General features: G+C 36.5%; 1 long non-coding RNA gene and 1 pseudogene across 2 annotated transcripts; both read left to right on the top strand.

The window, feature by feature from the left end:
- Positions 1-16,964: 16,964 nt before the first annotated feature.
- LOC145630752 (uncharacterized) lies at positions 16,965-32,212 on the top strand. The gene is made up of 3 exons (XR_014112229.1): positions 16,965-17,028; positions 31,832-31,983; positions 32,153-32,212. It is a non-coding gene; the product is annotated as an uncharacterized LOC145630752 (long non-coding RNA).
- Positions 32,213-32,214: 2 nt separating this feature from the next.
- Positions 32,215-43,857, top strand: LOC145632909 (uncharacterized; annotated as a pseudogene). Its single transcript, XR_014112587.1, has 12 exons — positions 32,215-32,334; positions 34,489-34,598; positions 34,742-34,808; positions 34,944-35,287; positions 35,685-35,809; positions 35,948-35,991; positions 40,725-40,856; positions 41,672-41,749; positions 42,505-42,587; positions 42,708-42,830; positions 43,290-43,350; positions 43,475-43,857. The product of XR_014112587.1 is annotated as an uncharacterized LOC145632909 (transcript).
- The last annotated feature ends 28,232 nt before the right edge of the window (positions 43,858-72,089 follow it).

Genomic DNA, 72,089 nt, shown 5'->3' with positions numbered 1-72,089 from the left:
CCTCAGGCTTGGAAAGCGTTATCGGTGGATTTTTCTTCAAGTATAGAAAACCGCCAAGTCGGCTTTCCTCAGGCATGGAAAGCATCATCCGTGGATTTTTCTTCAAGTATAGAAAACCACAAAATCCCTTTGTCGGCTTTCCTCAAGTATGGAAGGCATTATCGGTGGAATTCTTCAAGCATAGAATGACACCAAATTCGTTCGTCGACTTTCCTCAGGCATGTAAAGTATTATCCGGTAGCTTTCTTCAGGCTTAGAAAGGTACCAAATTCTTCAGTCGGCTTTCCTCAAGCATGGAAAGCATTTCAACCAATGTCACTCGGTAGATTCCTTCAAGCATAGGAAAATACCAAACTCGTTTGTCACCGACACACTGGTGCCAGATATGTATTCTATCCCTTTACTCTTTTATCTGTGGAATTAACATTTTTCTGCAGGTATTAGCGTATACAGAATGATTTAGGGTCGCAGAACGTCTTAAATCATTCTCCGTCCCTATCGACTACTTTGACTATCGTTTTCGAAACTGACGTTTCTACAAACTCAGTCAAAGTGGGGGCTTCTGTAGACACCTAAAAATGTCTCCCCAAAACCAAACCCGATGATAAATAACCTTTCACCGCCATTATTGGTCGGGTTTAGTATTTAATCCCGAGAGTGCTTAAAAAATCGTATTTTATTATATTCATATTTTTGAAAGGTCTATGGATTAGTCTTGATGTTTAGTAAAAGCATAGTTTTAATTTTAGCCCAAGTTTGTTAATTAATTTTAAGCCCAAACCTTTTTATTTTATTATTTATTATTTGGCCCAAACATTTTATTTTATTTTATTATTTTAGTCCAAAAAATAAAAAAGCCCGAAACTATCAATCGGCACTTAAAAAGCCGAAAGAAATTAGGGTTAAAAATGAATTTAGACGGAAAAATGGACTGGAACTGACCGTGTCACGGGAAATCTTCCTTTCTGACGGTGGGACATCCCGTGACGCGGGAGGTCTTCCGTGACACGAAGAGTTCCGTGTCCTTTCCGCGTAAACCCTTAACGCGTTTTCCGTTCCGTTTTCTGAAAATTTCCCGCGTCACTCCAAAACTGACCGTGTCATGGGAACTTGTACCGTCTGACGGTACAGTCTGACCGTGTCACGGTACAGTCTGACCGTGTCACGGGATACTTTTTTAGGGTTTTTATCATTTTAGGGTTCCGTGTGTTCCCTCAGCACATTTCCCTATAAATACCCCCTCATTTCTGATGTACGGGGCAACCAGAATTCGATTATTCTTATTTTTCTCTCTTCTATGCTCTTAAACTAAACACTAGCCTACCCTTTTCACTTCAAAATTCCTTCTTCAAGCACTCAAAGGAGTCCATATTTCACTCGAGGTTTTGTCCTTAAACCAAGGCGTGAAAGGTAGAATCGTTTGAGGGTTTGGTCCCAAAATCAACCTTACTTTATTTAATTTAATTTAATTATTGTTTTATTATTTCCTTGAAGTTACTAACTCGTTTATTATTTTGTAGTTGCAAAAAAACAGATTCAAAGTAAGGATCATGCTCTTTTTACTATTGTTATTTTTCTAACGATTTTTATGTTGTTGGAATTATGATTAAATTGGTTTTTATATTAATATTGATTCTATTATTTATTTTGATCACCATATTGCATGTTTAAGGGGAATGTGTAATTGAAAATCACGACTAATTAGATAGTTTGGACAACCGGTTTAGGATCCTTTTTAATCTTGTTGTTTAATCAAGTGATCACCAATTTTTAGAATTATGTGTGCATTAATTTTGAACCAATTTAGTTAAATAATAGTTTGGAGCGAATTGAATTATACGAATCGAGTAGAGGCCAATACGGGCGAATGTGACTCCATGACTCACTTCGTACCATCATCCCCGATCCTCCTTTCGTGGTTCCGAACCATATGGAGTTAGTAATCTCATGGATTATGAATGGGGTGTAACCTTCACGGGTCAATCGTTGTTGCCTATCGTTGTCCCTTATCGTGGTTGCCTTTTTTATGATCCATGGACGGTTTACAAGTTCCTTAAAAACTTGTTGGCGGCTCCCTACTTTATTTGTCCCTAATCGTATGTGTCAATTCCCACTTCCTATGAGTGCCAAGCATATTCACCACATGCTTTAACGTAGGCGCCTTTCGAGCGACGCCTACATCAATATAATTTCAAACACTTTAATCTTATCTTTTCAAAAAGGATAATTAAGATTTTTTAGAAACTTATCGAAGTTTCTGTTTAATCCTAATTGGTTTAGGAATGGGATTAAATCCTTTGGACCCTCCACATGATCATTTGGTCATAAATAAGGCGGACTTATGTTCGATTTGGGCTCAGTTTAGTATTTTGACCATAACTTATTCATTATAACTCGAATTTGGGATTATAATATATCGTTGGAAATCTCTTCAAGCCCCATCAAAATATTCAAACATTGGACCCAGATTATGGACCAAAATAAACTGATATAAACGTTTTTATAAAATGACACGAAATGAATGATTTTAAAGGATAAAAAATGAATTATTTTGGGTTTAAAGACACAAAATAAGTTATGGTTTGGGGAAATGGGTTATGAATTGGGTTGGTTTATGAAATGGAAATATGGATTTAAGCACTCCAAAATTAAATACTCAACCCGACCAATAATGGCGATGAAAGCTTGTTCATCATGGACTTTGGTTTTAGGGAGACATTTTTAGGTGTCTATAGAAGCCCCCACTTTCATTGTGTTTGTAGAAACGTCAGTTTCAAAAACGATAGTCAAAGTAGTCAATAGGGACGAAAAATGATTTAAGACGTTCTGCGATCTTAAATCACTATGTATACGCCGATACATGTAGAAAAATGTTAATTCTACTGATAAAAGAGTAAAAGGATAGAATATGTATCTAAGACCAGTGTATCGATGACAAATATGTTCGATGGTATCTGACACCAGTGTATCGGTGACAAATGAGTTTGGTAGGTTCCTATGCTTGAAGGAATCCATCGGATGATATTTGTTGAGATATTTTCCCTACATGAGGAAAATCGACAAATGAGCTTGGTAGCATTCAACTTGATGACACTTTCCATGCTTGAGGAAAACCTTGTCTAATAAGATTGCAAGTCTTTGTGTATCGAGAACTTTGCGCCATGAAATGATGGTGGTTTGATTGTCCCCGAACGTGGGCTGTAGTTGGTTCGATTGTCCCCGAATGTGGGCTGTAAATGGTTCGCTTGTCCCGGAACGTGGGCTGTAAATGGTTCGCTTGTCCCCGAACGTGGGTTGTAGATGGTTTACTTGTCCCTGAACGTGGGTTGTAGATGGTTTACTTGTCCCTGAACGTGGGTTGTAGATGGTCCGCTTGTCCCCGAACGTGGGTTGTAGATGGTCCACTTGTCCTCGGACGTGGGCTGTAGATGACACCTGCAAAATAAAATTTACCAAGGGACTCATATAGACTATGATTGACTTGACCACCTGACTTGACCAAGCTTGACTTGACATGACATGACATGTGTATGACTTGTGATTGTGTGTATATGTGTATTGGGTGAGTGTGTGCACAAACATGAAAATGCAAAAGCAAAAATTTTTCGTCATGAGACGAGTGGAGGGTACCGACTTTCTCCCGAAAAAGAAAGACATGAAAACTTAACTTTTATTTTCGAACTTCCCTCGATGAGAAAATTTTTAAAAAGTTTTTGAATTTCCCTAAAAGAAAAAATATGAAAACGGGAAGAAGTTTTGAATTTCCTCGTTGAGCAAGACAAAATGAATCGTATGGATTGAATTGCTTGTCTTGAAAATAATGTATGCATGATGCATGTCCTTAGGCCAGGAGGCTAAGGACAATTACATCATGTGACACAATAGAACAATGAACTTAGGTCATGGAGCTAAGCATCATATATGGTGTAAAGAAACGATCTTGAACGTCACATAGTTCTGGAGGCTAAGCATGTATATAGATGAAGTGATTATTTCATAACGAACTTTGCTTAGGTCAAGGAGCTAAGCACGATATGATTGGTATGATTACAAATCATTGATATATAAATGGTACTAAACACATTATGCGATGCGTGAAACAATGAACATTACTCAGGTCAGGAAGCTAAAGCAAGTATACAATGTTTCTTTTAATGCATGTTGTCTTGAAAGATGATGAAGCATGCGCGATAGGCAAACAAGATTTCATGATAAATTGTTCCTAAGGGAAAGATGATATGGCTATGTATGTGTGCAAGAAGTGTGTGAAAGTGATACAAAGGTGAGGCTGCAAAGGCTATGGTGAGGGAAATAGATTTTAGAAGAGTCGAGATGGTGACTCTTTAGGCTAGGTAGACTAAATGATGTGGGTTCAATCCCCCAAGTGAAGCTCTAGATGGATAAGGTCATAGGGATAAACATTGAATATTCTTTGACTCGGTCGTGCATATGAATGTGGTCGCACCTCAATGTGAGGTTGCCTACGTATCCGTTAGGAATCAGGCCGAACGTAGCTCTATCTTTGCACAAGTGTATGTACACCTCAAAGAGGTCTTTCAAGGGTTCTAATGTGGTTAAGCTGAAGGTTTAAGGAAGAAAGAGGTAAAAAGCTAAAGACTCGAGCGAAGCCCCCAAGGTATGCAATTGTGTATTTGAAAATTTGGACTTTGCGAGTTTTATTTTCAACATTTTTTTTTTTTTTGCTTTGATTTTTTTTTCGTTTGAATGTAATCTCAGATCATGCGGTCCATCACTCACTTAATATTCATGTATCTCAGGCACGGTACCAAGCACTCGAAGAGACGCAATTTGAGACGTGTTCATATCAAAGACATTGGAACAGTACTTACCCTTAGACATTGTTTTTTTTTTTTTTAATTTACTTATTCTTTATTTTATTAGGAAAAATTAGAAAAAATAATCCCAACTTTGTCTAATTTATGTAGAATAATCCCAACTTTCGTTAATGCTGGAATAATCCGAACTTTGGGGGGTCTTCTTTTTCTTCAATCCCAAACCGGTCAACCAAATTCAATGACCTATTATATCAGGTCACTTGACACGTGTCAAGTCCTGATTGGTCTAAAAAAAGTTAAAAAAAATTATAAAAAAAACAAAAAAAGCAAAAAACAAAAAATAAGAAAACCACCCAGCAACCCCTTCCCCCACCGCAGTATGCACCTGACCACCATCATAACCTAGCCCGCCGCCCCACCTGTCCACCCTAACCTCCACAACCATCGCCCAGTCCGCCGCATCTCCCCCGCCCTTTGAGTCGCCGTTTTCCCCTATCCCCGAAACCCCACGCAAGCGCCTAAATCACCAACCCCAAAAACCACCGTAACCCCAAAACACTCTTCTCCCACCCCAAAACCCTAGCGTCTAGGGTTTTCGATGGTGGGGGAGGAGTGTTTTGGTAGTTTTCGGGAGTGGGCTAGTGGCTGTGAGGGATTTTCGAGAGTGGGGTTGGTGGCTTTCGGGGTTTTCAAATCTGGTGGCTTTTGGGGTTTTCGAATAAGGTGGCTTTTGATAGGGGTGCCGGAGTTTCGGAGAGGGGGGATGGTGGTTTGGCTCGGAGCGGCGACTGGTGGGGGAAGGCTGGAGGTCCGGCGTGGGAGGTGGCTGGCCTGGGCTGGTGGCTGGTGGTTATGGTTTTTTTTTATTTTGTTTTTAATTTGGTTTTTTTTTGTTTTTTTATAAATATTTTTAGCTAATTAATTTGTGACACGTGTCACTTTAACAAAAAAAAAAAACCCATTGAACCGGTTACCGGTATTTGGGATTGAAGAAAAAGAATACCCCCCCAAAGTTCAGATTATTCCAGTATTAATGAAAGTTGGGATTATTCTACATAAATTAGACAAAGTTGGGATTATTTTTTCTAATTTTTCCATTTCATTATTATTCTTTTTTTATTTGAACTTGCTTTCTGACTGTTACACAAATTTCACACCTTCCTATCCCAGGTTTATGTGGATGTGGGTTGAATAAATAAGATCAATCGTTAGACAAGGCTCAAAGTGGTTGATGAAGAAATGGGTATGTGATTGAATGTTTATTAGGGAATGACAGGGTTGCAAAGGTGCCTCAATTAATAAGTGTACCTTGTGTTTAGTTCGGTAATTTTTTTTTATTTTTGCTAATTACGTGATCAAATGTAAGAAAGAGATGCTCATTTATGAAGAAGGTAAGAAATGTGACACATAGACACATGGATAAGGAGAACCTATGCTAGACTTTTTAGGGGGAAGGGTTTGAAACAAAAGAAGAAGAAAACATGAAATCTTGGTGAGAAGCTTGCATAGTGCTTTGTCTTCATGTCAGTTTATGAGTAACTTCTTGCCACCTGGTGAGGAAAAAAGTTTCTTGTTGTTGATGCTTTGATTGGAAGGGAAAGAAGGAAGGAGTGACGTTCCCCTTATTCTTCCAACTAGCCTAGTGATTTTAGACTCAAGTATTGTGTAATGAACTCACTTAATGCATCCACTCAATACTCGAATTGGAAAGGAAGAGTGTATAAAACAATTTTGAAAAATTATGGGAAAAACTCCACTCATTCCTATTACTATTCGACGGAAAACGACGTATGCATGGTCCTAATATACGATCATAAACAATATAGTGCATTACTCGAAGATAAAGTGTGTGCAATGACTCAACATGTGTAATTAGGTGAGTTTATTAAGACTCGTGGTATGATCGCATGGCTAGACATGAGGACGTTCTGAAAAACAAAAGACCCAATGTCCAAATAGCACGGAAGACTAAAAGACAAACTAACTTGATTAATTTTGTCCAATTTTAATGTTTATGCTATTTACTAGGTGAAAACGGTCCATTGGTAATCGTTAGTCATAAATATGATCAACCACAATCAAAGACAAAGAACACATGTTAAGGTTAGCACAAAAATCGATCACAAGAAACTAGGAAGAGGATTAGAATTCTAGAAGAGTTAGGACTCATGGGTATAAAAATAAATAAATAAATAAAAAACAAAACAAAAATCTATAATCCTATGTTATATGAGTTGACACGGATTAAAGGAAATGGCTAAGACTAGCTTGACACAAAAAGATATATAAAAAAAAATTAAAAAAAAAAAAGTTGACGCTAAAAAGACACCTAAACTGGACAGGCTGTAGTATATCAATTATAACATTTGATATGTGACTCTGATTGGGTCGAAACCAACTCCAAATGAAATATAAAACTCAAGGCTACAGATCCATAGGTTGCATAACACATAACTCTTTTTAGAACTCTAGCTATGACCAAAACAAGTTGACTCTTGTGCAGTATACAGGAATAAAAATCTGGGTGACTTAAAAATTTTAAAAAAAATCTATGGCTCGACTCTAATAATAAAAAAAAGGGTTTGATAAGAGAAAAAAAAAATAAAAAGTAAAAAATGCACATATAAGCACATTTTCATGAATGATGCAATGAAGTTCGCAACCTAAAGTCAAGTTCTATGTTCATCTATGGTCAAGCTTGGGTGTCAAAGGGTACCATGGTTAAGAGTTTGGACGCGTTAGCAAGGCAGCCTCCCTTGAGGGTGTATGCCAATGGGCGGCTCCGCGAGTTCGTGATGAAATCAAACTCGACTCCATGGTTTGGGTGGATTTAAAAACTCGGATGAACCCATATTACCATGAGCGTTTTTGAGTTGATAGAGCTTAAATCCCCCGGGCTAGCCACATACGTAGAACACGTACTATTGTGGCAAAATAGGTAATCTAAAACGCATATGCATATGTGACAATGTCAATTAAATCGCAGGAATACAATTCAAGAATCTTTCAAGTCTTATCCACTCATCTCAATTAAATACCGATCACTCAAATCGATAAATAACCAAGAATCCTCCCCAGTGGAGTCGCAAATTGTAGGTGTCGTTTGAAGTGCGCCTACGTTAAACATGTTGTGAATATGCTTGGCACTCATAGAAAAAGGTAATTGACATATAAGATTAGGAACCCGTGAAGGTCACATCCCATTTATAATCCATGAGATTACTAACTCCATATGGTTCGGAACCACGAAAGGAGGATCGAGGATGATGGTACGAAGTGAGTCATGGAGTCACATTCACCCGTATTGGCCTCTACTCGATTCTTATTGTGAAAAGTGATTCCTGCAATCTCAAAGGCATACAAACAAAGATTCAATTAGCTCCAAACTATTATTAGGCTAAATTGTTTGAATATTAATGCAACATATAATTCTCAAATATCGTGATCACTTGATTAAACAACAAGATTAAAAAGGATCCTAAACCGGCTGTCCAAATTATCTTATTAGGCGTGATTTTCAATTACATATTCCCTTTAACATGCAATATGGTGATCATAAATAACAATAGAATAAACATTAATATTGAAATCAATTCAACAATAAATTGTTAGTCAAATCAAATATAATAAACCTAATTATAATACTAGCAACAAGAATAAAAATAAGAGTAATTAAGTGATTAATTACTCACTTTCTGCGTTTCCTTGAATTGCTACGTCATGAATAAACTGTAGTAACTTCAATAAATATATAAATCAATTGGAAATTAAATTAAATTAAAAGTAGAGTTGATTTGGTCCAAACCCTCAGTTAATTCTACCTATCACGCCTTGGTTAAAGTATAGAACTTCAGGTATTGTATGGACTCCTTTGTGTCTCCCCAAAACCAAACCCAGTGATGAGTACCTTTCGCGTCGAATCATAATTGAATGAAGTGAAAGTGTGGAAAGTCTAGTGTTGCGGATAGTTTTAATTTCTTTTCTCTTCTCTCTGTTTTTGAAAACTTATTTTAAGAAAACAGCCAATCCAGTTTGGTTGGTCCATGATATGGGTCCAATAGTAGTGTAGTTGGATGGGGCTTGACAAGAGTTTTCCAACGATATATTATAAGCCCAATTCCGATGAATATTGAGGAAGTTATGGCCAATTTACTGAACTGGGCCCGGTTTGAGCCTTATATGCGGCCCAATGATCTAGGGGAGGGTCTAATATAGATTTATCATTTCTAATGCAATTAGGAATGGTTTTAGTCTTCTAGATTCTTCTAGAAGGTTCTTTTCATTCCTAATTCAATTAGCATTGATAAATTGACTTTTATTGACTTTTCAGAGCTTTAATTAAAAGCAAAGAGCATCTTTGAGGAAAAATACGATTTTATCCTCCTGTACGGCAATTTCTATCTGATTTTAAGAAAACGCGTGAATTTCCAGATCAGCGCCAAACGCCAGCTGTAGCGCCTGGCGCTAGCATTGGCGCCTGGCGCTAATGTTGGCGTCTGACGCCAATAGCCAGCGTTGGCGCTGATCAGGTTTTTTGTGCGCCAGACTCTGTTTGATATTTTATCTTTTGGCTGATTTTCTTTATAAATAACGTGCTAAAAACTCTGTTTTCGATAACCAGTTTTCATCTACAACCAGTTTTAATCAATTCTCTCTCATTCTCTTCAATAATCACATACCAATTCTCATAAAGATTCTCTTGATTACTCTCTCTCTCTTTTCTAAACTAGCTTTTCTCAAATACAAAATTCCGCATTCATTAGATCTAGAAACACCAAGCCATATTCGAAGTTGCCTTCGCCCTAGACGTGAAAGATTTTAATTTCTGAGGGTTTGGTCCCAAATCTCTCTTTTCATTATTTAATTTAATTGTTTGATTTATTATTTTCCTTGAAGTTACTAACGTGTGTATTTTGTTATTAGAAAGAGGTACGAGGCATCAAAGTAAGTACTTTAATTGATTAATTGATGCTATGATGTAGAAATCATGTTTAGGTTGTTATTGTGATATTTCTAGTATCATGTCTAGGGTAACTTTAATATTAAATATGATTGTTATGACGCTTCCTATGTTCTTCCTAATATTTATGATGTTAGTATCATGTTAGGGCTAAAGATTTGATTTTTATTGTTCAGTGACATGCTAGGGTTTGTTATTAATCTTGTTAGTATCATGCCTAGGATCTTGCTATTATTATGCTTTAACATGAGTTATGATTATTAATTATGACTATTGTTATAGTCTGATTATTATTATGTTGCTTGAATTTTATTGTTATTGCTTGACCACCTTTCTATGCATGTTAAAGGGAATTGGTACTTGTAATCACGCTTAATAAGATAATTAATAATCTTGTTTAGGGTTAATGTGATTATAATTCAAGTGATCGCCAATAATAGTTTTGTTGTGCATTAAAACTCAACCAACATAGATAAACAGGCTTAGGGTTAATACTATTGATTGCATGTTAATCAGAAAGCGCACATGAATACGATCAGAATAAAGTAGAGGCCTATTATCAGGGCAGGTTCAATCTCTTTTAGGTTGGATTTGTACCTTCATCCCCGAACCCTTATTTGGTTCAAGACCTTATGGAGTTGACGATCTCTTGGATCGTTAAGGGGTGTAACCTTCACCCTGTGAACGGTTTACAAGTTCCTAAAACTTGTTGGCGACTCTTTTGCTCTATCTTCTTCCCTTTTGGACGCCACCGTACTTTAGTGTATGATCACAGTGGGGTTCAAGCTAGGGGATTAATGCTTGAAATATTCCCTACACTAGTGTTTAGGTTAAAGAGGGAGAAGAGAATGATTTGATGATCAAGCTTTTTTATGATTGAAAAAGGGGAGATATGGACTCTATTTATAATGAAAAAAGAAGGGTCGAAGAATTAATAATAGAAAAGAATTCGAACTGGAATAATACTCTTGTGATAGACAACAGTTTTTGTTGTTTTTGTTTTTATCATATCTTTTGATCCATAACTCGGAATAAGATAAATCATATGTCTTTCGAAAGATATTGAAGGTTACTTTCTAACCCAATTAGAATCAGATTAAAATATTTTGTAGAATAAAAGATATGGCTGAAATAGTGGGACGATATCAGTTTTGGATAGAGTTTTGTATTTCTTTTATATATTTTTCGTTATAGCTCGGAATTAATATTATAATATATCATTGGAAAGATAATTTCAAGGACTATACAACCCTATAATATTTAAATAAAAACTAAGAGGCACGAAAATAATATTTGACTTTCTTTAAACGTCTTTCAATTTGAATAGAAATAGGACTTTCAAAAAGAAAAGTTTTATTCAATATAATTTCAAATACATTAATCTTATATTTTCAAAAAGGATAATTGTAGACACCCATTTGTGTCTCCCCAAAACCAAACCCAGTGATGAGTACCTTTCACGTCGAATCATAATCGAATGAAGCGAAAGTGGGGAAAATCTAGTGTTGCGGATAGTTTTAATTTCTTTTCTCTTCTCTCTGTTTTTGAAAACTTATTTTAAGAAAATAGTCAATCCAGTTTTGTTGGTCCATTATAAGGATCCAATAATGGTGTAGTTGGATGGGGCTTGCAAAGAGCTTTCCAACGATATATTATAAGCCCAATTCCGATGAATATTGAGGAAGTTATGGCCAATTTACTAAACTGGGCCCGGTTTGAGCTTTATATGCGGCCCAATGATCTAGGGGAGGGCCTAATATGATTTATCATTCCTAATGCAATTAGGAATGGTTTTAGTCTTCTAGATTCTTCAAGAAGGTTCTTTTCATTCCTAATTCAATTAGCATTGACTTTTGACTTTTCAGAGTTTTAATCAAAATCAAATAGCATTTTCGAGGAAATTATATGATTTTATCCTCTAGTACGGCAAACTTATCTGATTTTCGAAAACGCGTTAAAACCAGGCTCGGCGCCTGACTCCAGGCATTGGCGCCTGGAACCAGGCCTAACGCCTGGCGCTAGTGTTGGTGCCTAGCGCTAGTTAGCCAGGGTTTGCGCCAGCTCTGTTTTTCGTGCGTCAGACTCTGTTTTGTTTATTTTATCTTTTTGGCTGATTTTCTCTATAAATAACGTCGTAAAAACTCCGTTTTCATTCACCAATTCTCATCATTCACGAGTTCTCATCTACAATCAGTTTTCATTCGATTAATCCTCTCATTCTTTTGATCATTCATCTCTCTTTCTTTCTCTAAACCTTGTTTTCACATACAAAATTCCGCATTCGCAAGATCTAGAAACACCTAGCCATATTCGAAATTGCCTTTGCCCTAGACGTGAAAGGTTTAATTTCTGAGGGTTTGGTCCCAAATCTCTATTTCAATTATTTAATTTAATTGTTTTGATTATTATTTTCCTTGAAGTTACTAACGTGAGTATTTTGTTATTAGAAAGAGGTACGAAGCATCAAAGTAAGTGCTTTAATAGTTTTAATTGATGTTATGATGAAGAAATCATGTTTATTAAATTGTTGTTATGATATTCCTAGTATCATGTTTAGGGTATTTTTAATATTAAATATGATTGCTATGATGCCTTTTATTCTCTTCCTAATATTTATGATTGTTAGTATCATGTTAGGGTTAAAGATTTGATTTTTATTGCTTAGTGACATGCTAGGGTTTGTTATTAATCTTGTTAGTATCATGCCTAGGATCTTGCTATTGTTATGCTTTAATATTAACATGAACATGATTATGATTATAATTGTTATAATTTATGATTATTATTATTTTGATGATGATTATTTTATTATGATTATAATTTTGTTATCGCTATAATAATTATTATTATGATTAATATGGGTGTTATCATGATGATTATTCTTAATTATATTTGTGATGATTATAATTATTATTTTTTTATTATTTATTATTTTGCTTGATTATTTATATTTATTGCTTGATCACGCCTTTTATGCATGTTTAAAGGGAATTGGTACTTGTAATCATGCTTAATAAGATAATTAATAATCTTGTTTAGGGTTAATTGTGATTATAAATTCAAGTGATCGCCAATAATAGATTTATTTGTGCATTAATATTCAACCAACATAGATAAACAGGTTTAGGGTTAATCCTAATGATTGCATGTTAATTAAAAAGCGCACATGAATACGATCAGAATAAAGTAGAGGCCTATTATTAGGGCAGGTTCAATCTCTTTTAGGTTGGATTTGTACCTTCATCCCCGAACCCTTATTTGGTTCAAGACCTTATGGAGTTGACGATCTCTTGGATCGTTAAGGGGTGTAACCTTCATCCTATGAACGGTTTACAAGTTCCTAAAACTTGTTGGCGACTCTTTTGCTATATCTTCTTCCCTTTTGGACGCCACCGTACTTTAGTGTATGATCACAGTGGGGTTCAAGCTAGGGGATTAACGCTTGAAATTATTCCCTACAATAATTAAGATTTTTTAGAAACTTATAGAAGCTTCTAATTAATCCTAATTGGTTTAAGAATGGGATTAAATCCTTTGGACCCTCCATATTATCATTGGGTCGTAGGTAAGGCGGGCTTATGTTCGATTTGGGCTCAGTTTAGTATTCTGACCATAATTTATTCATTATAACTCGGATTTGGGCTTATAATATATCGTTGGAAAGCTCTTCAAGACCCATCCAAATATAAAATCATTGGACCCTGATTATGGACCAAAATAAATTGGTCTAAACGTTTTTATAAAAATGACACGAAATAAATGATTTTAAAGGACACGAAATTAATTATTTTGGGTTTAAAGGCACGAAATAAGTTATGGTTTGGGGAAATGGACTATGATTTGGGTTGGTTTATGAAAGGAAAATATGGATTTAAGCACTCCAAGATTAAATACTCAACCCGACCAATAATGGCGATGAAAGGTTGTTTATCATCGAGTTTGGTTTTGGGGAACCATTTTTAGGTGTCTACAATGATGTTCTTTTGTTGTATTGGTTTCTTGATGTCCTTTATGATTATCTATTACTTCATATCTTTCCGATTTTACTTGGGGAAGATATTCGTTAAACTATAGTTTTTTTAGGTGAATATGTTGATTTCTTTCGTATTTCTTTAATTTGATGATTAATTTGAGTATGTGTGTAAATTTTTAATATACATTTAATTGAGAGTAATCTTATATTTTACTATAAGATTAGAATTCATTCTCTATGAATCTATCATAATAAAATAAGATACATCTTTCTAGGAAACATCTTAAAACTAGGCTTCTATCTTCCCAAAACTCTATTCCCAAGTACTTAGGGCATATTATGATTTACTGAAATAAGCTGAACTGAACAGAATTGTTTATGAGAGATGGAATTAGTAATTGAATTAAATTGTTTATGAGAGAATAAAATTAGGAACTGGACTGAACCGAAATTAAGATGAAGAGAACATGCCCTTAGAAAACAATATGATGTTATATTTACACTTTGTTTGGATAGGAAGAAATGGAAGGAAAAGAAGAGAAGAGAAATGGAGAGGGACAAAATCTCTTGTTTGGGTAAATGATTCGGGGAAGGAAGGGGAAGGAGAGGGAATGATCTTTTTCCCTCTCTCTATAATAAGCATAATCTCTCCAAAATTGGAGAGATTTTGAGGGAAAATGGAGCTCACCTCCCCCCTCCCTTTCTTTTCCCTTCCCTTCCTCCATTCTCCCTCCCCTTCTTTTCTTTCCTTCTTTGCTATCCAAACAAAGCGTTAGTGTGTTATGTAACTCTGATTAACAACCTACCAATATTTATTTCATTTTTTTGACAAGGAGAATGGCCCTACCAGGCCAGAACCTGTCACAGGTCCTCCATACTCGAATTAGCGGGCTGGATAATTTGGATGAGTAGGGGGAGGTAAGGGAATCCCACTCCCCCAAATTGTCAATAGTGGGGATTGAGCCTTCAACCACATTTTTGGAAGGTACTCTCCTTTCTGCTAGAACAACCTACGAGTATACCGCTTAATAGTATATCTTCCATTTTTGCGTAGTATAATTCTTGTCAAGTTGTTATAAGGTCTTACATCAAGACCTATTAGATGCTTTCGTAGTTTCGAAAGGGAGTTGCTAAGTTGAGCATTTGACATCACACAGTTTATGTTAAATGAGAGTCAAAGTTGAGCATCTAAACCTAACAACTTTCTCTTGAAATTGCTAATGTTAGATACCAACTTATTGGTATCTTTTGCAAAAAATACTCTTTCAAACTCCCTCAAGTCTCACCACTGGAGATGATCTTAGCCACTACGACCTTATATTGTTTATTTGCTTACAATTATCAAATTAAATAAAGGGAAATTCTCAATAGTACTCCCTCCGTTTTTTAATACTTGCTCCATTTCTCCATGCGCGGAGTTTTAGGAGAAATTAAAGAAAGTAATAAAATATGGAGGTAGTGGGGTTGGTGGAAGAATAAAATATTGTAGAAAGCAAAAGTAGTGGAGAGAATTAGAGAAGAGAGAATATATATTGGGTCCACTAGGTTAGAGAAATTAATTAAACTAGCCTTTTGGCCCGTGCAATGCACGAGTTATTCATATAAAATTGTATTGAGAGATAAGTGAGGAAATATCAATAAGTCATTATAGGGTATAATATGTAATCGAAAACATGATTAAAGAAATTAAAATTTTGGAACTTTAATCGAAAAAGAGGCTTAAATAGAAGGTGGAAGGGCTAAAATTAAAGAGAGAATAGGAAAAGGTTTAATTAAAGGGGAAAGATGAAGATGAAGTGTGTATGAAAGATGAAGTATAAGTTTAATGAAAGAATTTTAAAAAATGGTGTAATAAAAAATTAATAGTGTAAGATGACATGTGGCACTATGGTTAGAGAAATGTAATAGAATGGATGAGGACATGTGTCTTTCTTAGTTTCTTGGTTATAGTTTTTAAATACTAAGTATAGAAATTGTAAAAGCTTTCCAAATAAGGAAATGGAGCAAGTATTTAAAAATGGCCACTCTAAAACCAGATCTCCCTTGCCCAGCCACATCTTGAACCACACACTTCTCACCGAAATCCCACACAGCCACCCCTAATACCAAAACCCTCACCGAAATCCCATCCAGCCGCCTCTAATCCCCCACCCTTAACCGAAATCCCCACCTAGATTTCCCCAATGTCAACCTATAGCCACGAAAACCCAACCCTGATATGAAAACACCGGAAGATTGCAGGACGGTGGGCGGAATTTGGAGTTAGTAGTGAAAGGAAAGTGGTGGGCTGTTGGGATTTTGATGGGAGTTTGGTTTCAGCGCTATGTAAGGTTCCGGCGAGGGGTAGGATGGGTTCGCGGGGTTCATGCGTCAGTGATGTAATTATTGGGGGTGGGGGTAGGGATGGGGGTGGGGGTGGGGGTGGGTTTTGATGTGTAGCCAACAGCTTGGGGTTGCTGAAGGGAGGGTTCTGTTACTTCTGCATTTTTTTTTTTTGAGATAATCTAATTATTGTTTTATTAAGCTAATTAGTTGCTAATTGGAAGAATATTGTCGATGTTAGAGAATTATTTTCAAGTAATGTTATTTGAGAGAATTTGCCAAATATTTTGTTACCATTGAGAATGAGCAAAACTACATAGCTACCATTGAAAATTTTCCTTAAATAAATATTCCACTATAAATGAGTAACTTTTATTTGCAATCGTTACCTATTATTTTATTTATTTAATTTTTTTTTTTTTTAAAAACAGTGATTATAACTTCTCGAGATTAATTAGGCCAAATTGCTTACGGCCATGGCTAGTAAATAAATGAAATTACTAGTACTCTACTACCAAAAAAAAAACAAGAGAGAGAGAGAAAAAAAATACTGGTTAATATGGCATATTACCAGTAACGTTTATATGAGGGTCAAAAGGTCATTTTCACCTATTTACTAAGGGTAAAGTCGTAAAAATGCAAAAGGAGCTTTAACATCATACTACCGGCGTTAACTGGTTCAGTATCTACACTCCATTGAAACATCTATTGTTACTCCATTCTCCTCACTCTTCTGACTCTCCTCCCTAAGATATTGGCCGTACTGCAATTCTACAGCTTCTTCTCCACAAGTCCGATATGCCGCAATTCAATCAAATTTCAAATTAATGAGGCAGTCGAGTATGGGGAGGAGGATGGTGGAGGGAGAGAGGATGCTAGTGGGCCTCTCGAAGAAGATATGAGGTATGGTGATGGTAGTGGTGGCGGAAGCGGAAGCGGGCATGATGATTATGGGTTTGGTGGTAATGGTGGCAAAGGTGGGCTTTCTGGAACCAATTTGTTTCTCTTTCCTTTAAATTTGACTGTGAATGGTTGATTATGCAAATTTACTGCAAGTTTTATTGGACTTGATTGTTTAGGGCTTGTTTGACATTGTTTTTTGTTTTCAGTTTTCTGTATTTTTGAAAACAAAAAACCAAAAACAGAAAACAAGAAAAAGGTGTTTCCATTTTTCTGTTGTCAGTTTTCAAATATATCGTGATTTTAGTAAGCTTGTCTAATTTTGTTTTATTATATGACATATATCATATGAGTTTGAAATCTGAAAAACAGAAAACCAAAGCGATGCCAAACGAACCCTTAACGATTGGTTTTATTGATTTAATTTTATGAAATTGAAATTGACGAAATTGCTAATGGTGGGATGTTATTTCTATAGTATGATTTAATTTATTTTGGTAGTTGAATGATTATGTTTCTGTAGTTGTTGAGGTTTGTTCAATAGAGAATGTTTGCTAAATTACAGAGGGAGAAGAGAGGAGAAAGGAGAGAGAAGAAAGGAACGGGTGAATGATGAAGAAACGAAGTTTGTAAATCGTTAGAAAACGTCTAATTAATGTCAAATCATTGGAATGCATAAATAACATTAAAATATTTTGTTCATTGCTCATAATTGCGAATATGCCACTATATTAACAAAGTTAGTTAATATGGCATATTAATGGGTACAGCAAAAAATAGAAGTCATCTTCCAAAAATAAAAATGACATGAATTGGCCCTAAGAAATTGAAGCTACCAGAGTTAGAGTCTTCATGCTTATTCTTCGAAGGCATACAGTACTGTACTGTACTGGTGGAGGACTTTGTAAGAGACTTGAAATTCAATTCTCCAATTATCCAGTAATTCGGACATAATTTATTTCGCAAAAATCCTGCAAATTTTGATATATATATATAAACCATTATGGCAACCTTCAGTCGATTAATTAGAAGAAGAGCTTGTCGCAGTGCAATTTCTTCTTCTAAAACCATAAACCCTACGTTTTTTGCTCAACCCCTTCAAACTCGTCTTTATCATTGTATGGGATATTGCCGACAGAAGTGTAAATAGGCCGAAAAGAAAACCTTTCACATGCCTAATTAGTTAAACCCGAATACTCTTAACGGCATTCCTCTCGGCCATGTGGAGAGCTTCTTCCGGCCAAGTAGGCACCTGCTATGTATAAGGTCGGTTTGCCACCTATCGTCATAAGGTGGCACCAGCTTGCTTCTCCCCCTATATATACCCAGGCGTATTCTCATAACAAGGTACAATCTTTTTCTTTCTCTCTCTATATAATCGCTTTCTCTCTCTTCATTTCCTCTTCTCCAGGTCACTAACTTTAGCATCAGAGCGGTTATTCCTGGATAACCCCCCGGGCTAGTTAATCTGTGTTGACTGTGCAGGCACAGAATTGGACGGTAAACCTTTACTTGCCCCAAGACATCACGGTATCGGAATTTACCCGGAAGGAGACAATGAAACTACGTTGATACCGGAAACGGAAAACCGAAATTATGATAGCGGTGCCCCAAACACCAATATGCCCGAGATAGTTGTGGAGGATGAGACCCACCTATTGCATAAGGACACTATGAATATACCGCGGACACTGGAAAGGATTCAAGCCACAACTCCTGATCCCTTGGGAGAGTTCACTCCAGAAGAACTGGAGATAACGGCTAGGGTTATGCAAGCAATGTCCTGGAAGAGAAAAGAAGCCGAGATAGCGGCCGTGAAGGAGCCCCGGGATAGGCAGATAAAGCCCGTAGTCATTAATCTTGAAGATCAGTTCAATCAAGTCGACCCGCAACCTACCCCACGACCACCACCCTAGGAGACAGTAGCGCCAGCTGAACGACAGGTCGCGCAAACCGTGAATAGAGGTGAATCCGAATCATATCGGCAGGAGGCTAGCAGCGGGTCGTCGAGGCGCGTAATCCGAACTATAGTCCGACCGAGGACGTCACCCTTCACGCAGGAAGTTCTTGACCAACAAATGGAAAATATTAAAATGCCATCATGCACGTATGACGGCAAGGGTGACCCAAAAAGGTACATTGCGGCATTTGAAAGTCATATGTTGTTGTATACTGACACCGACGATGTATGGTGCAAAGTCTTTCCTATGACACTGATCGGAGCAACGTCAGACTAGTTCACTAATTTGGAACCTGGATCCATAGATGGCTTTGATACTCTAGTTAAGTTATTTACGGGTCAGTACATAAGCAATAGCGCGAGACAGAGAACTTCAAGAGAGCTTATGTCAGTCAGGCAGAAAAGGGACGAATCATTGAGGGACTTCGTTCGACGTTTCAATAACGAAGCCAACACCATACCAAGGTTACAGCAGGAAATAGTCGTCATGGCCTTGATGAATGGTTTAGCTGATAGTGATTTCAAGAAGTATATGGCACGGAAATCTTTTCCCAATCTCGGTGCAGCATTTAATAAAGCCCATGACTACATTAAGAGTGAGGAACTTCTAAAGGCAGGAAGTCAAACAGCGTTAGTGGAGCCTTCCCGGAGGCAAAATACTCAATCATCGCCCGAGAACTACGGGGGGGTTAATAGGAAAAATCAACAAAAAGTAAATAGACCGGCTAGAAGCCTAGGACGGTACAGCAATTATACTCAACTGAACACACCTAGAGCTGCTATTTATTCTATAAATCAACACAAGGAGGATTGGAGTCGGCCAACACCAATGATAACGAAAGGTCGAGATGTGAAGAAGTACTACATGTTCCACAAAAATGTCGGTCATTACACCGAAGAATGTATCCAACTGAAAGAGAACATCGAGGATCTTATTAGAAAAGGACATCTATCCCAATATCGGTCGCAAGCAAGTACAAGCCGGCAGGGTTATCAGCCGGTAAGACAGACAGAATATCGCAAACCGGAAAACCCATCAGCACAAGACGACGTTTACCGGCAAGATAACGCCAGGGTTTACCGGCAGGGCTCTGCACCCCCTGGACGAAAAATCACCATTGAGGTAATTACCGAAGGACCGGTACATAGAGGATCTGTAAACGGTGCTAAGAAAAGTCTGTCAGAGTATAAGCACATAGTAAATGCTTTAGGGATAGATGAACGACCTCGGCCAAATAATATTCCCTCTGTATCTTTCTCTGAGGTCGACGCCAAAGGTGTAGTATTTCCCCATGATGACCCATTAGTGCTGATATTGTCGATAAGCGGGTGTGATATCAAGCGTGTACTGATAGATGGAGGTAGCTCGGCGAATATCTTGTTCGCAAGGGCATTCGATGCAATGATGATAGGTCGGAAATACCTAACACCGGTGTCTTACCCAGTTATTGGTTTTAACGGTTCCACCGTTAGACCTAAAGGTAGCATAGTTTTGCAAGTCCGAATCGGAGAAGGATCAGCGACCCGAGATGTGATTACCGAGTTCTTAGTTGTCGATGTGCCGTCAACATATAATGCCATTGTTGGCCGACCATTAATTCATGATGCACAAGCTATTGTCTCCACATATCACCTTACAATGGTATACGTCTCTAATGCCGACAAGATAGAACGCATTAGAGGAAGTCAGTCAATGGCAAGGGAATGCTACGTAACAGCATTAAAGCAGCCTGCCCGACAGGCTCCGAGAAATCAAGGTAACCAGAAAAGGGAACGATCCCCACCAACCCATGACCTGGCAATGACAAACTTTGATACAAGGCCCATAACTGTCCCTAGACCATTACCAGGAGGAGAAATTGTTGAAATTGAATTGCAACCAGGGGTATTAAATCGGATCTGATATGGACACCGAGATGCAATGCCACCTAGTTGAGCTCCTAAGGGAGAATGCGGATGTTTTCGCTTTCTCAGCCGACGAAATGTCAGGGATTCACCCAGAAATAATGGTACACAAGCTAAACGTGGATAGGCGAGCTAGGCCGGTGAGACAGAAAAAAAGGAACTTCTCCACTGAAAAAATTGAAGCAATACAGGCAGAGGTTAACAAGCTGTTAGCGGCAGGATTCATAGAGCCGTGCACATACCCTGAATGGCTGGCTAATGTTGTTATGGTGAAAAAGTCGTCAGGAAAGTGGAGGATGTGTGTTGATTTTATAGATTTAAATAAAGCTTGCCCAAAGGACTTTTATCCCCTACCAAGAATCGATCGCCTAGTTGACTCGACCTCTGGCCATGCATTACTGAGTTTTTTGGATGCTTTTTCCGGATATCACCAAGTCAACCTCTACCCGCCGGATCGGAACAAAGCGGCATTCATCACTGATGCCGGAGTTTATTGTTACAAGGCAATGCCTTTCGGGTTGCGAAATGCAGGGGCAACTTACTGGAAGTTGGTGGACAAGGTTTTTGCAAACCAAAAGGGAAGAAATGTTGAAGTGTACGTGGATGATTCAATCGTAAAAAGCCGTTTAGCTACGGAACATATAGAAGACTTGAGGGAAACCTTTGATACTCTGCGACGGTATCGAATAAATTTAAACCCCGAGAAGTGTGTGTTTGGCGTCAGGTCTGGAAAGTTCTTGGGATTTATGGTCAGTGAAAGGGGAATAGATGCAAACCCCGATAAAATTGAAGCTATCCTCAGTCTCCCACAGCCAAAGTGCATTAAAGACATACAAAAGTTAACCGGTCGAATGGCAGCATTGACAAGATTCATCAGCAAATCAGCCGATAAAGCATTACCGTTCTTTGTTATCCTCCGTCAGAACAAGACTTTTGTCTGGGGGGAAGAGCAAATTAAAGCGCTGGAGGCCGTTAAAAACCACCTGCGATCACTGCCAACGATCGCCAGACCAGAAACGGGAGAGACGTTACAACTTTACATCTCGGCTTCCCCAAAGACGGTAGCAGCATTACTGCTAGTGGAACGAAAGAAAATGCAGAAGCCCATATATTTTGTGTAGACACCCATTTGTGTCTCCCCAAAACCAAACCCAGTGATGAGTACCTTTCACGTCGAATCATAATCGAATGAAACGAAAGTGTGGAAAGGTTTAGTGTTGCGGAAAGTTTTATTTCTTTTCTCTTCTCCCTGATTTTGAAAACTTTATTTTAAGAAAATAGCCAATCCAGTTTGGTTGGTCCATGATATGGGTCCAATAGTGGTTTAGTTGGATGGGGCTTGCAAAGACCTTTCCAACGATATATTATAAGCCCAATTCCGATGAATATTGAGGAAATTATGGCCAATTTACTAAACTGGGCCCGGTTTGAGCTTTAAGTACGGCCCTATGATCTAGGGGAGGGCCTAATATAATTTATCATTCCTAATGTAATTAGGAATGGTTTTAGTCTTCTAGAACATTCTAGAAGGTCTTATCATTCCTAATTCAATTAGGACTCTTCAGAGTTTTAATCAGATCAAATAGCATTTTCGATTGGAATTATATTATTTTATCTTCTAGTACAGGAAATTTATCAGATTTTCGAAAACGCGTGGAAAATCAGTTTGGCGTCCAACCCCAGACCTTGGCGCCTGGAACCAGGATTGGCGCCAGGCGCTAGCCATTGGCGCCTGGCGCTAGCCACTAGTCCTGGCGCCAACTAGCCAGGGCTGGCGCCAAAGTTGTTTTTTGATCTCCAGACTCTGTTTTGTTAAATTATCTTTTTTGGATGATTTTCTCTATAAATATCGTATCAAAAACTCCGTTTTCATGGACCAACTATCTTCATCATTCATCAACAAGCATCATCGATCATCAACTCTCTTCATTCACAAATTATTCATCAATTAGCATTCATCTACAGTCAAATAATCCTTTTCATTCATCTCTTTTCATCAATTTTCATCAACATCATTCATTCTTTGGTATTCTTTTCTAAACTTTGCTTTTTAACACAAAATTCCGCATTCGCAAGATCTAGATACACTTAGCCATATTCGAAGTTGCCTTCGCCCTAGACGTGAAAGGTTTTAATTTCTGAGGGTTTGGTCCCAAATCTCTCTTTCAATTATTTAATTTAATTGTTTTGATTATTATTTTCCTTGAAGTTACTAACGTGTGTATTTTGTTATTAGAAAGAGGTACGAGGCATCCAAGTAAGTACTTTAATTGGTTTAATTGATTTATGATGTAGATATCATGTTTAGATTGTTGTTATGATATTCCTAGTATCATGTCTAGGGTATTTTTAATATTAAATATGATTGTTATGATGTCTTTTATTCTCTTCCTAATATTTATTCATGTTAGTATCATGTTAGGGCTAAAGATTTGATTTTTATTTCTTAGTGACATGCTAGGGTTTGTTATTAATCTTGTTAGTATCATGCCTAGGATCTTGCTATTTTTATTATGCTTTAACATGATTATGAATATTGTTATTATTATTATTATTATTATTTTATTTATCATGATTATTATGATTATTATTGATATTATTATTATTCGTGATATTGATTATTGATTATGTTGCTTGATACATTATTTATTCTTTATTACTTGATCACCTTTTATTGTATGTTTAAAGGGAATTTGGTATTTGCAATCGCGCTTAATAAGATAATTAATAATCTTGTTAGGGTTAATTGTGATTATAATTCAAGTGATCGCCAATAATAGTTTATTTGTGCATTAAATTCAACCATAATAGATTAAACAGGTTTAGGGTTAACCTATTGATTGTATGTTAATCAGAAAGCGCACATGAATACGAGCAGAATAAAGTAGAGGCCTATTATTAGGGCAGGTTCAATTTCTCTTAGGTTGGATTTGTACCTTCATCCCCGAACCCTTATTTGGTTCATGACCTTATGGAGTTGACGATCTCTTGGATCGTTAAGGGGTGTAACCTTCACCTCGTGAATGGTTTACAAGTTCCTTAAGAACTTGTTGGCGACTCTTTTGCTCTATCTTCTTCCCTTTTGGACGCCACCGTACTTTAGTGTATGATCACAGTGAGGTTCAAGCTAGTGGGATTTTAAAGGCTTGAAATTATTCCCTACATTTGGTTAGCCATGTGCTGAATGCCGCAGAACGAAGGTACCCACTAGTCGAAAAAACCGCGTATGCAGTGGTCATAGCGGCAAGAAAACTGTGACCATATTTTGACGCACATACCTTAGAAATTTAACAAATCAACCACTAGAGAAATCTCTTCAAAAAATGGAAACTTCAGGTCGTCTGCTGAAATGGGCAGTTGAGCTATCAGAATATGTGCTGATTTATAAGCCTAGAGTGTCGATCAAGGCTCGGGCCCTGTCGGACTTCATAGTTGAAACTTCCTACACTGAAGAAGAAGATGCAGTCGGCACGTGGAAAGTGTCAGTTGATGGTTCCTCGGCCTCAACTGGATCGGGGGTAGGTATCATCATGACGTCTCCACTAGGGGACGTACTTGAATACGCAATAAGGTTCAAGTTCAAGGCCTCTAATAATGAAGCCGAATATGAAGTGGCACTATCAGGGGTTCAGTTATGTATAGCAGCAGGGGCAAAGAAGATAGAGGTATTCACAGATTCACAGTTAGTAGCCAGCCATTTCAGCGGCGAATACGAAGCCCGAGAACCAACGATGATAGCCTACTTGGCCCAGCTAAAAAGTATAGTAACCGCGCTAGATCACTTCAAAATCAATCTGATACCTCGTGGTAAAAATACCCAAGCAGATGCACTAGCAAAACTGGCAAGTTCGAGCCTTAACGACTTAGAACGCACGGTAATGGTTGAAACTATGCATCAAAAGAGCATAGATAAGGAAGTAGCAAAAGAGGTGAATTGCGTAGCAAGGAGCCGTGAATGGTACGATAATATTTTGGCTTATAAGATGCAAAACGTACTTCCGACAGACAGAAATGATGCACAAAAAATCAAAAAAGATAGTGTCTGGTTCGTCATGTTTCAAGGCATGTTGTACAAAATAGGTTTTTCCTTACCATTACGAAGATGTCTAATGGCATATGAATCTGAGAGGTTAATAGAAGAAATACACAAGGGCGATTGCGGAAATCACTCGGGCGGCCGATCAATGTCGTTAGAAGCAATGAAAAGGGGGTACTACTGGCCGACAATGAATGCAGACGCAATGGCCTACGCCAAAAAATGTGATAAATGTCAGAAGTATGGACCGACAATAAATCAACCCCCTAATGATTTAACGCCTATCCTCAACCCTATTCCATTTGTACAATGGGGAATGGATATTGTCGGCCCATTCACCTCAGCCACAGGAGGACGTAAGTTTCTGATAGTGGGGATAGACTACTTCACAAAGTGGATAGAAGTCGAGCCGTTAGCAAAGATAACGGCAAATGAAGTGAAGAAGTTTATCTGGAAAAACATCTTTACCAGGTTTGGGTTACCAATGGCAATGGTTTTTTATCACGGTTCGCAATTCGACTGCGTCCCAGTTAAGAATTTTCTAGCCATATACAAAGTAAAATTTTCCTATGCTGCAGTTTGTCATCCTCAATCTAACGGTCAAGCAGAGGCCGCTAACAAGCAAATTTTAAACGCTTTGAAAAAGAAAATAGAGGACGCCAAAGGCTTGTGGGCAGAGCTTGTACCTGAAGTGTTATGGGCAAACAGGACAACAACAAAAGAAACAACTGGCGAATCACCCTTTAACCTTGCTTTTGGCTCGGAAGCAGTTATACCAGAAGAGGTGGGGCTCCCTACATTTCGAGTTCAACATTTCTGCGAGGATCAAAATGACCTACTTTTACGCCAACAGCTGGATTTTCTACCGGAAATTAGGCTGACGGCAGAAATTAAGTCAGCTGCCTACAAAGATAGAATGTGCAAAGCCTATAACAAACGTGTCAACTATAGGCCATTACAGGACGGGGATCTAGTACTGCGAAGGACGGCAGCAACAGGGAAAGGAAACATTGACGGCAATCTTACTGCCAATTGGGAAGGTCCATACCAAGTTTATGAAACTGTAAGACAAGGCTCCTACCGTCTTATGACCTTAGAAGGGAAACCGTTAAAAAATGTATGGAACGCAGCTGTGCTTAAGAAGTATTATGTGTAAACAATGTTAGTTTAAATTGAAACCTTTTTCTGTTATAGATATAGCTGGCAAATTACTTAGGCTTGTAAGGTACAAATTTTTCAACATTGTACTTTGTACGTTTTTAATATCGGCATCAATAACATATATACAAGCATCATTTTGCAAGGTGATATGGGACCATCTGCTTACTTTCAATATGCAAGTGTAGCTGGCCTAGCTAGCTGTTACACCCATTCAAGTAATGAGATGGTTGGATAACTAATGCGCCTAAAGGCGAGTTGAATGGATAGTCTGATCCACTTCCATTGCTCGGTCCACCAAAGGTCGCAGATACAAGCACGGAACGATCGATAACAAACTTTGCGGGAAAATAAAGCAAGAAAGAAGCAAAATCAGCATCAGTTTTTACGAGAGCGGTTGATTATACGCTAGTAAAACTGGAAAGTGTACAACAATAGGACGACAGCAAAGAACAATCATATTAAACCGATATAAGAGTTATAAAGTATTTTAATCCAAAACCCAAAAAATAATATACACACACCAACAGGTGTTTTAAACAAGTTATCATATTCTTTAAATAAGAAGCATTAAAGTACGTCAGAACAGACAAATGTTTTTCAAAATAAGGGCAGGAGAACAAGAGCCGCATGATGAAACCGGCGATGACGGATTTAAACTTTAATCTTTAGCTGCTGACGTCTCCTCTGCAGCGTCCTCACGAGGAGGAGTAGCGAGAAGGGCGTTGTCAAAATCTTCGTCAGGAAGACTGCGAGGGTCAAGGTTTTTTATGGTGTCCAGGGCGGGGGGATTCTCAAAATATGACTCTTCATAGCTGGCAGGAGAGAGATGGTTGTCAGCATCGTAAGCATCCTCCACCGTTTGCCACCTATCCTCGCCCCAATTCTCAGCCTTACAATCGCACCGATGAGCAGCAACCCAACCGCCGGTATAGCGGTCAACTAATTTGTCCCTGTATAAGTCAGACCTCAGAAACTGATTAACGGCCCGGCGTTTGACAAGAGGCCTCTCCAACCAAGCAAGTCGGAGTTCATCCTTGGCCCTCTGCTTATCTGCGCGTTCGGCCTCTAGTTTCTTTTGCAGCTCCTCAATCTGGGCCTTCAGCTGCGTTTGATCTTCAAGCTGTTTTTGTGATTTGTTATGGTCAATCAGCTTTTCCTCCAACTTACTAAGCCTGCTTCTATACCCATCAATCTCAGCTTTGTGAGCTTGGCGCTCCTCATCGGCCTTCTTAAGAACTGCCTCAGCTCTGTCGGCCTGACGTTGGTAATGTTTGTACATATGTACAACACCGACAGCGGAGTTGACAGTCTGCCAAAAAGAAAAATCATTATCGGCATAAAAACATAGTTAGTATGTAGTAAAATGAAGTGTATATAGAAGAAAATGAAGTAAAGAATAATAAATTATCGTTTGTACTAATGTAATAACAACCGAAAAACACATACCCTGAGGATATCATTCATCATCTGACCGCAAGGAGCCGCAAAACGGCCAGTAGGTCTATCGACTGGAGTTGGAAGATCTTTCTGCATTCTGCACCCGAGACTACCGCCAGATGAAGGATCATCAGCATAGACGGACTCACCCCTATTTACGATAAGAGAAGGGCGCCAAGGCTCACTGGAATTACCGACAGGAAAGTCGTGGAATTCATTAGAGACCTCTTCAGGAATCCTCACATGGGGGACCTCAATGAAGTCCGATACAGAAGCCGGCACGAAAGCAATCAGGCCAGCCGACCCGGATAGAATAGTGCTGAGTAAAGGAATTTCCCTCGATACAGAGATCACCTTCTCAGCTTCAGTCGTAATGGGCGGAGGACGTGGTATGTCCGTACCATGAGCCTCAGACTCAACATCGGTAGCATCCTCTTCCAGGTTTACAATCACCCTGGTCTCGGCAGTTGAATCTTTGGCTTGGCTGGCTTGTTGGTCAGAAGCTGGAGTAGACTTTTGCTTCTTAGCTTGTTCTCGATCACTGGCGGAGCTCGCCCTTTTTGATCTGCCGGCACCGCCACCTCGCCTGAGAGGAAGTATAAACTGCCCGTCAGCTGCTTTAGGTTTTGACAGTGCAGTCATGTCTTGCCTACTTCTCTGTCTTCCTTTTTGAGCGCGGCTGGCAAACTTGGGCAGGGTATCGAACTTACCCTTAGGATTGGGGGGGCACTGACGCTTAACGCTGCCGTCAGGATGCAAACCTAACTTCTCGTTGTCTAACTTCTCAGGACCTGGTAAAACTGTAAGATTGATGTCAGCCTAGGTATGGAATTATTTAGGATAATGGACATACCGATGAAATACTAAGAAGTAATAATGTTCAACGAGTATCCAAGGTGTTACAAAAGCAATAAATCATAACATATAACAAAGCAAATTTGGAAAGACGAGAAGGAATAAATAATTATGATTAAAAATAGTTGTTTAAATCATACCATATGCATCAGTATGGCAGAGACCGATATGAGACAGGGGAGCGTTGCCCGGGATATAATTACAGTTGGGTAGCCACTCCCTAGGAACAACTTTAACCTTTTTACCTTCGTTAATATACATGCAATCAAAGAACCGAAAAGCTTTCCGTTCAAGAATGCCTAAATTCCTATCTCTAATTGTATCAAACCTAGTATGAGGTAGATAGAATTTCCTTCGCAAAGCAAAGGTGTCAGGAACCTTAACAAAATAAAATTGTTTTTGCCACATTTTGCAGCTGGTCAATTTCGGCCAGACTGTAAGTTTACCATTAACAGTGTACAAAGACCACCAGCCTGGAGATTGGCTGTATTTTTTCAGCCAGTGAAGTTTGCGAATCAAATTCAACGTTAACGGAAAGTCCATATAAATCATGACCCAAACTACTGACACAACATTACGAATCGTTGTCGGTGTCAATTGTGCAATACAAACATTCCAAGCTTTAAATATTTTTTCAATAAAAGGATGAAGTGGAAAACGCAGACCAAACTCAAAGTGCTTAGCATAAACAGCAATATGCCCTTCTGGGCAATCGGCAACAGTGCTGCCAGACTCGGGAAGGGTAAGAACATAATCATCAGGAAGGCGGAAAAATCTCTTGCCGACACCGCAATAGTTCTTCTCGGCATCTGTTCTTAACCAAGCTTCGTCTACTGTTACCTGAGTAACCTTGATTTCATCAGAGAGCCGCAACGGTTGGCGATAAACAGCATCATCATCTTCTGAGTTATAGCCTTCATCAAGGCTTTCCTCGGCAATTACTTGTTCGCCGACATTGATGTCCTCATTAATTTCCTCATCAGTCTCACTGCTGACACTGAGTTCTTCGTCTTCCTCATCTGCCTCTTCCTCTTCTCCATGACTGCTACCCTCTTCCTCGCCCTCTTCTCTTTCAGACTCTATACTCCGTTCAACGGAGGCAACATCTTCAGCTCGAACATCAGACCCTTCCGTCTCGGCTTCCTCTAGCACTTCTTTCCCAGGACGTCTAAGGGAACTCTCGGCCTGATCAGAGCCGATGTTTGGGCGCTTGGTCCTCGGCATTTTTGAATTTTTAACACTTATTTTCCCAAGGTTAGAACCGTACTCGTCAATGAGAATGTCTGAGTCACTTTCGTCAAGTATGCTGGTGGATTCAATCTCCACAATGTCAACGTCTTCTAACAAAGTAGTACTAACACGCCAACAAAACTTCTCAGATTCCTTCTCGGGCGCTGAGGACAAGGGTATAAACGGTTCAGCCACAATGGCTTTACCCGTAGTATAATTCTTTACAGATTCAGGCATAAACACACAAAAACACCAAAATACCTAAAAACCCACCATACACGCATACGAAAAACACCAAAGATTCAAACAACAAACAGGAACAATAGGTTGAGTTTTTTACCTCTACAAAGTACTAGTCAAGCCACCGAACTACTGAAGTGAAGAAATTGCCGCAGCTTCCGCAAAATTTTAACAAAGTACACTGGGTTGCAATTTGGAGACGACGAAAAAACGCGATGGAGGTTCCTTACTTCGCAATTTTGTTTTTTGAAAGCTTAGATAAAGAATTAACCGTTCGTTTTCTCATATATATACTCAGCGAATGGCTTTTTTGATTTGACATTTATTGCATGACATCCCACGGTTATAATTCAAACACATCACTAGGCACTCCCTTAAATTCGCAACACGTGTCCCACTACAATTTTGGAAACTTCCCGCCTATTTCCAATTGTACGATGCAAATATTTTACGGTTTTTTAAATTTTTAATCTAAAAATTTTATAAAAAATATATAATAAAAAATAAAAGGGGAGAATTTTTAATTTTTTTATTACCCAGGTCCATTTGCGTCAACTGAGCAAAGTATTATCGGTACTTGGCTCACTATGGGGGCAAATTGGAGATTTTTTTATTACCCAGGTCCATTTGCGTCAACTGAGCAAAGTACTATCGGTACTTGGCTCACTATGGGGCAAATCGGAGATTTTTTTATTACCCAGGTCCATTTGCGTCAACTGAGCAAAGTACTATCGGTACTAGACTCACTTTGGGAGCAAAACAGAGATTCTTGATTTTTAAACCCATTCACTGCTAATGGTCTTCAGTTTGAACTGCTAAAGTGAGAACACCAGTTTTACCGACGTCCTCACTGCGGGGGCTAGTTGTACGGGATATTGCCGACAGAAGTGTAAATAGGCCGAAAAGAAAACCTTTCACATGCCTAATTAGTTAAACCCGAATACTCTTAACGGCATTCCTCTCGGCCACGTGGAGAGCTGCTTCCGGCCACGTAGGCACCTGCTATGTATAAGGTCAGTTTGCCACCTATCGTCATAAGGTGGCACCAGCTTGCTTCTCCCCCTATATATACCCAGGCGTATTCTCATAACAAGGTACAATCTTTTTCTTTCTCTCTCTATATAATCGCTTTCTCTCTCTTCATTTCCTCTTCTCCAGGTCACTAACTTTAGCATCGGAGCGGTTATTCCCGGATAACCCCCCGGGCTAGTTAATCTGTGTTGACTGTGCAGGCACGGAATTGGACGGTAAACCTTCACTTGCCCCAAGACATCACGGTATCGGAATTTACCCGGAACAATCATGGTAATATTTTCTTTCTAATTTCTGGGTTTTCTTTAAGTTTTACTCTTTAGTTCTTACTTTTTAGTTTCTTACCCTTATTTTATTGTTTTAAGTTATAATTTTGGGTTCGAATATTAACAACATTTAGTGTTGAGGATGCTGTAATTTGAACCTTTGGCACATAAATTTGTACACTTTATAAGTAAAATCAATGGAGTTATGACATTGTTGTTCTAGCTGAACTTGCTTCTTGTTGGTAGAATGTAATTAAATTGAAAATGGTATGCCTGGTTTTAAAATTTAGTTGCGTTTCTGAATTGGGATTTTTCTAATTTTAGTTAATTATAGTTCTATTTATTGTTGGAAAGCAACACTAGATTGTAGTGTTAATTTGTTATTTTAGGGGGGAAATATACAAGAAAGCAACACTAGATTGTATTGAGCTGAAAGTTTTCTGATCCTATGAAACGTACCGACCTCTAAAGGCTCTATTTTGCTTGCTTGAGTTGATTGTTGGATGATAGTAGCTCAGAAAGAGTATTTTTCATGAATTCATATGTTTTTTTTTTATTTTTTTTTATTTTAATTGTGTGTAAATTACTTGTCTTGGAAGACATGAATCATGAATGCTCTTTAATAATAATGTTTTTACATTTTATTCATATCTTCCGGTTGATGTAATTATATAGAGATAGTCTGGTTGAGTGGTTGATGCTATACAGTTATACAACAAGAACATTCATCAATTTCGCTGCAATCATGTGATGTGCAGATTATGGAACCCAGCAGCAAGTAACCAATGCATTTATAGGCCGTATTCTATTTTCTAGTTTTGAGTCTACCCGGTCACTTTGCATTTCGCTTGTGCTAGCTAGTGTTGTTGGTGTTGGGATTCTAGACGTGGCTTATGCAGATACCAGTGAGGTTTGTGCTTATTATCTAGATGGAATACTCTGTGCCAAGCCTAGTTTGTCTGCTTTTTTATTTATACTACGTATGATTTGTGTTGGAATTTTGGACTCTAAACTGTACTGCACAAAGTGTATATTGAATTATTATTTCTTGATTGCAATCTATCTTGAACTCACTGCAGGTTTCTGCCGATTCTCCCTTGCCACCTGATATCCCATCAAGTTATGATAACCTGGAAGAAGTTATGATAACCTGGAAGAAATAGCAAAAACGGAACAGTACAGGTTGGAGGAACTTATGAGAAGCAAAGGCATGAAGTATGGTTCTTATCCACAATTCACTGTTACAGTAAAGGGCGAAAAGGAACACATACTGTATCACCCTAGTAAATTCCTGCGTCAAACACCTTAACTGCTGTATGAGACGACTTATAGACTGTTTTTTTTTTTTTTTTTTTTTTTTTTTTTAGTTTTGCATCACCTTCTTTCTAATCTCCATTTACTATCAAATTTCATTACGATATCACAAAAGTTACTAGAGGCGCGAAGCACAAAAAGGGGACTAATACGATTCCTTCCTATATGGACTATTGAGGGATTAATACTTTGAATCATTGGCCCTGTAGTCCTATGATGGTGTTCACAGTCGTATTATTTCGTTCTACTTAAGGAAAATAATAGAAATTTGAATAATGTTAATTTGATAAGATTGAGATATATTTTGGAAGCATACCAAGTGAATTTTTATTTGAAGAAGTTCATAAGGTCGGGAGTCAATGGTGGTTGTAACCACCTAAATGGCCTTTAAGGGTCTTGTGGGTCCATAAAAAGTACCCGACCTCTTTTCTTTTCGTGCCTGGAAAAAGTCTTTGATTGTCTAAAACCGAAGACTATAATCTAATCTTTCAGATCATTTTCAAGTTTTCAAAATTTAAGTGAATGTGTTGGTCGGTGGGTATCATGGGAGACCTAAATAGATTTAGGTGGGTATCATGGGAGACCTAAATAGATTTAGGTGTACAAATTCTGAGAATGAGTTTGGTTCAATTATTAAAATTATGTTGTGTTGGTAGTGAATGTTAATTTTATTCACCAACTTGGCAATTGGCATCACTGGGTCGGTGGGCCCTACTATCTACTAAGGTGTCAGAAATCCTTTATTTGGTTATCTAACCCAAACAGCCAAACCTACCCATTGCTTACCATGTGTTTTTTTATGCACGGATTACATGGGTTGTTTACACCACCATAATGTTTGTTGCTCAACCTCATTGTTAAATGTTGTTGTTTACAAATGTTGATAATGAAGCTTTTTGTGATTGAGAAGTATTCATAACGATTGGCAACAATAATCATTATTGGTGGAAAATAATCATGTTGTTTTTTACCCATTTTCCTTTTTTTTTTTTTTTTTTTTTTTTTTTATCAAATTGATTACATGAATAAGTATTACCTCCATTCTTGAAGAAAAACAAAAGGCAAACAGTTAGTCCATTGGCACGCACCTTCATGGGATACCTTTCTTCAATAATGCCCACTCAAGTATCTTTCTTGGCACGCACCTTGTCATATGCCTTCTCTTAATCAATAGAGACCATATGAAGATCCTTCTTTATTACCCTATAAAACTCCATCATTTGTCTTATTAAATGGATTGCTTCCATAATGGATCTCCCCGGCATAAAACCAAATTGGTTATCCGAAATGTTTGTGCTTGCCCTCAACCTATGTTCAATCACTCTTTCCCGCAACTTCATAGTGTGGCTCATAAGCTTGATCCCTTGATTGTTAGAACAATCTTGAGCTTCTTCTTTGTTTTTATAAAGCGGGACTAAGGTGCTCTTCCTCCAATCTTGCGGAATCCTTGTAGTTTAATCTTAGGGTTTTTTAGGGTTCTTATGTTATAAAAGAACCATTGAGTTTTAAGTTTCATTAAGCTAATATAGCCATCATTGACTCCTTGTATTTTCCTCTTGTTTCCTCCATTAAAATGAAAAAAAGCTCTCGAATCCCCCACCTGTGAATTAGGTCTAATTGACCAAACCACGTAAATTCTTATGTGTTTTTGTTATCTTCTTTTTTGCTTTAACATATATTATTTTTCATTGATCTTGTTCCGCATAAATCAAACCTTATACCCCCTATTTCATATTTCATAACAGAGTCAGTGTGCAAACTGATAGCAAACAGTTATGCTTAACCTTTTTTCCCTTGTCTTGTGCACAATGATGATTTGATTAGAGTGTTCTGATGGATTAAATTTTGATTCTCTTCTCTCACAATGCTTTACTTTATACATTAAGTATATATCATGATAAGGCTCACAATGTTAAAAGATAAGAACAAACTTACTAGTTATTGTAGAGAAGGCTGTTTGCGCTGTGCAGCCATGTTTGTACATTGTTCTTTGCTCTTATGATATTGGTTCTTTTTTTTTTTTTTTTTTTTTTTTTTTTTTTTTTTTTTTTTTTTTGGGAATCGTTTTCTGCAATAATAATGGTTCTTTATGATAGTGTAGATTGCTATCAAGTTTCCAGTACCCAGTTATTGCGATATCCCTGGACTGATAATTAACCTTGCTTCAAGCCTCAATGGTGATTCAGTAATGGATGTTCAATTTAGGGCCAGGTGATTTCAAAGTTTAAGCTCCTTCATCTTTTTTTGGCTTTTCTTTTTACATATTTTGGACGTCATATCTGTTTATACTATTTCAGTTTCATCGCTATTGTTATTAAATCTGCTTTTATCAATTAACTCTTTTTTTTGGGGGGGGACATTTCAAATGACAGCGATCTATGTGTATTAATATTTAGGCCAGTGATAAGTCCTCATAAGCTGGTAATTATCGCCTATAATTTAATCTTGATAGGTTATACTGTCCTTGTAGATGCTATATGCCCTATTTTGATATCAAAGAGAGTATTACTCGCATCTAGCATTGAATTGATGTTTTTGTTGTTGGTATACTTTCAGGAGTTTGAGATCCTAAAGAAAGGAAGCTTTAGTCCCGCAGAGCTTGAGGCTCTGGTCTCCATCATGCAAATAGCTGGTGAAAGGCCAGGGCAGAGCAAAGCTGGTGAAAGACCAGGTCAGACCAAAGTTGATGAAAGACCAGGGCAGACCGAAGCTGGTGAAAGGCCAGGGCAGAGCAAAGCTGGAGAAAGAAGTAGCTCTGCAGAAACACTATCGACAAGTAAATCAATTACTAGTTTGGAAGCCATGGGCGTACGTGTATTCAGCCTTGATGAACCACTTGTTGGTAATGCCAATGAAGAGGTGACATGGGATACCATTGCTGGCTATGATCAGCAAAAGAGGTATATAAAATTCGGGGCTTTGACGGCTTGTTTAGTTGAAGATCGTAGACTTTCAAGAGATATTTGATATGTTTTGCACATAATTGTGAAGTAATAGTCATTGAATGTCAAGTAATTAGGCTCAGTAGGGGATGAATAGTAAATGTGAAGTAGGGGAGAGTGATCTCCTTGACCTTTTATATGTATGCCTTTTATCTAATAGTTGCAACTGCAGTGTCTCAGTTAAGATACTTCATTTATAAGAGGCTGCAGTGTCTCAGTTAAGATACTTCATTTATAAGAGACAGCTTATTTAATGAGATTTCTACATACTTCATATGCGACTCCTAAAATTCTGCCTGATCAACGTTATATGATTCATTACCCTTTTTTTCTTTCCTCATTTTCTCTCTTACAGGGAAATAGAGGATACCGTACTATTGGCTCTGCGTAGTCCTGAAGTTTATGATGACATTGCCCGTGGGACTCGGTAAAAATATGAGTCAAATAGACCCCGAGCCGTGCTTTTTGAAGGCCCTCCAGGTTTTCCTTCTATGATAACTGAAACTAAACTATGCTGTCAACACATTTTGTCTTGTCTATGCCTATATTATAAAGGAAATAACAAACTATGTTTCCCATCTTGTGACCGTCAGTCTTATGTATATACTTTGTGCTTAGGTACTGGGAAAACATCTTGTGCTCGTGTTATTGCTAATCAAGCGGTAAGCCTTTATTCTCTGTAATGATCTTTGATGATGGATTTGCTGCCCTACATCTAGTATGATATATATTTCACGAGTGTTAATTGTGTTTTTTTTTTTTTTTTTTTTTTTTTACTTTTTAGGACTAATGTTGTCTTATACCTTTCCAGCTGTGAAATGACCAGTCAGTCTTTGATTACATGTAATAAATATGTAGTATATAATAATTAAATGCAGTTTGTTGAAGAATTATGTATGCTACATATTGTTGGTTTACTTATGTGGTTTCATATAGTATTGTTTATTTGAGTTTCATAAACAAAATGAATTATCTAGGCCCTGAAATTGGAATGCAGTATATTCTTCCAGTCAATGGACTTGATAGATTATTGTGGAGAAGAAACTAGGCTGCTTATATGAGCATTGTGATCAATGAAACACCTGACAGTTATTCCATTGAAAAGAGTTGGGAATGCAAATTTGTAATCGTGATGTTCGTGCTCCTAAATGAAGTGTCAAGTGTCCATATCCATGTTAAGTGTCAAAGATCCAACATGGTTACTTGAGGTGAAATAAAAAGCCTCGAGTAATATAGCTGTTATTGCAGTAGCTTTGCATATTGTTCATTACCCAAAAAAAAAAAAAAAATGTAAAAATTTCCGGCACTAATCCCAACTTTGCCACATCCGCCAATATTAATCAGAACTTCAGTTTATTCCTTATCACTCCCAACTTTTTACCCTATTAATTTTTATCATCCCTGACTGGTCATCGTATGATTGACTTTAAATAAACTTAAAAAAATAAATAAAAAATAAAACCCAAAACCCACACATGCCCAGCACGTTGCCACCACGGCAAGCCCAACCCCCTACCCCCCGGAGCGCTGGCCGCCGACCATTTCCCCTTCCCCTCCCCCGGTGCCAGTGATGCCCTGATCACCTCCCTTTTCCCCTTCGATCACCACAAACTAGCCAAAATCCCCCAAATCCCTTACATTCGATTTCGGCAGCGGAGGGGATTAATGGTGGCTGAATCAACCACGAAATCGGCCACTAACGCCCGAAATAGGCCGGTTTTGGTGTGCGAGAGAAGAGAGGCTGTAATCCCCCGTATTTTTAAATATTTTATAAATGAAAATTTATTTTATTTATAATATTTATTTGTTATTTTTCATAATTTAATTTCAAAAGTTTCAAATTAATAATCTGGGTCGAAAATTATTTGAACAAATTATTTTATGCACCTTTATTCTACAATTTATGTCCAATCATACAAGCCTAACCCATTTGTTTACTTAATCGACCCATTATTTTTATGAGGCTCAATCTTTCTTTTTACCCTACAATAATTTTCTCCTATAAATACCCCATGAATCTCCAAAAATTTCCCACACAAAAAGGTTAGTGTTATTTTCATACTCCTTTGTTTCATTATTTTGCTTAATGTTAATTTAATTGTTTTGGGTTTTGATTTTAGTATAAAGATTATATTTTTAGTATCAAATTATATTTTAATGGTATAAAGATTATAAATTTCAGATTATATTTATGTTATAAATTTCATATTTTATGAATTATAAACCTAGGGTTTCAATTTATTGAAAATCATGATTTTAGGGTTTTTATGAACAATTGATTTAGGGCTTTTATAGTAATGATGTTTTGAAATTTTGGTGATTATAACTACTGATTAGTTTAACTTAATTCCAAATTATTTTGAACAAAATTATTCGTGTTTTAATTTTTAGATTTTCGTTCGTTAATATTAATCCCGTTTTAATCCCGATCAGATTCTGAACTCATCCGATTTTGATGAAAAAGTAGTGTTTTCCATGTGGAAACAACGTTTTAAAAAATACTCACTACCTTTGGTAGTGAGAACCACCCTCTCGTGGCCAAATTCAGCCTCTAAAGATGATTTTCGGGCATTTTTTTATTTTAACGAAGTTTTTTTATAATTAAAATATTATCCTTGAGTTTGATTAATAAAATTAATTATGTTTAAAGTTAATTAAGCATAAATATATGTTTTTATTGAATTTTTAAGTGTTGGAAATAGTTTCTAAGTACTACTTTTGATGTTTTATAAAGAGGGTTTAATCACCCATTAAAAAGGGAGATTTTTAGGGGTTTTTATATAATTTTCAGATTTTTATTAGACTTTGAACTTGCTTTAATTTCATGTATAAAAGTGTATTTTAATGTTTTTATGAAGAAAATTTAAAGAACTATATATAAGCCTTTAATTTTAACTAAAGGGAAGGTTTTAAAGTGTTGTTTGATTTGGATTTTGAAGGTTTTAAAGTAAGTTAGTATTGCTGTAAATTTGATTGATTGGGTATTGATTGAGATGTTATTATTTGGCTTAGGAGAGGAGTTTATTGAAAGTGATTTCTAGTTAGTAAAGTGGCATACCAATTCGTTTGCTCAAGGTACGTACAAGTTACGAAACCTCTCTTTTAGGTGCATGTTTAAGGACGACGGATCGAGAACTTAGTATCATGTATAGGGATGACTGAGTTAAATTGTTTGGTTATACATTGTGAATTTCGTATAACGTGCACTATTTTATATTGCAAGTATTATTTGTGCTCTAATTATGCAAGGTGCGCTTAGAGGCAAAGGTATATGATTGGTGTAATGATTAATTTATTACTCATTCATGATTATGCAAGCAGGATGAGTAAAGGAAGAATTTAAGTCTTCTAAGACGAGGTTAAGGTTTTGGGGTGCCTTATGCACTCAAGGTGTTTATACACCGAGGTAGTAAAGGAATAAATAATAAATGTTGCTTGCCACTAATAAATCAAGAATTGAAATTGAAAAGTTGTTTTACTTGATTGAATTTATATTGGATTGATTGTATTGTTATGCATATGAGTCATCACCAAGTCTAAACCTGTAAATCACGTAAAGTGCAAGATAGATGAGCAATAAAACTCTGGATTGGTGCACTTCTGGAGTAATGACAATCAGGGGTTGGGGTACATGGGGTATTAGCCGTGTACTTTTCTCGAGGCCGTCTGATCTACGAGTCTCTTATTTCAAATATTTTTCAAAACTAGGAGTTAGGTGAGATCTCATACTAACTACGGTCACGGAGTCGCGCCCGTGGTCGTTGGATGTTTATTGATGTTTCCGAAAGGAGGCATGGGGTTTTTCTTTTATTGATGTTCCAAATGGAGCATGGGTTGGACAACCTTGTCTATTGCGTAATCCAATGAATAAAAATAATGATTTACCTATTATTAATTAATGGATTCTTAGTAATATAAATAGTTGAGTCGTGTGTTGAGTCTATAATTTAATGATGCGTGATGATTGATTATTAGTAGCATGTTATGTATTTCTTAATTTATTTTGCAGCTTGTATGTACTCAGCTTTGCTGATTGCGTGCTTTGTGTGTCTTTCTTTGGTCATGGCCTTCGCCTTTCAATGACCCTGTGACGATCCAATTTTTACACTTGTAATATTGGGGAACAGAATTACCACAGGTTCTTACACATGCAGAATTCATCAGGGTTGTGGGATCTTGAGTAGAGAGTTGGTTGTTTGCATGTTATTTCTTTTGCAAGTTTGAATTTATTTTAATTCGATTTTATTCGACACTATTTCTTTTGAGTTTGAATTTATTTGAACACTGAATTTAATCACTTACTACTTTTATTGGGTTTTGAATAAGGGCCTTAATGGTTCCAAGTTGTATGACTTAATTTGGTTTCATTCGTTGGTTTTGAAACTTATTTATAACTGATTTAGTTTTTCCGCTGTTATTTTCTGATAAAGCCTTAACGTTTGAACACGTGGCGGTAGCACACCAATAATTCTCTTGAATATTGTTCTGGGTCCTCACAGGTTTAAAGAGAGAATTATTGGGGTGTTATAGAGGCTGATGGAGGCTGGTTTTGGTGCGGTTGTGGCCGTTTGGTGCGCGAGAGAAAAGAGGTTGATGTAGGGCGTTTGGGTGGCTGAAATTGGAGAGTGAAGGAGCAAGGGAGGGTGGTTGGGGAAGCAACAATTTTTCCAAAAAAAAAAGGTCATTGGTATCCCTACCTCATAAAAACTAGGAGATTGTGCTTATAAATAGTGCACATACCTATATGCCCTTCAAAATGTTTGTTTACGTTCTTACCCCCATATATAATTTTTTACATTTATGTCATTCCACGTGTACAGATGTAATAATGAGTGTTTGAGTTTTCCTTCTTCTTAGTCCTTACATTTATGCACTTTATATTATTTATTTATATTATAGGTAAATATATTATAGGTAAATTTAAACGTCACCTATATTGCAATATTGTTTTGTTGAATAATTGTATAGATGTTTTGTGAAAAACAAAGGTTGTAAACAACTAAAAAAGCCGTGCATGAAAAATGAAAAGTTTAAACACATCCTAATATACACATTTCATTAATTTATCAAACTATTTACTCTAAACTCAATGTCGTAAAGTGTTTAAACACAATCCAATATAAACATCAAGAAAGGGCAAGCCACTCTGCGCGCATCGCGCACGTTAGCCGCCCTAGTGTATACTAAGGCTCCCAATATCCAATTGTAGATATGTACTGGTTGAATTGCAATAATCTGTATATTCTGCTAAATTTTTTTTCTTAGGACTATAATTCTATGCTATGAAACCTTAAATTGGGTTGCAGAAAGCGCTTGTATTTTTCAGGTCACTCAATTTGTTTTTGATGCTTATATTATTATAATCAGCTGTGTTCTTTTTTGCTGTGCCTTTTAGGGGGTTCCACTACTTTATGTGCCATTGGAGGTCGTCATGTCCAAGAATTATGGTGAAAGTGGGCGTCTCCTTGGGAACGATTTCTCTCTTGCTAATGAGCTTCCAGATGGTGTGATCATCTTTTTGGATGAGGTACTTGACATCATGCTTGCATGTGTTATTAGGTGGAAAAAGAATTAAGTATTCTATATTCCTAATTTCCTATATACTAAGGTCTTTTTTGGTTGCACTCAAATTATGGGGAAACACAAATTTATTAATGGGTAGTTGTTTGGTTAACATAATATAGTAAAAATGTAGGAAGTTGAAATTCTGTAGAATATTGAAATTCCTACAAAAAGGGAATTAAATTTACCCACCCCTACTTTGGTCACTCAAAGTTCACATGAAATTACATTATTGCCTTTCAATTTTGGGAAAGTAGTTAGAGTTGAGCTATATAATATTCCGTACATGAGCATTACATAAAGTTAACCAAACAAACATAGAAAGTTAATTCATGGAAAATATAATATCTTTTATGTCAACCAAACATGATTATAGTATTTCGTAGGAATTTTAACTTCTCATGTATGTGACTTCTTATAGGCATTTAATTCCCATATGCAACCATATGAGGCCATAATTCTTTTTGTCCTTGAATTGGGCCACATTTGCTCAGGGGCAATCACTCATGAGTTTAGCTGAAATACCGTATAATCTTCGTCATACTAAGGTAGTACATAGTTGGAACTCTTCTAAGGTTATCATTAAGACGAAATTTGGAAAGTTCAAACTTTGACTTGTTATAATTTAGAAAGTGGCTTAATATTTTGGGGCAATCTAAAATAGATGTGGCTTATTATGTTAAGATGGAGGATATACCTAGTTTCTTGCAGCTCATTTAGCATTTCATGGGCAGTCTCAATTAATCTTATTACTAACATGACCATATGTGAATCCTGCAGGTTGATTCTTTTGCTATTGCTCGTGATGGTGATATACATGAAGTTACACGAAGAATTTTATCGGTGTTATTGAGGCAGGTAAAGCAATCTTCATCTTGGCAGGAGTTCTAAAGAATGAAATTGTTCATATGCTAGTATTGAATAATTGTTTGAAGTGATAAAATGAAAACATGATCTGTTTATAAACTCCTTTGAAATTGAGATGCAAAAGGCCAAGAACTAAATTAATGTTCTGCTTTTGCCTTTATCAGCCTCTTAGTCCTCTCTAACTAGTCATCTCTCTCTGTGTATTGTGCCTTCTCATAGTTCTTCTTAGCTTTGTCATTCTTAAAAGTATTTTCAGACCAAGCCACACCTCATAATCTTCCGGTTTGGCGTGATCAAGCCAGGAATATGCTCTCTAAGTCTCTAACCCTTTCCAAATCAAGCTTTCTCTTGACACTCAATGACATCTTGCTTCTTTAGCATCTCAAGAGATTACTTAAAATCAACTGTGGATTAAAAATTTAGTGTGTACCAGTTGAAATTTTCTTAACTTCTAATTTCAGCCATTTCGTGTTGCAAAGATTCTCAAATTATGTATTTGTGAGAATTTTATGTTACACTTTCTCCGTTCGACCGTTCCCCTAAATATTGCAACATTGGGAGGGGACACGGATTTTAAGAAGAGGAGCAAGATAGAGAAGAATAAAGATAAGGACCCATGAGATGAGGAGAGAGAAAACATATGCAAATAGGGAAATGTTGCAATATTTGTGGAACGGAGGAAGTACTTATTTAGTTATTATATAAAACTATGACCAGAGTTATGTATTATAACTGCCTTGGTACAGATTGATGGTTTTGAACAAGATAAGAAGGTGGTGGTGATTGCTGCAACAAACAGAAAGCAGGATATTGATCCTGCTCTTATTAGGTATAGTAAATGCTACTTAATCTTGTAAGAAGCCTTCTATAAATCTTATTTGCATTTTCATACTTAAAGAGGCAAAAGCTACAATTTAGTTCCTTGACCATCTCTGTGTTTTATTATCAGCCGATTCGATTCGATGATTTTCTTTGGTCTGCCTGATCAGCAGAATCGGCAGAAAATAGCAGCTCAGTATGCCAAGCACCTGACCAATTCTGAACTGGATGAGTTTGCTTCGGTCACTGAAGGGTAAGCGAAGTTCAACTGTTTTTTCACTGATTTGCATTGACCATTGGATATGGGTTGAATGATCATGGAATTACAGATAAATAGCATATACTAGGTATGTGCATTTGGTCATATTCTTGTAGAAATTAATAATACTCCATGCAGTTCACGTTATGATTCTCTTCATAGATTAAAAATTCGCCGCTTCCCTTCTAACATTTTGAGTTTAAGTTTCTTTTCACCTTAAAGTTCTAAGTTAAAGTTTTTAAACAAAACTTTGGAGATGTATGTTTAAGTTAATACATGGGCCATTAGGTTTAATAAAGGCTACCAAATTCCAGTTTACAACTAAATCAAATTTAAAGAGGGTGTTTTGAGCTAAAAAGAATAAAGTGGAATAAACAAATAAAGATACTACCTTTGTTTATAGTGATGATCACTGCTCTGAATTCTCTTAATTTGTTCCTTTTCTACAATAAGCTTGTCTGGACGGGATATCAGAGATGTATGTCAACAGGCAGAACGTCGCTGGGCATCCAAGGTAAGTTTTCTTACCCCCCCTAGCTTCCTCTGAACATATTCCTTCGTCTCAAGGCAAACTTGCACCTTCATAGATGTTTGTAAATGTGTCATAATTGAAAAGAAACTAATTGTACTATCAACAGGTTATTCGGAACAAAGAAATTAACACTTCTATTGACGCTAAAGAAAGATCCCTTCCACCTCTGCAAGAATATAGCGAAAGTGCAATATCTCGGAAGAAAACCCTTTTTGAGATTGAAGAGCAAAGGAACCAAAAACAGAGTCGTCACCTTGATAAGCGCCATTGGACATGAGTTGATGAGATTATAGATTTGGCATCGAGCATAGCGTGATCAGATTGATCTTGTATTCCGACTCTTTATACTTTATAGGGAGTATGTAGAAAGATCTCTAGCCATATTGCGGTATACAACATCAAGTGTTTATACTTGTTGGTTAACGGCCAAATCATCCACCCGTATATATATTTTATTAGAATTACAGCTTACATGTTAGGAATACCGTTGGTCATATGGGAGGTGATACACATACAATCGTTGTATGTGGACTACACATACAATCGTTGTATGTGGACTACACATACATTACCAATAGAAAATTGACAACTCATTATAAGTCAAAAAAATGAGAGGGAAAAATGAGTAGGAAAAAAAAATTAGTTTTAAGCGCCATTTATCAAAAATAGGAGGGAAGAATTTCAATGGCGCCTAATTACAATCTCGTTACTAAAAAAATATTTTACGTTACTAAAATTCTAAAAATACAAATTTGTTACTAGAGATAATAGCGTACTAGTTAACATCATTAATGAAGAGAGAGGTTTATTATAAGAATTGAATAATACTTTATTAGACGATATTTTACAAACTACAAATCAAAAAAATATTATAAAAAAACCAAAAAAATTATTTTATAAAGATCTTTCTATAGACGTCCATATCGATATATTTTCGAAAAAATTATGAAGTTAGACAATTTCAAACTTACTATAGTGTGTGATCTTATTAATAAATGTTAGTAATTATCTAGGCTTTATAGTTACTACAAAAATTTCAAACATACAAAAAATGTGTAAATTATAATTTTATTACATATAAAGTAATTGTATAAAAATAAATAGGTGTTAGAACAATTATAAAATTATCAAGTAGTTTACGGGTTAATTTTATACTTCATATATTGGAGAATTTAATTCATCTGTTGAAAGGTTTTAAATAAATAATCGATAGTTAAAATGAAATCACGAACGGTTATCCATTAAAATTATGAAGGCCAAAATTGTAATTTTGGCACTTATAATTAAATATGATAGTCAAGGTTATATCCATACTTGGGTTTGAATAAAATAATTGAGAGTTAAATTCAAAAAATTAATTTATTGCTAAATAGTTGTTACTAGAAAAAGTGCTATTTTAAAATTATAAGTTAATTATATATTTTTTTGGTGAAACAATTATAAGTAAATTATAACATATTTTAGGACATTGTATTTGTTGTTTTTGTTACTATATATTTTATGTTACAATAACAAAATTTATAGAAGGGAGGTAACATATTTTTCTTGAAAAAGGGATGAATTGTGTGCTTGTAATGGAGCAAAATCGGAACAATGTAACATCAATGTTGTTTTATGTTCAGCGCTATTAACAAGGATTACGAGATAGATGAAAGAAATATACTTCGTTATATTCTTAATTGTTATGTTGGTTTAAGATATTTGCTTACCACAGTTGATTCTTTGCATTACTAAATAATTTACAAATTAAAGTGTTCGACGTTTTTAGGAGTTATTATATATGTATTTTCTACATCGTATCCTTGAGTCTAAAACTTTTTTTTGTCCCGCCTATTACTGATGTCCTTTGAATCTCCAATTCATTGTAAGGGTAAAAATACAAAAAAAAAAACCGAATATAGGTGTAGACACCCATTTATGTCTCCCCAAAAACCAAACTCAGTGATGAGTGCCTTTCGCGTCGAATCATAATCGAATGAAGCGAAAGTGTGGAAAGTTTAGTGTTGCGGAAAGTTTTAATTTCTTTTCTTTTCTCTCTCTGTTTTTGAAAACTTATTTTAAGAAAACAGTCAATCCAGTTTGGTTGGTCCATGATATGGGTCTAATAGTAGTGTAATTGGATGGGTCTTAACAAGGGCTTTCCAACGATATATTATAAGCCCAATTCCGATGAATATTGAGGAAGTTATGGCCAATTTACTAAACTGGGCCGGGTTTGAGCCTTATATGCGGCCCAATGATCTAGGGGAGGGCCTAATATGATTTATCATTCCTAATGCAATTAGGAATGGTTTTAGTCTTCTAGATTCTTCTAGAAGGTTCTTTTCATTCCTAATTCAATTAACATTGATAAATTGACTTTTGTTGACTTTTCAGAGTTTTAATTAAAATCAAAGAACATTTTTTGAGGAAAGATACGATTTTATCCTCCTGTACGGCAAAATTTATTTGATTTTAGAAAACGCGTCAAAAACAGGATTGGCGCCTAACGCCAGGCATTGGCGCCTGGCCCTAACGTTGGCGCCTGGCGCCAATGGCCAATTCCTAGCGCCAATCTCGTTTTGCGTGCGCCAGACTCTGTTTTGTTAATTTTATCTTTTTGGCTGATTTTCTCTATAATAACGTATTAAAAACTCCGTTTTCGAACCAGTCTTCAATTCTCTCTCATTCTCTTCAATAATCATTCACCAATTCTCATCAACATTCATCTATATTCACCTACAACCAATTTTCATTCTCTAATCATTCATCAACTCTCATCAAGATTTTATTGATTACTCTCTCTCTTTCTCTTTTTCTAAACTTGCTTTTTTATATACAAAATTCCGTATTCATTAGATCTAGAAACACCTAGCCATATTTGTGAAGGATTTATGTCTTCATCGTGTGCAATTACTAGATATATAAATGGATCAAATTATGGAGATAATTAAGTTCGTACATTTGGGTCGTCGTTTTGCCATAGCTAGAGGTACTAACGATCTTTGGACTAGTAAAATAGGCCAAAGCCCAATTGGACGGATCCTATAAGGTCACACAAAGGGGCTAGATCGAGCATTAGAGGACGAGGCCCAACATGGGCCTCATCACTCTAGGTGGCCGGACATGTAGTGGATTAGAAGGAGTTTTGGGCTTCGTGCCCTAGTCTAATTATAATGAGATTATAAATAGACTAGGTGCCTAGGTTTGCAGCAAGAAAGCAATTAACTGATCAGTGTGATCAAACCCTAATTAGCAAACACGAAACCCAACCCCTCTAAAAGTCCTCTCTATCTCACGGCTCTCTCCTCCTCCTAGGCGCCGGTGGTGTGTCGTGGTGGTGGTGGTTCGTGCGGTGGTCGGTGGTCCGTAAAGGTGGTGATCGCGGTTTTTCCTCAATCACTCGACCAATCTAGTATTGGTGGACGGCTCGTTCGAATCTCGTGGACTAAGTAGAGGAGCAACGCTTAGGGCTCTATTCTCTCCCTGATTTGTCTGTCGAATAGCTTCGTGGAATTCACGCGTCAAAGGTATGATTATGTGTCTTGTGTGTTATGCATGTGATTCTTGGGATTGGTACTTGATTGAATATGATTCATGTTTTTCCGCTGCGTAGTACCTATAAACTCCTAAAGTGGTATCAGTTAGCCTCTTGCATGAACACGCTAGATCATAATAATACGATTATTTGATGTCCACATTAATTTTATAATCAATTAAGAGGGAGAAATTAATTTAATTATGGTTCAATTATTATATTTAATGTGATTAAACTTTTGGAATCGATTAAATGTGATTTAGTTATGCTCAAAATAGCCATGAAGAGACCGAATTTTAGCCCTAATAGGTTCGAAATTTTCGAACCCCCTAACCCTATTTTTCGAATTTTTCCGAAAATCCTAGCCCTAAAATATGATTTTTGTGCTTGATTTTGATTTAATTCGATTTATTTTATGATTCATAATTTTAATCGGATTGATTTATGCATAAAAATGTTTTGTGTATGATCATCAATTTAATTTTAAAAGTTAGAATTAAATTGGGATTAATTTTATGAAGAACCCTAATTTTAAAGTTGAATGTAATTTAATTTTAATCTTTTGGACTGATTTAATTTAATTTTAATAAGTGTTATTTTAATTAAATTAAAACATAAAAAAAAAGGTTTTAAGTGTTCGGCAACCGCGGCTGGGTGGCGCAGCCACGGCGGCTGCCGACCGGGGTGGCAGTCCGGGAGGGAGGGCAGGCGGTCAGGGGTGGCTGTGGGCAGCAGCGTGCAATGTTAGATTTTTATTGCATTAGTAGGACTAAGGGGCCATACTATGTCATGATTTTTATTGCATTAGATTTTTATTACATGTTAGATTTCTAGTTTTCTTAGGACTAAGGGGCCATACTATGCCATGATTTATTGCATTAGTAGATTATGCATGTTAGATTTTATTTATGTTGATTGATGATGCGCTAGAGTTCACTAAATAATCACAACATAATAAATCTAGGTCCCAGTAATATTGAGATAGCTTTTCCAATTAAAAACCCGATGAAACCTTTGATATTTTATGATGGGTCATGCCTCAGCTGAGTGTCATATTATATCTTAGGGGAGTGGGGGTAAATCACGTTTTACACTTTTAATTGGTTGTGCTCAACAAGGTTACCTAAAGAGTTTAGAACCTTGAAGCTAAGGGTAATAATTAAACATGTGATGATTAATTATTCAACCAAGAGTTACAAGAGTTGTAATCAGTAAAGAGTTTACTCACCTTGAAAATGTAATGGTTGATGGTAGGGCCTCAGTCCGGTCAATTATTGCACAAATAAAGGATCTTGGAATCACTTAAAATTCAATTGGGATCAATTAATTATTGAATAAAGTGTTTTAAAGTTACCAAATGAATGCGTATATGGTACTTTAATTTAAATTAAACATAATTATTAAACTTTGCCTTATTTTGACATAGATGGGTAGCCGTAACCACAATGACAACAACGTTTACAACCTTCGACCATTCCTTGAGAAGGATAGGTTGACAGGGGAGAACTTTTCCACTTGGGAAAGAATGCTAAGACTTGTTCTGAAATCTGAGGGTAAAGAGGATATCATTGATACCCCATTACCAGGACCTTTGCCAGAAAATCCAACTGCGGCAGAGATCAAGAAGCACAAGGAAGCTCATGACAGAGCTATACCTATCACTTGCTTAATGATTGCTACCATGGAGCCTAGTCTTCAAAAGCGTTTTGAGGACCAGGATGCCTACTCAATTATGCAAGAACTCAAAGCTTTGTTTAAGAAACAAGCTAGAGTTGAAAGGTATGAGCTCCATCGTGAGATTTTGGATTGTAGGATGGAGAAGGGAGCCACAGTTCATGATCATGTTTTCAAAATAATCGGCCTAATTCAAAGTATGGAGAAACTGGGGCACCCATATAGTGATGATTTGGCAACAAACATCATTCTCCATTCACTACCAGAAAGTTTCAACCAGTTTATCATGAATTTTAACATGACTGCCACTGCAAAGACCATGAATCAATTGCATGCAATGTTGGTTAGTGCAGAGAAACAAATCCCTAAGGAACCTAAGAAGGAAGTTCTTGTGATTCAAAAGGGAAAGGGGTTCAAGAAGAAAGGGCAAAAGGCTAGTGCTAAGAGCAAGGGCAAGCAAGTTTCCAAGGCTCCTGAAAAGCCTAAGACGACTCCAAAGCCCAAGGCTGCAAGTGAAAGTGAATGCTTTTACTGCAAGAAGAAGGGGCATTGGAAGCGAAATTGCCAGAAATACCATGACTTCCTCAAGAAGAATGGAGCATCAACCTCAGGTATAATGTTATAAACATTTTAACTTTCACTTAGGTATATGATACCAAGTTGCAGTGCTTAACATAGTGATGTTGCGCAGGAACTGCAAATAAGTGAAGCTAGCATGGAAATGGAGCTTGAAGGTACACTAGAAGTATTTGAGTGACCAGAGATAGCTTCATAGTTTTAAATTTTGATTAGTTTATCATGATTTTAGAACAATTTCCAGTTTTGATGAGACAATATTTCGGTTTTCTTGTTTTGAATACTGAATTTGGTTTATTTGGCTTGGACAAGTGTTGATCCATGACCAAGGTAATAAATTGTTTTCATTTTTGCTAGATATGAGTTAATTTTGTTTTATGACATTGATATAAGTAGATCGCAAAAATATAATTTAGATGATTTAAAGTACACTTACTTATAACAAAGTAAGGTTGGGTCACATAAACCATTTGCACATCCAAAGTTTTGGATGGACTCTCATTCTTATATGATTATGAATCACTTGAGAATTAGAAGTCATGCTTGATAAAAGTTAAGATGACCAAGTTGCCTTTTAGTAGAAAGGGTAAAGGAAGCTAAAATGACCTTTTGGAACTCGTACATATGATGTATGTGAACCAATCAGTTCAAAATTAGCAAAGAGATTTAACTATTTCATTGCTTTTACTAACGATTTAAGTAAATATATCGATAATTACTTAATGAAGTAAAGCTTGGTAACATTGAAATGTTCAAAATTTCCAAATGAAATGTAAAATCAGTTTGAGATAAACAATTTAACACCACAATATGATTGTTGTGATAAATATTTACTCAAATAGGAATGATCATCTAAAGGGAATTGTTGAATTAATTCACAATCCAGAAACATTACAATTAAATTGTATGTTAATGAAGAAGGAATCAAACTTTGCTTGCCATTGTTCGATCCAAGATTTAATGATTTACAAATATCATTTTGAGGATGTGCATTAGAACAACAACAATTGCGATAAACTAAACAAGAAACTTAACCAAAGTAGTAGAAAAGATGTCATAAGAGTTATGATTTGGAAATATTCCAAAAGTTATCTTTTCCAAACAGGATTAAGGGTTATGAAATCAATGTAAAATGTTTACTAAGATGACATAATACACCCTAAATCAGAAAAATAGTTCTTCATGGGTTTTCTCATGGAAATTAAAAGGTATTATTCCTACAATCGCATAAAACAAAGTGTTTGTTGCTCGCGATAGTGTCTTTATAGAAAGAATGTCTTCCTACAAAGCCAAGTGGGAGTAAAGTTAGATCTCGATGAGATTCGAGACGAGCAACAAATGGATGTGGATAACACTACATCAGAGACGAAGGCATATGAAATCAGCTAATTTGATAAACCATGTGTCGAAGCAAGCTAATTCCACTAGCGAGGATTCTATCGTCCCACTAGAATGAAAGACTTCAAAGAGTTGAAGAGAATAATTCTATTGTCGCTCATACCTATCGTAGGTTACTTGGGATCAAAACAAACAATTTGTTGAAATTCTGAGAAAAGGTGGATTCTAAAATTTTCCTATTGGAATGATTGGAACCCATGCCTACAAGCAAGCTTTGGATAAGTGCCAACTCAGGAAATGGCCTTAAAGCCATGAAATCCAGTATGGACTCCATGTTTGTAAAAATGTGTTAGTCTATAATAGTCTTACAAATAGGGTCAAACCTATTAGTTGGGTAAGCCTATTTGGATTATTCTAGTTATGGATATCAAAATCACTTTCATGAAATGTTCTTGATGGTGAGAATGTATATGATACATCCTAAGAGTTTTGAAATCCAGAAATTCCTAGAAAGTTTTGCAAACTTCAGAAATTCATTTTATGGATTGAAGTAAGCATCAGGGAGTTGGAACATTCGTTTTGATTAGGCAGTCAAACAGTTTGATTTCCTTAGTAGAACGAAAGAATTCTTGTAGAAACAAGAAGTTTAGTGGGAGCAATTGGTCTTTTAGTCTAGTATGTAGTTGACATACAATTCATATGAAATGATATATCAATTCTTGAATAAGTCAAGCAATGGTTAGAAAAGGTTTTTTCAATATGATAGACTTAGGAGATGTTGAGTACATATTGGGAATTAAAATCCATGAAGTGAATCTTGAAGAATGATTGGAATGAATCGAGAGACTTAAGTTGATAAGGATCTTGACAAGTTCATGAAGCAAGACTCTAAGATAGGATATCTTCCCATGTTTCATGGTAATACACTCAGTAAGACTCAGTGCCTTCAAAAGCTAATAGAGTTGAGTTGTATGGATAGTGTACCTTATGCTTTTGCAAAAGGTTCGTTATATGTGCCATGAAATGTACGATGCAAGATGTTGCACATGACTTGTACATATGTAGCAAGTTTCAAGCAAAATCAGAATGAGCATACGGAGAATTAGCAAGAATAGATCCTTGAGTACTTGAGAAGCACTAAAAGGAATATTTCTAGCTATTGTGTTAAATGGTAATTTAAGCAAGTTGTCAAAAGGTTACACGAATGCAAGTTTTCCAAACAGACAAGATGATTCTAGATGCTGATCTAAATGCATATTTGTGTCTGAATGGAAAAGGACAGTGAGCTTGAAGAGTTCAAAGCAGAGCACTGTTGCATACTCAATGTCAGAATATGTGTATAGTTACAGAGGAAGTTTGGATTAAAATGTCATGTGACTAACAGGTCACCTTTGCCCAAGAACAAAGGAGCCAGAGTCACATCACAAATCCAAACAAAAGGATATGAGATATCACCTCAATTATGAGATCATTGACCAGCGGAAGGTCGTGTTCTGCAAAGTTTTATTATGAGTGAGAAATCACTAAACCCCTTCCATGGACTAAGATATGAGAGTCATATTAAAGTCCTAGGATTGAAGCAAGTTGTGTAATTTAAGTTGTATATGTTTTGAGAAAACATATTACATGAGAAATGCATCAATTTGCAGAATTATGTTTAAAATAGAAATTATTATTTCTCTTATTTAATTATGGTTTTGGAAATTAAATAAAATGTCCAAAATAATGATGAATTGATGGGCTCATCAGGTTGATGACCTGGTGCATTGAAACCCCACAGGTGAACAAAATTCATATATTATTTAAAGTTCCTAGTTTGAGATCATTAAAGTGGACATAAATGATTTCATTAAATGAACTAGCATGTAAGATTGATTGGATAGCGCAGTTTCATGGGCTATAGGGGCATAGTGATGCTCGGTCAATCACTTGGATATGCATGAATGATGCATGATCGAACTATTGACCTACTTTGAAGTTCAAGTATAGAGCTTCCGTATATATTAGTGGATTCCTTTGACATGAGTGGAACATTGATTTCATTCAATGGATGTTGTGACTGTGGTACACTCAAACGTCTAGCCGTAACTGGAGATTATAAAGGGTGTTTCCCGGTTATTTCAGAAGTTGAGTGGGAGTCATGTTACCACAAGATTGGATAGAGTCTACCTATTAAATTAGGAAATGTGTCATGGCCGCTTGAAGAGGGAGAATTCAGAAAATACGTGGCCGCGTTCAAATGCATTACACAGTAATCATTTGGTTTTGTAATTCTAACTCAGATTTCAAGAAACAATTTGTAGATTAATATGATCTCGACATGTGATGCAATCATATTATCAAATCGACACATATATTGACTTAAGGAATTTGAATATTGCACCCTTGTCTCAGACAAGTGGGAGATTGAAGGAGTTATGTTTTCGTCGTGTGCAATTACTAGATATATAAATGGATCAAATTATGGAGATAATTAAGTTCGTACATTTGGGTCGTCGTTTTGCCATAGCTAGAGGTACTAACGATCTTTGGACTAGTAAAATAGGTCAAAGCCCAATTGGACGGATCCTATAAGGTCACACAAAGGGGCTAGATCGAGCATTAGAGGACGAGGCCCAATATGGGCCTCATCACTCTAGGTGGTCGGCCATGTAGTGGATTAGAAGGAGTTTTGGGCTTCGTGCCCTAGTCTAATTATAATGAGATTATAAATAGACTAGGTGCCTAGGTTTGCAGCAAGAAAGCAATTAACTGATCAGTGTGATCAAACCCTAATTAGCAAACACGAAACCCAACCCCTCTAAAAGTCCTCTCTATCTCACGGCTCTCTCCTCCTCCTAGGCGCCGGTGGTGTGTCGTGGTGGTGGTGGTTCGTGCGGTGGTCGGTTGTCCGTAAAGGTGGTGATCGCGGTTTTTCCTCAATCACTCGACCAATCTAGTATTGGTGGACGGCTCGTTCGAATCTCGTGGACTAAGTAGAGGAGCAACGCTTGGGGCTCTATTCTCTCCCTGATTTGCCTGTCGAATAGCTTCGTGGAATTCACGCGTCAAAGGTATGATTATGTGTCTTGTGTGTTATGCATGTGATTCTTGGTATTGGTACTTGATTGAATATGATTCATATTTTTCCGCTGCGTAGTACCTATAAACTCCTACAATTCGAACGTACCTTCGCCCTTGACGTGAAAGGTTTAATTTTTGAGGGTTTGGTCCCAAGTCTCTCTTTCAATTATTTAATTTAATTGTTGTTTTATTATTTTCCTTGAAGTTACTAACGTGTGTATTTTGTTATTAGAAAGAGGTACGAGGCATCAAAGTAAGTACTTTAATGGTTTTTATTGATGTTATGATATAGAAATCATGTTTATATTGTTATTATGATATTCCTAGTATCATGTCTAGGGTAATTTTAATATTAAATATGATTGTCACGATGCCTTTTATTCTCTTCCTAATACTTATGATTGTTAGTATCATGTTGGGGTTAAAGATTTGATTTGTATTGCTTAGTGACATGCTAGGGTTTGTTATTAATCTTGTTAGTATCATGCCTAGGATCTTGCTATTATTATTATACTTTAATATTAACATGAACATGATTATGATTATAATTGTTATAATTTATGATGATTATGAATATTATTATTATTATTTTGATGATGATTATTCTATTTATGATGATATTATGATTATTATAATTATTATTCATGATATTTATTATTATTATGTTGCTTGATATTTATTGTTATTGCTTGATCACGCCTTTTATTGCAAGTTTAAAGGGAATTGGTACTTTTAATCACGCTTAATAAGATAATTAATAATCTTGTTTAGGATTAATATGATTATAATTTCAAGTGATCGCCAATAATAGATTTATTTGTGCATTAATATTCAACCAACATAAATAAACAGGTTTAGGGTAATCCTATTGATTGCATGTTAGTCAAAAAGCGCACATGAGTACGATCAGAATAAAGTAGAGGCCTATTATTAGGGCAGATTCAATCTCTTTTAGGTTGGATTTGTACCTTCATCCCCGAACCCTTATTTGGTTCTAGACCTTATGGAGTTGACGATCTCTTGGATCGTTAAGGGGTGTAACCTTCACCTCGTGAACGGTTTACAAGTTCCTAAAACTTGTTGGCGACTCTTTTGCTCTATCTTCTTCCCTTTTGGACGCCACCGTACTTTAGTGTATGATCATAGTGGGGTTCAAGATAGGGGTTAACGCTTGAAATTATTCCCTACAATAGGGAAAATTATGTGCTTGCAATGAATCATATTCGAAACAATTTAACATTAATGCGATTTTATGCACAGCGTTAATAATCAAGATTGCGAGATAGGCACTATGTCAACACATGTATGTTTATGATATGTGCTTACCAAACATATCAGCTTGTTACTAAATAATTTGCAAATTAAATTTAAAAAAAAAATGTTTTTGGATACTTTTGTCCCTTTAATAATTATTGTATTTCAATCCAAAATCCAAATTCAATAGAAAATGGTAGGAGACTAGGAGGAACAAGAAGAGAAGATTCATTTCAATACTTTGATACGGAGTACTACGGTATAAATATAGTGGAAGAAGACCCATTTCAATACTTTTGATTGTTTTGTTAACAAAATCCCAATATAATTTAACAAAAACAAATTCATCTTATTTAAGAATTTTATTTTATTTTATTTTTTGACAGCAAATAAAACATGGGCAAATTTATTTAAGCAACATCAACGAATTGTATATTTAACTATCAACATCAACGAATTGTATAAGCTATATCAACATCAACGAATTGTATATTTAAACTATAGGAACATCAGCTATAACAACAAAATTTGGGCCTTCTTGCAACCTTACATTAAAAGTTCCAAGGGATAAACTAAGCTTAGCTAGAGTAGATTTATTCCCATTTCTCCTAATGAAAGCAAAAGATATAGCATTACTGTGAATCACCAATCTCCTTACATCATTTTAAATCATGCCGAAAGTCGAAATTTCTTTCTTTCTCCTGGGCAATGGAGGGCCACACAGTCCAATTCCACCACAAAGCAATGACAAACCAGTCTCCATTGCTACCTTAATATGGATGAAAGTTTTGAATAGGATGAAATGTATAATTTAACAAAAACAAAATTCATGTTTATTTTTTTTAACCTCCACGACCCTTGCTTTGTAAGGTTTACTGTTCATGGTGGTGAAAAATGAACAATAACTTATTTTTAATAATTCCATAAATTAAATATGTGCATTGGAAATGAAAAATTATTTGAATTTCAAATATTAAATTAATAAAAAAATTTCATTTGAAATTCAAACAAAATTTCAAAATTAGTGGAGTTTGGGGCCCAATTGAACAACCAATTAAGATCTTCCATCTCAAATTGTATGTGGGGACCACATACATTTGGTTGTATGTGTAGCCTTTTCCGTCATTTACTCAGTAAAAATATGAATATTGTTCCTTGTAATAATTATTCTCTAATTCCCATTCTTTCTTCCGACGTATTAGGAATTCCCCTCGTGAAGAGGGTTTCCTAATTTCTTTATTTTTACTATTAAAAAAAATGTACTCGTATCACTCTACAACTCTTCCTAAAACTAAGTAGTACTAGTACTAGAGATGACAGTGGATCCGGACCCGACCCGAATCCGTGGATTCAGATCCTCAAATTTTGGACCTGTTGGATCCGGGTCGAATCCGGGTCCTGCTAAGAGAAACGGATATGGATCTAGGTTTGGCCCCTAGACCCGGACCCAGATCCGTTTACCCATTTTTTTAATTTTCCTATTAAAAGAAAAACTAAAATTTTTTGTTTCTTTATTAAAAATGTTGATGATGTTAATAGTGATAAAATTATCCCTTTCAAAAGATGAATTTTAGATGCTCATATCGGGTACATCATCATTGTTTTTTCACTTGCTCATTTGTAACATCGTACTTTTTTCGTGGTTTATAATTTTTATTTTTAAATATAAGTGTATAAGTTGGTTATTTATTTTGTGTTTATAGATTAGTTATATAACTTTAATTTAGGTTGAATTTAATAAGTCGATGAAAGTTTGAAATGCATTTTTTGACCTAAACATTACATTTATTGCAAAAAATTAGGCAAGTTATATTAGACCCGAATTTGAACCCAAATCAGCTGGACCTGTCGGATTTGGATCCGGGTCTCCATTTTCCAGACCTGACGGATCCGGGTTGAATCTGGATCCTTGTTACAAAAATGAATCTGGATCCGGATCCATTTAAACCCGGTCCAAATCCGACTCGTTGCCATCCCTAACTACTACTCGTATAAAATAGTGTATTCAAAAATTACTTTTGTGTTAGAGAAAGAACATGAAAAGGCAATAAGATTAAAGGATATTGTAATAAATAAAGTCACAAATCAACTAAAAATCCAAAGTAATCACTTCCATAACTAACATTACAATTTGTGTAGGAGTGTAGGACCATAACATTACTTAACAATGCTCCGTAATAGATAAAATAAGTAGCTAAAAGGTAAAGGTAAAGGTAAAGCTAACGGGCGTTTCCAACAAAAAGAGTGAAAAAAGGAACGACGTCGTGTTTCCCGCTGCATGCTTTCATTACTGATGCAGGTCAACATCTTGGACAAAAACACACCTCAGTCAAAGTAAAAGCTTAACCGAGCGGTCCAACACCATCATAATTAAATTATATTAATAAATAAAAATCACTCATCTAAAAGAAGCCTTTGCACAAAGAACATCTTTTGTGCAAAAAATATAAAAAAAAAAGAAATTTTTTTTTTAAAAAGTTCTATTTTTTATCTTTTTTTTGATGTAAAATAAATTAATAAGTTAACCATCTCATTAACCTAAATAATCCCAATAAAACCCAAGATTTGTCTCCCTTACTAAAATCCCAATCTCAATAAATCATTTTTTTTTTTTCTAAAAATACTTTAAAAAAAAAAGGGGGGGGGGGGTAAAACTGTTACTCTCATAGTCTCATCATCAAAAAGGGCATATTAAATTAGGTAACTAAATAAATAGGCATGGGAGTAGCAGGGATCACGTGCGACGGTTCCATATTAAGATCCTTGAGACTAATATACGGGATCTCCAAATCACCTTTTCTTGTCGGTGTCAGTGTTCCGGCAATTGGGCCGGAAGTTGGGCGGGTAGTGGTCCGACAAGGAGAAGTGGGCTCCGACCCATTTAAGCTATCGGTGAAGTAAATTGGGCCGGAGATGGACCCACCTTTGTAAGGCTGCTGCTGGTTGTGGTTGTGGTAGTCAAGTGGGCTTGGTCTTTGATGTTGGGCAGCCCATTTAGTTTTGAAGAAGAGCACTGCGTTCTTCCACCACCATTGACGCCTCTTTTTCTTTGAACACTTTTTTGCGTCGTCTTTTGAGATTGGTTTTTGGAGCTTGAAATGGAGGGTGTCTACTGATCTTGTTGTTGCTTCCCTCTTATGCTTCCTTGCCTCCTCCAACACCTTCAGTCAAAATTATTCCATATTATTTCCTCCGTCCAAATTAATTTGTCACATAACATTCGATAATATAAACTACTAAACAAAAAAAGTCAAGACAAAGAAGAACGTTTAGAGAAGACGAAAGGGAAAATAGTGGCTATTATTACAAATCTAATATGTCCTTCGTTAATTCTTATGTGCAACTTTAGAAATACTAATTTTGTCGATTTGGATTTAGTTGTTACAATACTAGTCTATTGAACTTATTTATGAGCTATCTATATAAACTAACAATATCGGTTAATTTGAAACAGAAGGTATAAGAAACGATACCTGAAAATAATCGATCTGAGGGTCAAAGCCGTAATCGCTGAAATGGTTAGGTTCAAGCATGGAGAAAACAGGGGATTTAGATGACATAATTGTTGATTTTGGTTATCTTCTACCTGTATTTGATCAAGTAATTATATAAGGAGTAATAGGTTGGTATTGGTTAGAATACCAAAGGGGATTAGAAGACAGAGAATGAGTTTGAGTAGAGAGGGAGTGACTATAACAGGAAGATAAGTGGGGCCGTGGGGGAGCTCAAGAAGAGTAGCTTGAAAATAACGGTAAAAAAAATAAAAATGATGAGAGTGGTAATGAAGAAAGCTGACTAAGTAATGAGTTGATCACATCATCCAACGGTTTTGCTTGCTAAAATAGGGAGTGGAGTGGAGTGGAGTGAGAAGGAACACTATTAGAATATTAAATGGGGCAATTGCTTAGAGATGGGAGATGGAAGGAGTCAGTCAGCATAATCCCGTGAGAAAAGTTGAACCAAATCATGTGTGTGTGGGGGGGGGGGGGGGGGGGGGGGGGGTAACCATCATATTCTCAACCATATTGGTCATCTCATCTCCACTAATTTTTGAAGTTATTGTTTCATCTGATTCGAATATTTCTTGGTGTCATCTGATCGTCTTATTTGGTTAAATTTTAATTTAAATTGTATATCAAATTATTAATATATAAAAATTCATCACAAATGAAATGTTGTTGGTTTAGTGTTAATGTGTATTTTCATATATATTAATTTGCATAATTCTTAAAAAATACGAAATTAAAGATACATGACAACAAGTGAACAAAATTTAAAAGATGGTATGGTTTGGCTTGAAATTTTCTGATGGTCCAATTTAACACTAACAAGGTGATGAAGTAACAAAGTCAAGCGTATCGAGGATCAAGGAGTGGATGGTTGGTTAGTCCTTCCACCCCCCCTGGTGTGACCAATGTTCGATCCTTCACCCCCTCCCTTCCTGTGATCAGAGGAGCCCCTATATCTTACCACAATTTTTTTAAAAAAAATAGTGAAGTGTTGTTTTGGGTATTTTTGTGATCTCCCCTGGGATACTGGTCGCTCTCTTTGGATAGACAGCCCCAACACCTGCAAAATAACGAATATATTCGCCTCCGACAGTCAAGTTAGTAACCGGAAAACGAAAAGGCTAGAGAGAGAAAGTAAAGAGAAGGTGGAGCTGTTTTAATGCTCTGTTTACTGTAATGTCACAATCCACCCCTCCCATCATAAATTATTGGGGTATTTATAGGGGTGGGGAATTGTGCCCTTGTAGGGTTGTGTTGAAACATAAAGGTTTTGATGATGACGAACTTAAACTAAAGCAAACTCAACTAATAAAGGTTTTCAAGTGTTTGATTAGTTTAGGTGAAGTTGATCGTGGTGATGGAAGAAGTAGCTAGAACTAAGAAGACATGAAAAGATCTTTATTGAAGGAGTTAAACAAATCAGAAGAAGAGTTCTCTAACAAGAACTAGTTCTCTAACAAGAACTGAGTTCCCTAATAGGAACGTTCCCTAACATGAACTTGAAGGTAGCAAGCTTAAGTTCTTTGGTGGAACTTAATAAGCTTGGAGCCCAAGTAATCTACCTGATTAAAAGCGCGGCGCAACAATTATATTTAGTTAAGGTTTTTATCTTCTAGATTATTGTTAATATGTTAAGTAGATTATTGCGCGAAATTTATTAGAAGCGTGACAAGTTGGCTTGGTAAATAAAATAATATGGAAAATTATAAAAGATAAATTTTAGGAAAAGACTTTATAAAAAGATTGCTTTCTTTAAATAAGTTTGTTAAAAAGATAAATCTTTTTAACAAATATCTTTTTAATCTTATTTTCCGGAAAATATTTTATTCCACTTGATTTACATAAAACCGTGTTTAAAGATAAGTTAAATTAACTTATTTATCTTTTAGAAAACCTACTTTCTATACGAGTGATAATTGCATAAATAGTAGAGAGCAAAATGGTTTTAGCTAGGTTTTTGTGAGTTTATGCGTGGAGAAATCACAGTGCTATAATTGAGTAAGTTTACCAAGCTTCTAACTTGTCATATTAGTTTCGGATTTCGTGCATTGCTTACCTATCATACTAGATATCGTTCACTTGTATTGGGTTGGGTTATTTGGGTGAGTTTATTGTTTGCTTTACATACAGTTTTGTAAGCTTCGAGGTGAGGCTGAGAGTTCTGTACTTAGGTGGTGCAAGTAGTTTGTACTTTGGTAGTTGTAGGGAATAATTTCAAGCGTTAAACCCCTACCTCGAACCCCCCTGTGATCATACACTAAAGTAAGGTGGCGTCCAAAAGGGAAGAAGATAGAGCAAAACAGTCGCCAATAAGTTGTAGGAACTTGTAAACCGTTCATAGGATGAAGGTTACACCCCTTAACGATCCAAGAGATCGTCAACTCCATAAGGTCATGAACCAAATAAGGGTTCGGGGATGATGGTACAAATCCAACCTAAAAGAGATTGAACCTGCCCTAATAATAGGCCTCTAATTTATTCTGATCGTATTCATGTGCGCTTTCTGACTAACATACAATCAATAGGATTAAACCTAAACCTGTTTATCTATGTTGGTTGAATATTAATGCACAAATAAACCTATTATTGGCGATCACTTGAATTATAATCATATTACCCTAACAAGATTATTAATTATCTTATTAAGCGTGATTACAAGTATCAATTCCCTTTAAACATGCAATAAAGGTGATCAAGCAATAAAGAATAAATATCAAGCAACATAATAATAAATAAAAATAATAATAAATACCATGACAATAAAATTATAACCATAATAATAATCATAATAATAATATAATAATATCATCATAAATAAAATAATCATCATTAAAATAATAATAATAATAATAATAATAATAATAATAATAATAATAATAATAATAATAATATTCATAATCATCATAAATTATAACAATTATAATCATAATCATGTTAATATTAAAGCATAATGAATATAGCAAGATCCTAGGCATGATACTAACAAGATTAATAACAAGCCCTAGCATGTCACTAAGCAATAAAAATCAAATCTTTAGCCCTAACATGATACTAACATGAATAAATATTAGGAAGAACATAGGAAGCATCGCAACAATCATATTTAATATTAAAAATACCCTAGACATGATACTAGGAACATCATACAATAATATAAACATGATTTCTACATCATAACATCAATAAAAACCATTAAAGCACTTACTTTGATGCCTCGTACCTCTTTCTAATAACAAAATACACACGTTAGTAACTTCAAGGAAAATAATAAACAAAACAATTAAATTAAATAATTGAAATAGAGATTTGGGACCAAACCCTCAGAAATTAAACCTTTCACGTCTAGGGCGAAGGCAACTTCGAATATGGCTAGGTGTTTCTAGATCTTGCGAATGCGGAATTTTGTATGTGAAAGATTAGTTTAGAAAAAGGAGAAAGAGAGAGAGAATAATCAAGAAAATCTTGATGAGAGTTGGTGAATTGAAATAAGAATTGATGAAATCTGGTTATCGAAAACGGAGTTTTAATACGTTATTTATAGAGAAAATCAGCCAAAAAGATAAAATTAACAAAACAGAGTCTGGCGCACGCAAAACGAGGTTGGCGCCAAGCATTGGCCATTGGCGCCAGGAGCCAATGGCTAGCACCAGGCGCCAATGTACGCAAGACAGATCCAGAAGAAGAATCAACATCATTGAAGAAGCAGCAAGTTAAAATTGCTGAGCAAACGAATCCTGAAGCAAATGAAGATCAAGAAATGGAGAATGCACCAGGAACTCCTCCTCAAGAACATAATCAAAATCAGAATGAGAAAGATCCTGTTGAAGTTCCAACTGAGGCTCAAGAACAAGTTCCTACAGAAGAACCAATCAACAATGATCAGGAAAGATTGTATCCAGTAAAGGAATTTACACCTAAGCAATGGAAATATCAGAAGTCACATCCTGTAGATGCAATCATGAGTGATATTACAAAAGGAACTCAGACCAGATCTCAACTTAGAAACTTCTGTGCATTCTATGTATTCCTCTCTTCTATGGAACCTAAGAACTATGTTGAAGCTTTAACTGACGTAGACTGGATTAATGCTATGCAAGCTGAACTAAATGAGTTTGAAAGAAATAAAGTCTGGCATCTGGAACCTAGACCCAAGAATAAGAAGACTATAGGTTTAAAGTGGGTGTTTAGAAATAAGCTAGATGAGCATGGGATTATTGTCAGAAACAAAGCAAGACTTGTTGTACAAGGTTTCAATCAACAAGAAGGAATAGACTATGAAGAAACATTTTCTCCAGTAGCCAGGTTAGAGGCTATTCGTTTACTTATTGCTTTTGCTGCTTATATGGGATTCACGTTGTTCGAGATGGATGTTAAATGTGAATTTTTAAATGGATTTCTAAATGAAGAGGTTTATGTGGAACAACCTCCTGGATTTGAAAGTCAGGAGTTCCCAAACCATGTCTATAAGCTTGACAAAGCTCTTTATGGGTTGAAGCAAGCTCCTAGAGCATGGTATGAAAGATTATCAAAGTTCCTTTTGAAAAATGATTTTAAACGAGGCAAAATTGATAAAACTTTATTTTTGAAATCAAATGGAACTGATATCCTAGTTGTACAAATTTATGTTGGTGATATTTTATTTGGTGCAACTAATGAATCTTTGTGCAAGAGTTTTGCTGACCTTATGAGTGGAGAGTTTGAAATGAGTATGATGGGAGAATTAAATTTCTTCCTCGGATTGCAAATCAAGCAAACTAAAGAAGGAATCATGATCCATCAACAAAAGTATATCAAGGAACTGATCAAGAAATACAAGCTTGAAAATGTTAAGACCAATGATACTCCAATGGGTTTAGCAACTAGATTGGATGAAGATCCAACTGGAACTTGCATTGATCAACCTATGTATCGAGGTATGATAGGATCTCTACTTTACCTAACATCTAGTAGACCTGACATATATTTCAGTGTAGGTTTGTGTGCCAGGTTCCAAGCAAACCCAAAGGAGTCTCACCTGAAAGCAGTAAAGAGAATCCTTATATACTTGAAAGGAACTGATGACTTGTGTCTCTTCTATCCTAGAAGTGACTCATTTGATTTAAATGGCTTTACTGATGCTGACTATGCAGGTGATTTGGTTAATAGAAAAGCACTTCAGGTATGGTATAATTTTTAGGACCTTGTTTAGTTTCCTGGGGTTCCAAGAAGCAAAACACAGTTGCATTATCTATAGCTGAAGCTAAGTACGTGGCAGCAGTAGCATGTTGTTCACAAGTACTCTGGATAAAGCAACAGGTTAGAGATTTTGGTCTTATTTTTTAGTGTGTGCCTATTTACTATGATAACACAAGTGCTATATGTATTTCTAAGGATCCAGTTCAGCACTCTAAGGTAAAACACATCCACATTAGGCATCACTTTCTAAAAGATAATGTGGAACAAGGGAATATTAAATTGGAATTTTGTAATACGGAATATCAACTTGCAGATATTTTGACCAAACCCTTGAACAGAGAAAGATTTGAGAAATTGAGAATGGAACTTGGGATGATCAAGCTAAATTGATTACTTCTAAAGTTCCAAGATATGGCAAAGTAAAAAATAATGTAAATAGAGCAAAAAGAGCATTTAGTACAATCTTAGTGTGCTAAACATAGCTGAAGTGTCACCGTTGTTGATCACTGGAGGTTAGTTCATTAAACGCTCAATTAAATTTGCTAGTAGTAATGTACATTGCATGTGTGTAGAAAGCGTGTTCCAATTGCGTGTTTTATTTTCAGAAAGTTTTCTTTAAATTAAATGAATTTGGAAAGAAAATAATTTTGGTAAATTCATCCTGCATAATTTAATTTCGGAAAAATTAGTTAAACTTGTTTAATTAATGACTGCACAATAAAACCCCTTAAATCCCTCACACCGCTTCAATTAATATAAAAAGCCTCTTTCAACCACCTTACATCATCACTGTCAAATCAAATTTACACCACTGTGAAAAAACTCTACACCCTTCTAAAACCCTCTAAAAGATAACAATGGCCATAATTACCTCTCTTAGCTCTTCTGAAAACTCACAAAACAATCACCCCACAGGACAAGAAGAAGTTTCATCACTTCCAATTGTCACCTTCACCGAAACACAATCATTACCCCCTCCTTCAGTCAATTCATGCAAAATCCAAAACCCGCTGCAACCGAAAACCTAACCTATGAGCAACTCATCGAAAAACTAAAAGAATGGAAAGAGAAGAAAGGACAGAGGAAGACGGTTGAAGAGCACATAAAGGAAGTTGAGGATTTCGCTGAGAAGATAGGGAATTCTAACAGAGAAGAATCGGAGAAGAAGAAGAAGAGGAGATCGCTGATCAAGCTGAACTTGAGTCACAAGCAGGGAGGTATGTAGCTGGTCACAGAATTGATTTGAATTGGGTCAAACAAGCTAAGTTCCTAGAACTTCTTGATTTAATTAAATTCCAGGGGTGGGAGTATTATTGACAAAAGCCTCAGATAATTTCATGTATCCAATTGCAGTGACTGACTTTTGTCAAAATTTTAAAGCAAAATTGGGGGTAATTTCTAGTGTAGTTGATGGTGTAAAAATTGAATTAAATGTTGAAACCCTAGGTAAAATTTTGAAGACTCCTACTGAGGGATATGAAACATACATCAAAGGAAAGGCTAGTGTAAAAGTGGGAAATTATCTGAGTGGGGATATAGTTGAAGCTTTAGGAGGAAAAAGGAGGAAGAACATTATGAGTCATAATGATCTAAGTCCTATGAACAAATTGCTATTTAACCTTGTTAAGAAAACAATTCTGCCTAGAACTGCTAAGAAAGGGGAATCATGTTTGATGGATACGACTGTAATTTTTTGCATTTCAAGGAGAATTAAGGTTAATCTCCCCTCCTTAATGTATCAACACTTAGCACATTGTATTCCTGGAAAGACAAAAGTAGGGTATGGTGTCATTTTTGTCTACTATTTTTGAAAGTCTGGGTGTGGTGTTAAAAGAGAAGTATGGTGGCTTGGATGAAAAGCCAGAAAATGTGATCAATGAAGAAACACTGGTTGGTATTAGTCTGGAGGTGGTGCAAGGGAAAATACAGAAGTTGGAGAAGGGTGAGGAGAAGAAAGAAAAGGGAATAGGAAAAAGAAAGGAAAAAGAAGTGGAGCAACCTGTTAGGAAAAGCAGGAGGCTAACAATAAGTAATCTTCCTCAAACCAGTCTAGAGAAACCTTTAGAATTGGATGTTGATGAGAAAGTGCTTGATGGGCAAGTTACAGAACTGATGGATAGAATGGAAAGAGTTGAAACTCAAGTGAAGGAATCAGTTGGAAAGGTTCAGGTTCAAAAGCTGGAAAAGCTTGTACAAGAGCAAGGGAAGGCACTTAAAGAACAAAAGAAGCTTGTGCAGGAACAGGACAAGGCTCTGAAGGAACATAAGGAGGAGTTCCAACAGCACATACAGAGTCTTGAGAACAAGCTGGAAGCTCTTATTGCGCAACAAGAGGAAGACAACAAACAGATTCTGAGCCTCTTGCAAACTTAGCCATTTACCTTTTCAGCTTACTTATATTAGCCTATCCTTACTCCTTTTGCAGTCATGAACATTTTCAGCTTATGTTTTTAAATGCGTGAACAATTTATTTTGGTTTGTAAATATTTGTTCAGCAGGATGTTTTAATCATTTGGTTTTTTTACATGAATGTCTTTTGGAACTGTCTATATATATATGTATTTGTATGTTATGAATGCTTATGCAGGAGAGTGGAACTTTCTTAAGGTAACTTAGCAGCGCTGCCTTCAGTTTCCCACACTCGATGAATTGCTTGTGGGGCTGTGGCTAGATGCTCAATAACTTGAAAAAAAGACTTTTTGATAATGCCAAAAGGGGGAAAAGAAGAAGAAAACTTGGAGGCTAAAGTTGTTCTGGGTTCCAGTTGAGAAAGTATCAGAAATTTCTCTAATATTATGCTATAGTAGTTTCTAGTAGTTTAGTTTATTTCTTTTTTGTTTGCTTTGTTTATTTTTGTTTTTGTTTTGTTCTTTCTGTTTTTGTTTTTATTTCTGTGTGTGTTTACTTTCTGTCAATAAACCAAAAACACAAAAATACGACCTTCTATTTTGTTTAACTTGTTTCTAGAGTTTGCTTAAGTTTGTCATCATCAAAAAGGGGGAAATTGTTGAAGCATAAAGGTTTTGATGATGAGGAACTCAAACTAAAGAAAACTAAACTAATAAAGGTTTTCAAGTGTTTGATTAGTTTAGGTGAAGTTGATCGTGGTGATGGAAGAAGTAGCTGGAACTAAGAAGACATGAAAAGATATTTATTGAAGGAGTTAAACAAACCAGAAGAAGAGTTCTCTAACAAGAACTAGTTCTCTAACAAGAACTGAGTTCCCTAACAGGAACTTGAAGACAACAAGCTTAAGTTCTTTGGTGGAATTTAATAAGCTTGGAGCCCAAGTAATCTACCTGATTAAAAGCGCGGCACAACAATTATATTTAGTTAAGGTTTTTATCTTCTAGATTATTGTTAATATGATTAGTACGTTATTGCGCGAAATTTATTAGAAGCATGACAAGTTGGCTTGGTAAATAAAATAATATGGAAAATTATAAAAGATAAATTTTAGGAAAAGATTTTATAAAAAGATTGCTTTCTTTAAATAAGTTTGTTAAAAAGATAAATCTTTTTAACAAATATCTTTGTAATCTTATTTTCCGGAAAAGATTTTATTCCACTTGATTTACATAAAACTGTGTTTAAAGATAAGTTAAGTTAACTTATTTATCTTTTAGAAAACCTATTTTCTATACGAGTGATACTTGTATAAATAGTAGAGAGCAAAATGGTTTTAGCTAGGTTTTTGTGAGTTTATGCGTGGAGAAATCACAATGCTATAATTGAGTAAGTTTACCAAGCTTCTAACTTGTCATATTAGTTTCGGATTTCGTTCATTGCTTACCTATCATACTAGGTGTCGTTCACTTGTATTGGGTTGGGTTATTTGGGTGAGTTTATTGTTTGCTTTACATACAGTTTTGTAAGCTTCGAGGTGAGGCTGAGAGTTCTGTACTTAGGTGGTGCAAGTAGTTTGTACTTTGGTAGTACGTGTAGTACTTTGGTGGTACGAGTGAATCTAAGTGTGGTACTTAGATTGGGTAGGATAGGGTCCTATCAAGTAGCAAGTCCAGTGAGGATCTTGTGAAAATAAAGGTCCGTGTCTAATAGGTTTTAACTTGGTATTCACCCTATTATAGTGGAGTTTGTGTGTTCGAAATCCTTAAGGCAGGGTCGAGGTTTTACTTCCAGTTGGGCCCTGGAAGGTTTATTCGTAAAATCTGTGTGTTCTAGCAAGTTCCTATATGCATTGTTTATTATTCCGCAAAAAGTAGTCATTAGGAACTTAATACAATTCACCCCCCTCTTGTATTAATCATCTCAACTAACAGGTTGTTACCTAGAATTACGTGACCTGATTGACGACACAATCAAGTGTTGCCACGTATTCTGATAGGGGTGTCATTTTGTGACTTTCTCGAGATTAGGGCCTCCTGATGTAAGGAGACTATTTTCTCTCTTTTTCAAGTGCTTTTTGTAGGGCTTGTACACGTGTCATCTTCTTATGGGGAAACGTGTCGCCCTTTGATTGGGCCACATGTCGCTATTAGATTGGTCCACGTATTGGGGTAATATTTACCCTAAACATTTGCCCCTCAGTGGGGGTGGCTTATATTCTACGGGCCTCTTCCTCTGATTTTCTACTCGTCTAGATACGTCCAAGTACACATAGAGTTGTGAGCGTTCTGTTTAGTATGCGGACGATACCATCCTTCTAGCAAGGGATTTTTCCCTTAGGATGGATGCCTTGTGTTGGTCCGCCTGAATTCCGTCAGAGGACTCTTAAGTCTTGGGATCAGGCGGACAGGTTATGCCGACTTTATTTGGTATAGGAAACCTGTCACCCAGAATTGCGGGTTGGCGGTTCTAATTCCGCCGACCTCGCCGTCTTTTTTGACGTGCCATTAGAGCGTCCATCTTCTTTTCCGTTTGAAATGACGAAATTGACTTTTAATCGTTTCATCTTATAAGTTAAACTTTTTGAAAAGTAACCATTCGAATTCTTGGGCGAGAAAGATGGTTTTACCATTTTGCCCTTATATATTCGGCCTGAGGAGTTTGACTTCACTTTGTCACTTTTAAACTTTGAGAATCTTAGAGTGAAGTAAGAGCTTTTAGAGAGAGAAAGTGATTCCTCTTTGAATCTTCGAGAGCTGAGCCATGTGTTTGAGGTTTTTGGTCAGAGTTTTTGAGATTTTCGGTAAACCTTCAAGACTTTCCAACATTCTCCAAGTTTTCTACCCGGACATATATAATCACCTGCTCTTTCACTTATTTCCTTTTCTTTTACTTGTTTTTATTTTTCATATTCAATCTAGCTCAACACTCGGCTTCGTCCGTTTCTCCTCATGAGGCCGACCGTTCGCATGGGACTGAGGAGTCTAGAGTGGACGGGGACAAGTCGTCTTCTTCGTGATGTGGGTCCATTTATCGTGCGTACCAACTCACCTCCACCTATTCTTATCTGTCCCTAAAGTTGCAAATGGCACGGACCATGCAGACGTACGATAAATACAGTACTAGAAATCCTAACGACAGTCTGGTAAATCCTAGAGTTTCTCTATGATCCGAGTAACATGGACGAGGAAACCACAAATACAACTACAAACACCGCCATGGTCAGTGCCAGCGAATGTTCAGTGGTCGAAGTGACTACCTCATTCGAAAAGCGCGAAAGGAAGCAAGATGTCTCTTCTGCTAAGGAAGCATCCGGGTAGACTCCGAAACTTTGCTTTCCCCAATTCACCAACTCGGTCATAGATACGGCCGAGTTGCCATCTTTTGAAAGGCATCCTTCCTCTTCCCGGGCGGACGTTGGGGCGTCCGTCCAAATTTCTGAAAAACCCCTAATCTAAACCACCAGATAGGCCACACCTAGAATAGGCATAGTCATTGTTAAACTGGCTGACCTGACCCTTTGCAAAGCTCCTCCTCCGGGAAACCAGGAGAACGTTAGGAAAAAGGATAAGGGCAAGGGACCCTTAGCACTAGGGGGCGTTGTGATTTATGGAGGCGGCCATGGCTCCTGGAGCAGGAGCTCGGCCGAGGATGCCGAATTAGACACTGTCCTCAGAGTTTGGGAACGCCCCTCTCCCTAATGAAGGGGAGGTGGAGAATGAAGAGACTGAAGAGGCGGCCGATGAGGCCAATGTGGACAACTTCAAAGATCCGTACACATGTACGGTTGGTAACATGGCCCTAGGCTACCTCAATGATGGACTGGAGGAGTTTAAGTGTTTCCTCCAGCTGGGAGAGGGCTATGAACTTAAAGCGCCAAAACACTTTAACTCCATGGCCTCTTGGGAGAGTGAGCGGCCCCGCCGAAGATATTCCTGTGCCACGCTGGAAGTGGGACTTTGCTTTCCCCTTCACCCATTCATCTAGGAACTCTAGTAAGAAACAACATTGCAATTTTCCAATTGATGCCGAACAGCTAGTTGAATATCTTTGTCTATCTAGTGACGTGTATTCAACAAGGATTTAAGTCGGATGTCTCATTATTTTTCGAGATGCACTCCATAATCTGCCTGGACTCTGAGACGGATGGCTAGTTCATTCTAAGCACCACTAAGGATTACATGGGGGTGATGAACAAGTCGTCTAAGTGGCGAGACTAGAAGAACCGATTTTACCGCATTAAGACAAAGAATGTGGAGTTCAATCTGCGAATGAATCGGTTTAATGCTAAGCCAATTCAAATCGGCCGAGGGCAGCCCCGACCTTATAAGCCACCCGTTCATCTAGACTATTCATACCAACTTGATTACTCTGGGGTCGTGAAAGTGCACAAGGACGTCAAGTTAGTGGCCGTGCCAAATTACTGGATTCCCTGGCCGACTGGCTTCGAAACCCGGTATTTATGTCAGCGTGCGGCCTATACCGGAACCTTCCCCAAGGTGGGACCTTGAAACTTTATCGTTCGAGTGTAAATTACATCGAAAATAATTCTAACACTTTCTTCGTTTTTCTTTTACAGAGGAAGCACTCACAATGCAAGACCCAAAGCAAAAGGGAGATGTTAATATGTCCGAGTTGGATCTGGCTGGATACAAGGCTCGACAGCAGCTATACGAGCAGACTAAGGAGATACTTCTTTCCGCATATATATAGATGTTAATATATACACATATTTTTATATATTTGGCCCTCTGTCCGAGTTGGTACATTGGAAGGGGCTTTCTTCTCACTTACGCTCGGACGCTTGATTTGGGCTTTACTTAATTTTGAAATTGCTTTTTTTTAGTTGGCCACTCCTACTCCAAGGTCAAAGAGAAAGAGGGGTCCTTCCTGGTTTCACTCGAACGAATTTTGTTTGGCCCTCTGTCCGAGTTGGTGCATTGGAAAGGGGCTTTCTTCTCACTTACGCTTGGACGCTTGATTTGGGCTTTACTTAATTTTGAAATTATATTGCTTTTTTTTTTTTTCAGTTGGCCACTCCTACTCCAAGGTCGAAGAGAAAGCAATCGACCTCTGCTTCAAAGGACGGGAAGACGTCCAAGACTAGGAAGACTATCGCCACTATAGGGAATATTTCAAGCATCCCACACTTGAGCCCCACTATGATCATAAGCTTAAGTATGGTGGCGTCCAAAGGGAAGGAAGCTAGAGCAAAAGAGTAGCCGACAAGTTTTAGGAACTTGAAACCCTTTCACAGGGTGAAGGGGGGGAGGGGTGAAGTTTACACCCCTTCACGATCCTAGGGATCGCTAACTCCATAGTGGTTTGGAACCATGATTGGATATTGGGGGATGAAGGTACAAATCCAACCTAAAAGAGAATGAACCTGCCCTAAAAATAAGTCTCTACTTTATTCTTCTCATATTTATGTGCGCTTTATGACTAACATACAAACAATATATTAATCCTAAAGCTGTTTAGTCTATGTTGGTTGAATATTAATTCACAAACAAAACTATTATTGGAGATCACTTGAATTATAATCATATTAGCCTAAACAAGATTATTAATTATCTTATTAAGCGTGATTACAAGTACAAATTTGCTTTAATCCTGCAAGAGATGGCGTGATCATGCAGCAACAAACTATGATATATGAAGCAATATAATAATAATAATGACAAATCATCATCATAACAATATTCTCAAAGCATAATAATAATAGCAAGATCCTAGGCATGATACCAACAAGATTAATAACAAATCCTAGCATGTCACTAAACATTAAAAATCAAAGCTTTATCCCTAACATGATAGTAGAAATAGTAAGCAACCTAAGCATGATACTAGAAAGCAATAAATAACATCCTAACATGATACTAAGATTTAAAATAATACTCCATCTGTCCCAGTTTACTTGCAACATTTTGATTGGACACGCTTGCTGATGCACATGTTTGACCGTTGATATCTTTTATTATATATTTTAATAAGTTATAAAATGATTATATTAAGAAAATATACATTAAAAAAACCCAACAACATCTTACATAATTATATTGACATTCATATAATAGCTAGAAAAGATGGTCAAAATGAGATGTGTGAATAGCGCAAAAAATCAAATAGTTGCGAGTAATTTGGGATGGAGGGAGTATATTAGGAACATGATTTCTATATAAAAAGAATAATTAAGAAGTAATCTAATTACTTACTTTGTTGCCTTGTATCTCTTTCTAATAACAAAATACACATGTTAGTAACTTCAA

The sequence above is a fragment of the Chenopodium album genome, chromosome 5, assembly GCF_948465745.1.
Source record: "Chenopodium album chromosome 5, dcCheAlbu1.1, whole genome shotgun sequence".
Taxonomy (NCBI): domain Eukaryota; kingdom Viridiplantae; phylum Streptophyta; class Magnoliopsida; order Caryophyllales; family Amaranthaceae; genus Chenopodium; species Chenopodium album.
The sequence above is the reverse complement of the archived record's forward strand: the minus strand, read 5'-3'. Positions and strand labels throughout refer to the sequence as shown.